Source organism: Macrobrachium rosenbergii, chromosome 17, assembly GCF_040412425.1.
Source record: "Macrobrachium rosenbergii isolate ZJJX-2024 chromosome 17, ASM4041242v1, whole genome shotgun sequence".
Taxonomy (NCBI): Eukaryota; Metazoa; Arthropoda; class Malacostraca; order Decapoda; family Palaemonidae; genus Macrobrachium; species Macrobrachium rosenbergii.
Genome location: NC_089757.1, coordinates 40,467,546 through 40,539,634, shown reverse-complemented (window position 1 = coordinate 40,539,634; position 72,089 = coordinate 40,467,546). Strand labels below are relative to the sequence as shown.

At 40.2% G+C, this 72,089-nt stretch overlaps 3 protein-coding genes across 5 annotated transcripts; all 3 read right to left on the bottom strand.

Annotated features, from left to right (window-relative positions):
- Nucleotides 1–17,961: 17,961 nt before the first annotated feature.
- On the bottom strand, nucleotides 17,962–53,035 carry LOC136847891 (gastrula zinc finger protein XlCGF57.1-like). Of its 3 annotated transcripts, none has more exons than XM_067119914.1 (3): nucleotides 52,837–53,020; nucleotides 25,591–25,736; nucleotides 17,962–20,030 (listed from the first exon to the last, which is right to left on the bottom strand). In XM_067119914.1, the coding sequence occupies exon 3, from the start codon at nucleotides 19,741–19,743 to the stop codon at nucleotides 18,580–18,582; it is 1,164 nt and encodes a 387-aa protein (XP_066976015.1). In that variant the 5' UTR covers nucleotides 19,744–20,030; nucleotides 25,591–25,736; nucleotides 52,837–53,020; the 3' UTR covers nucleotides 17,962–18,579. The 3 variants fall into 3 exon arrangements, with proteins under 3 accessions (XP_066976015.1, XP_066976016.1, XP_066976014.1); XM_067119915.1 differs by lacking the exon at nucleotides 52,837–53,020 and adding an exon at nucleotides 28,670–29,079; XM_067119913.1 differs by lacking the exons at nucleotides 17,962–20,030; nucleotides 25,591–25,736 and adding an exon at nucleotides 37,401–39,365 and having other exon boundaries at nucleotides 52,837–53,035.
- LOC136847629 (tigger transposable element-derived protein 1-like) lies at nucleotides 39,352–43,553 on the bottom strand. The gene is made up of 3 exons (XM_067119344.1): nucleotides 43,422–43,553; nucleotides 41,988–43,023; nucleotides 39,352–39,365 (listed from the first exon to the last, which is right to left on the bottom strand). The coding sequence occupies exons 1-3, from the start codon at nucleotides 43,551–43,553 to the stop codon at nucleotides 39,352–39,354; spliced, it is 1,182 nt and encodes a 393-aa protein (XP_066975445.1).
- An 11,425-nt stretch (nucleotides 53,036–64,460) lies between the features above and the next one.
- Nucleotides 64,461–65,372, bottom strand: LOC136847628 (zinc finger MYM-type protein 1-like). Its single transcript, XM_067119343.1, has one exon. The coding sequence runs from the start codon at nucleotides 65,370–65,372 to the stop codon at nucleotides 64,461–64,463; it is 912 nt and encodes a 303-aa protein (XP_066975444.1).
- Between the last annotated feature and the right edge of the window lie 6,717 nt (nucleotides 65,373–72,089).

The window sequence follows — 72,089 nt, the reverse complement described above, 5'->3', positions numbered from 1 at the left end:
AAGTCCTTCCAGCAGCTGTGGGCATTGCTACGAAGAGGCCCATTGGAGAGAGGAATCCACAGTCATGTCTGGGTACAAATATATTTAGAAATAAACCTATACAGAGAGCTTTCGGGATTGTTTCGATTTATTTCTGAATATATTTAGCCCCCAGACAAGACTGTGGACTTGTTTCTCCATCTCAAGACTCACGCCACTGTGAGTGTTTTTTTGATAATAGGCCTATTATCAATAAGATTAGGCCTACCCGGATTGAAATTATTCTGTTGTTTTTTTCTTTTTTATCTGGAACCGGCTTTTTTTTTTGTATATGTATTTTACTCGTTGGAATAAAGATGCAAAAGAATGCTCTCTCTCTCTCTCTCTCTCTCTCTCTCTCTCTCTCTCTCTCTCTCTCTCTCTCTCTCTCTCTTTAGTGAAATGTGGATATGAACTATGCTTTAAAAAAGACAATTGTTTTTATTATAATGAATTGCTACATAGGAGAGAGAGAGAGGAGAGAGAGAGAGAGAGAGAGCCAACCCTCTTGATTTCTAGACCGTGAGAAACTTCGGCACATGAATTTCCATAAAAAAAGATATAATGAACAACATAAGTGACTTTCGATATAACTACAAAACACAATGATTGAATTTCAGTCGTTGCCCAAATCGTAAGACAGTTAATGGAACCATTAGAGCAACGAAGTATCACCTTTTTAAAAATTTCGACGCAGTTCGAGATTCCTCTGTTTGTTCTCTCTCAGCCAATCAGCTTGTGAAGGGTACCGATGCACGGGCTCTTGTGACTGGCTGAAAGCTCTGTTCTGAAGGTTTTCAGCTAAACTGCCCAATGGACTGACATCGGTCCAGCGCATTTTTCCTCGTCCGCAGATTAGTGGGTTTTCTTGAAGTTTTTTGGTCAACCAGAGGATCTGTCGTATATCCATTGGAGTTTGGTGCTGGGCCTTCAGAGAAACTTTTCTGTGGGCCGTTGGTGTTGCTGCTTCTCCGGGGCCTTCCTTCTGCAGGAGGAAACTTGAAGGAGAGATCCGGGCACCAGGACCTCACAAAGGCAGGGTAAGGGACGATTCCAGCAGAGGGTCAGTAAAATAATAAAAGGCATTTGATAACCACTGTTTCATGAGGTGACGTTGTTGCTGTTCTTACATTAAAGTGGCCTTATGGTAGCATGATCAGCCTGAAGTTACTGAAGTACCTTTTGTAGCTGTTGGTGAGAAAAGTGGTCTTTGATCACAGGACAAGAATTAGGACAGGATTCCGTTCCCTTGAAATCTCTTTGTCAGTCAGTCAGGTTAAGAGTTGGTAGGTAGGAAATTAGTGGTCATCTATATGGAAGTTCCAGGTGGCACTAGATGTTGATTTGCCCCAGGGGTATCGGGGTTGAAAATCTGGGAATACCTCAGAATCTGGACTTTGGTTAGAATAGACCAGGATGAGTTCAGTTATCATTTATCTGGACGGTTTCTCGAGAGTTCATGGAACTTACGGAAACATTTAAACTAAAAACAGAGAAAATATCATATCCACTTTTTCATTCGCCCAGAAATCATGTGTGATTGAGGCCACTGCAATACACCCAAGCTTGGGTTAATAGTTATGTGCTGGCGTAGTCTCTCTCTCTCTCTCTCTCTCTCTCTCTCTCTCTCTCTCTCTCTCTCTCTCTCTCTCTCTCTCTCTCTCTTGTGTTTCCTGTGGAACAAATGACAAGGCCATTTTGACGTCAATTTCACCCACTCAAATCCGACTGCAATCTTCAAACATCAGAGGATTCTTTGAGAATGTTGATGTTTGTGGACGCGTCTCTTCTAAACGATTCCCTTTGCATTTGATTTTCTGTCTAGAAGACGCTTAGGTGCGCCTACAGTTGGTGTGCAGTGAATACTGTAGGCAGGTCCTTCCTTCGGGGTTAAATTTTGGCCGAATCTCCACGAGCTTTCTCTGAATAATTAATTAAGAAGAGCGCCAATTATGATAAAACTTCCACCCGAATCTTGGTTCTCGTTAAGTTTAAATCCATTAGTTTCTCGCTGGGTGAGCGGGTTCCGTTCTCAGCTACCACTCTGTTGGTCGCGAGTTCGAATCTCCGACCGGCCAGTGAAGAACAAGAGGAATTTGTTTCTGGTGATAGAAATTCATTTCTCACTATAATGTGGTTCGGATTCCACAATAAGCTGTAGATCCCGTTGCTAGGTAACCAACTGGTTCTTAGCCACGTAAAAGTAAATCTAATCCTTCGGGCCAGCCCTCTCTAGGAGAGCTGTTAATCAGCTCAGTGGTCTGGTTAAACTAAGATACCCCGCCCCCCACCACCCATTCAACCCTCGCCTAAATCAAATGGTTTTTTATTGCATCAGGTGGGGTTCAAATGGCCGTCAGTCCCAGTGAGTAGCTGGAGGGAGACCTCCTTTTTACACACACACACACACACACACACACACACACACACACACACACACACACACACACACACACACACACACACACTGTCCACATTATGACCTTGTGCCCATCGCAAGTGCTTAAGGGTTAATGCAGGAGCCTAAAAAAAAAAAAAAAGTTTGAATGATACAGTTCCTGGAAGCATCAGAGTGTGTGTGAGAAGGTGGTTGGGGGGTGGGGGTGGGGAGGGGCCTGTACTTAACCCTTCGGTGTTCTTAGGAAGCTACACTTCCGTAGTCTGCCTTGTTTTCATTTACTTTGGATTTTGGCTTTCTCGTTTGTTTACCTAGTTTCTCTACAAAATAGGTACTGAGCATTTTAGCAGCTCTCTCTCTCTCTCTCTCTCTCTCTCTCTCTCTCTCTCTCTCTCTCTCTCTCTCTCTCTCAGTTTCCCGATACTGAGCGAGAACGTCTTTAAATTCCGTTGTTAGAATGCTGTCCAGATTTCAACTGCTCTTTTCAGAGATCACTTAATGGAATTATTTTGGGTTTAAGTTTCAAATCGATCTTTCTTTTGGATGATTACCGAAAGTTGGTGAAAAGAGAGAGAGAGAGAGAGAGAGAGAGAGAGAGAGAGAGAGAGAGAACGCACAATCATGGCTCAATAGGCCTAGTTATCCATTTTTTCATTTTTTTTTAAACTACCAGTTAGGTAAGACAGAGTCCTGTTTGCACATAGGCCTAAAATATGGTGCTTTAGAAAGCTGACCCCTATCAGACTATAATATCACAAATGATTATGACGCAGTGGGTGGGTGGGAGTAGGATACGACGAAGAAAAACAGAATAAAGGTCGTCATAGCAGCTAAAATTTGCCTGATGATAATTGAATGACTAATTACTTGGAGATCATCTTGACGCGGAAAGCGTTGTAGCATCTCTGGAGCCTTGATTTGTGACAGAAATCGTTGGATATTTGCAGCCTTCGAGTTGTTTCACTTGTAATGAAAGGAAGACGCATTTTGATCTTTGTTTCATTATTGCATCCTTTTTTTCCCCGCGTACATTTTCTCTGGGGCATAAAATGACGAGAAATATTTTGTATGAAAAACGGTAAACAGAAGCGTTTTGCTGTCAGTGACATGATATTAGACCAACGACTCCTGAATCAGAATATGAAACAAAGTGAGATTAAATCTCCTTTTTCCCTCAGAGCCAAACTTGATATGGCGACAGCTCTGTCGAATGTGGTTTGATTTAACCCAGTGAGGTTTAACAGAGGTTTCACGTCGCTGACGTCTGGGGTTATTATGCTCATTGATTGATTGGATTGTCTCGTGGCCAGTAGTGGCTGTATGCATATGAGAGAGAGAGAGAGAGAGAGAGAGAGAGAGAGAGAGAGAGAGAGAGAGAGAGAGTATAGGAGGGCTTCATTACCAACAGCCTTCCTTGCAGCCCAGATGGTATAGATAGGTGTTCCCGTCACGTTATATATTGTAGGAATTTTTGTTCAAATCAGTGTACAGACATTATTCCAGTGTCTGTTACTTGCAGTTCTTACAGTGCTAAGTCACGGTGCTCAATCAATCAATCAATCAATCAGTCAATTCCAATTCATTATTCTGAAACCAGTTCAACTGTGCACTGTCACAGCTGGAGAAGGCGAGTGAGGAGCCTCAAGAGCTAGACCTACTCCACTGAGCACAGCCTGTGTTGGTTGATGGCGACATTCATTTTCACCTCTGTGACAAATCTCCATACAATCTGTACTTCCAGTGGTCGCTGAGGGAAGCATTCATCCCACTCCTCTCTCTCTCTCTCTCTCTCTCTCTCTCTCTCTCTCTCTCTCTCTCTCTCTCTCTCTCTCTCTCTCTCTCAGTTAAAAAGAAAAGGTTCCGTTGCAAATCCCAGACTGAGGCTGCTTCGTCTGTCCCAAGAAATGGCGCAGTTGTTATTATTATAAATAAACCTCGGACGAAGAGAGAGAGAGGAGGGTGATGGCAGTCACGTCAATACAAGCTGCTTCATTCATAACTGAGCTTCATCATCATTCAATATAATCATTCCTCAGATGGGCATGGGGCGATGAGGGGGCATCGTTATATAGCTCTTTTATTTGTCACTTGGATTATATCTTTTATTTTTCTCTCTCATATTCCGCTGCTCAAGTATGGAGAGAGAGAGAGAGAGAGAGAGAGAGAGAGAGAAAGAGAGAGAGAGAGAGAGAATATATATATATATATATATATATATATATATATATATATATATATATATATATATATATATATATATATATATATATATATAAGCATATATATAAGCATTCTGATACGTAGAAGCAGGGCTCATGGTCAGCCACATCCCACAGCCAGTAGAACTAAAGTCCACAGGTTCCGGATGTTGTGAAATGATTATTTTGTGTCAACATTTATTGAAATTCATGTAATAATTAAACTTGTAAACAAATATACCAGGTTTTGTAACCACGAATTACAGATAGTAGGCCTAAAAGGTTACAGTCGCAGCATTTAAAGTTTGTAGTGGAGTTGTTTCTTCTCCTCCAGAGAATCGACAAAGGTTCATGAATGCTTGTCATTGCAAACTCTCTCTCTCCAGGGATCTGGAACTGGAAAGAGACAGGACAGAAAATGGAAGAAGCCTTTCCAGTCCACTGAACTTTCCAGTCCACTGAACTGAGTGAGATTTGCCTTCTAGCCTCGCACGGACCCCAACAAATGACGGCTTCTTGTGAGGCCAACTAGGGTTTCTCATTTTGGGAAGATGTCTTTGTCCCCTCGACCTGACTTCAGCTTGATTTTTCCCCTCTTCCTGGCATTGGCTGCATCCCCAAAATTTCATTTTGGGAAGATGTCTTTGTCCCAGGATTCCGGGATAAAATTTCATCTAATCCCGGGATCCCGGGATGTCTATTTTTTTTATGAATTGCCATATAACCATTGTTATTATGTATAGGGTAGTGCCATAGCCACTGTATATAGTATTCCATTACCCTTTTACTCGAGTTATCTGCATGAGAGTACACTCATGTGCACTTTACTGTCTTTCTTTAATTTTTTCTTAACTAGCTGTTCACCCCGCAAAGCCTTAGGGTTTATTGTCTGTTGACTTTTCAGTTGGAGTGACAGTTTGTCATTTAATAATTAATTATAATATAGAATCGTAAATACATAACATTAATGAAAGTATCTCACAATGTACAGTATAATATAAAGAGTTCTTCATAAATGCTGATGTTTATAGTCAGAGTGCTTTGCTTAAGGCAGCTCATTCATAAAATATATGTACAACTTTAGTATAACACCGTATAATATTATGTATTTTCTTTTATTACTACTTACTGAAATGTTAATGGAAATGAAAACAAATTTTGAGTACATTCAGTCATATAATTTTCTGATTTTACAAAACTAAAATGAATGTCTTTTTTGCAGTGGATAATATAACAAAATGAAAAACAATTTTATATCAGTAAAAGTAAAATTATGAGCACTGTCTGTTGGTAATATTTAGTACGAAATTTATAATGATTTTCAACTTGGTAATTAACCATTATTTTTTGCAGTTGATAATATAACAAAATAAAAAAAACATAATTTTATACTAAAAGGAAGACCATTCAATTTCAATTTCCAACAGTTTGTCCCGGAAAATCCCGGGACAATGAGAAAAATTCCGGGATTGTTTAACCCCCGGAAATTGGCCAGGATCCCGGGAGAGAAACCCTATTCCATACTCTGCTGTCATGGACGCTGAAAGATGCTAGTGTCTAATTCTTGCCTTTTTATATTGATAAAAGTAACGTCTTATGTCCGCAACAATGGACTCTTAATTTTGACAGCTAGGGGAGGGGGAGGGGGATGAGGAAGGCCACAGATGGCTGTAGAGTTAAGGTAATTTATTCTGAATCTCTCTCTCTCACATATTTTTGTGATCTTTTGAATACATTTAAAGCTCATGAGTTTGTTTCTTTACTTAACTAGGAATCATTGTTAATAAAAAATAGAAATATGAAATAATATAAAAGCCACAACAATACAGCTTTAATTCCATTTACTCAGCGAGACATCAGTCTATCCTCTGAAACTCTGAGCCAAACATTAAAGTTCAGTGTTGCCAATTTAGCATTTTTAATGCTAGATTTAGCATTTTTCTAAGTGGTTTGGCATTAAAATTTTGTATCTAGCATCTAGCATTAAAAACAGCATCATAAAAAAATATTTAGCAGTATTTTGGCATTTTTTAATAATTTTTTTATTCTTTATGAAAATAATTTATAAATATCAATAAATTGTGGCATATATGATATATCGCACTATTTGAAAGAAATTGTGTTCAATCTCTTACCAATGAAACCACATTTTAACTATTGCGCGAGGGTGTTAAGGTGTTTCAAATTTGAATGATGTATTGAACATGTTCACGTCGAGACTCGGGTTGTGTTACTTGTGTATTCAACCGTTGCATAGCTACTTGCTATCGGCGCCAGCGTGACTGCAGTAGAGTTACCATTTTGGAGGAATTTTCCACAGTTAGCCTACAGCTACAGTTGACGACCGCCCCCTCACTCGCTCACTTATCACTTTTGTCAACTTCTTGCGAGATTCTAACTTAGTTAATCAGATTTGATAATCGAAGTTTGTAAAACAAAAAAGTGTATTTTTCATTTTAATCATGAGTAAGGCTAAAGCAACATATTCTCAAAAATTTCGTAAAGAGTGGTTGAAAGTTCCTGCTTTTACAAAGTGGCTTTGTGAAGTGCCCACTGACCCTTCTAAAGCTCACTGCAAGTTTTGTAAATGTGGCATTTTAGCTAAGTATTCCCTGTTAACAAGCCATTGTGAAACTAAGAAACATAAGCTTTCAAACCCATATCAAAGTACTTCTCTTGAAAATTTCGTTGTGAAGAAAAAGGCAAATTTGGCAATGTTTATTTGCTCTCATTCATCATTCAACTCATGTGATCATTTGGTAGACATGTGCAAAAATTCTATAACTGACAGTGAAACAGTGAATAAAGTCAAAATGCATCGTACTAAGTGTGCAAATATTGTGAAAAATGTGATTGCTCCTTATTTCAATGAAGATTTGATTTCTGATCTAGGCCAAGGAAAATTCAGTTTACTATTGGATGAATCGAATGATATTACTGTTAACAAGTATCATTGTCATTTACTATAGTGAAAAACATAAGAAAGTAGTACACACATATCTTGACATGGCAACTCTAGAAAAATGTGATGCAGATGCCATTGTGAATGCAGTAAGGAGTGCATTAGCAGAAAAAAAAATGGACATAAAAAATCTTCTAGCTATTGGTACTGACAATGCCAGTGTAATGGTAGAAATAAACAATGGTGTTTTCAAGAAGTTGAAAGAAGAAGTACCTGGATTACTTTTATTTAGATGTGTCTGCCACTCAATGTGTGCTGCTTTTCTACCAAGAAACCTAGAGTTTTTAGTAAGTGAAACTTATAAATGGTTTTCACATAGTTCACTGAGACAAATTTCTTACAGTCAGCTTTACCATACCATTAATGAAAAGGAACCATTAAAAATCTTAAATTCTTGTCCAACCAGGTGGTTGTCAATTGAACCAGCAATCAGCCGAATATTAAGCCAGTGGATTGAATTACAGACTCATTTCCAAATAGCAAGTGTTAATGAAAGGTGTTACACTGCTGATCTTCTCTATCAAATGTATTGTGACCCTTGCAATGAGCTTTTCATTCTATTTTTGCACCCAGTTCTAAAACATGTTCAAGAAGTGAACAAACTATTTGAATCAAATACTGTTGATAAAACAAAGTTACTTTCTGACCTTTCACAGCTAATCAGATCTATTGCCAATATGTTAGTATTACCAACAAGCAGAATTAACCCTCTTGATCCTACTGCTAACATTGAAGAATTTCTTGATCCAAATCCACAGCTGGGATATAGATGTGAAAAAAAGATATCAGAATTGAAGATTAGCAAAAAAATTCAAGCTCATCAAGAAATAGACATCCGCAAAAGGGCACAAAATTTTTTGCTTTGTCTTTATAAGGAGTTACATAGTCGGTTGCCAGAAAACATCAGTATTTTACAGAATATCAATTTATTCTCAGTTGAAAAAACGTTAACTCATATTAAGAATCCCATCATTCCCTTATTGGATTCATTTTTCTTAGATGATGAAGTGAAGTCATCAATTGAGATGCAGTATAAAAACATCCATTTGCATAAATGGACTAATATAACAACAACTGAAGAATTTTGGTCGGAGGTATATGATTATAGAGATGCTTCCGGAGGAAATCCATTCAAGGATCTTGCAACATTTGCTATTAGTCTGTTAATTCTGCCTAACTCAAATGCAGAAGTTGAACGCTTATTCAGCAGCATGAATATAATCAAGAATAAACTAAGAAATAAAATGCTGCTGCCTATGCTCTCCGCTATTCTTACGATTAAATATGGCTTGAAAAGGCACAACAAATGCTGTAAAGACTTTGAATTGCCAAATGCAGTGATAAACAGAATTGGGACTATGGAAGCTTATGGCACTAAAAAAGCCCTAGAAGAAGAAGTGTCTGTATTTTCAAATTATGATGAAATCTTGTTCGAGATGTAATTCAAAAGTAAAGGTAAAATACTTTTTGGCATTTTTTTTGGTAGCAACCTAAACAATTTTAGCATTTATTTGATCAAAATCTAGCATTTTTGAGATTTACATTTGGCAACACTGTTAAAGTTCCTCACTCCACGGTCGCTACCGACCTACGGACTACTAACTGCCTGAGCTCCCCTCGGCAGCTGCTCTCCTCTCTGATCAGCCGCACCACCACCGTCCTAGCCTCTCCCCCCACCCTCCCCTACACACACACACACACACATTCAGGTAAGCACGCACACGCCTCGACGCACGCTCGCTCATAGAAACGTACACGCGTGTGCGTGCGCACACGTACGCACGCACACACCCTTCCCTCACTTCTCTCACTTTCCCTTTCATTTGGAACTCCTCCCTCACGAGGGCGGCCAGCAGCACCGCCATGCGGCCCCTCTTGGAACTATCGGCCATTTAAACTCTCGTTCCAACAGCGAGTTCGTCCTCATTATTTTTTATTATTCGCCATTTCTCCTCACCTTCATCTATCTTTTTTCTTTACTATTTTGACTCTCAGAGTTGCTATTATTATTACTGTTATTATTTTGACTATTATTGTTATTATTATCGGCTGCCGTTTGGCTGTAGACGCTAATTAATAATAGTAACTGTTTGTTTCCAAAGTTAAGTATACTTTAGTTTAACCAGACCACCGAGTTGATTAATAGCTCTCCTAGAGAGAGAGAGAGAGAGAGAGAGGACTGGCCGAAGGATTAGACTTATTTTACGTGGCTAAGAACCAATTGGTTACCTAGCAACGGGACCTACAGCTTATTGTGGAATCCGAACCACATTATAGCGAGAAATGAATTTCCATCACCAGAAATAAATTCCTCTAATTCTTCATTGGCAGGCCGGAGATTCGAACGCGGGCCCTGCAGAGTGCTAGCCGAGAACGGTACCAACCAGTCCAGCCAAGAACTTGTTTGTCTTCAGGGTCTCAATTTTTTGGCTTAGTCTCTCTTAGTGTCCCTTAGTCTCTCTAAAGTTCCTGAGTGTCTCTCAGTCTCTATAAAGTCTCTCTGTCTCTCTTAGTGTCCCTCAGTCTCTCTAAAGTTCCTGTGTAAAGTCTCTGAGTGTCTCTCAGTCTCTATAAAGTCTCGTAGTCTCTCTTAGTGTCTCTCAGTCTCTCTAAAGTCTCTTAATCTCTCTTAGTGTCTTAGTCTCTCTAAAGTGCCTGAGTGTCTCTCAGTCTCTATAAAGTCTCTTTGTCTCTCTTAGTGTCACTCAGTCTCTTCGTTTTGCAACAAACGAGAAGTCTCTAGCACAATATTTCGATTTATGGTGAATTTTTGAAAAAAAAAAACTTTTTCCTTACGTCCGCGCACGCTAACTCTGCTGAAAATCTCAGAATTTCTTTAGTCACTTTGTCGTAATTTTTGCACCGTTTTCTATTAGCCGTTACATAAAGTTTTATCCATGAAAATGTCCGCAATTTCATGTAGAATACAACAAAAAATAACTCATGGTTGTAGCTTTTATCACTTTTGAAATATTTTCATGTAAATCACGATAAATAGAAAAAATTCCACCTTCGGTCAACTTTAACTCGACCGAAATGGTCGAAAACTGCAATTGTAAGCTAAAACTCTTACTTTCTAGTAATATTCAATCATTTACCTTCATTTTGCAACAAACGGGAAGTCTCTAGCACAATATTTCGATTTATTTATGGTGAATTTTTTTTTTTTTAATTTTACGTCTGCTCGTTCCGAATTCATGCATCATTTTGTGATAATATTTTCTCCGTGTTGCTTTGATCGTTTTACAATTTGTTATATACCAAAATCATCGCAATTTAGTGTACAATACAACGAAAAAAAAAACTCATTAGCTTTAACCGTTTTGCTCACAGCACGATTTGTATACAATTATATATGAAATTTTTTTCGCGGTCATATATTCCAATATTTATATATGATAATGATATTTTTTTCATTTCTGATGGTTGCATACTAAACTTCAGGCAATGAGAAAAAAAGGAGCCATAAATGAACTCTTAGTCTTAAAAACTAAGCGTGCTGTGATTTTTTTTTTAAATTTTCTTTCCGCTTCGGCGCTAACTCTCAAACCCCGCCGGCATACGGCAGACACTTTTGAAAATAGAGGCTGGGCGTTCAAGGGTTAAGAAACGTTACCTTACAAATGTTGATTGCCCTTTCAAAGCCTTTTTGGAATTAATTAAACGTACATATCCCTTAAGTAGAGTCAACACCCACCAAGATGCGGCCTAATTTTGCTGAAACCCGACAATCCCAAGATGTCGCCATACAAATGGATTCATGAACTCCACTCATCCCTGTTCCGCCTGTTCCAGTCATCCAGATCACGCCAAAACCAGCCGTCCCAGCCCAAAAGAGAAGAAGGATCAAGTCGCCCGAATTTTCCGACGATTCCGATTTTGACTAAGGTAAGTGCGGTTTCTTATCAATTTATGGTTACCCATTTTACCGGCTTTCTGGGGGGGGGTCATGGGGGGCAAAGCCCCCCCTGGCCAGGTCAGGGCGCGCCATCTTGTGTAAGGTTAGGTCGGTTTGTTCTGGTTAGGTCAGGACCTGCCATTTTGGTTGAATTGTTAGCTGGCTTTCTGTGGGTCCAGGGGGGCGAAGCCCCCCCGGCCAGGTTAGGGCACGCCGCCCTATGTTAGGTTAGGTAGGTAACATCTGGTTAGGTCAGGACCTGGCACTATGGGAAAGGTTAGGTCTGCTTGTTATGGCAATGATGGTAAACATTAGCTTTCTTAGTCTGAACCTGCTGCCACCAGGCCCACTAGAAAACTGGCAGACGACAGCCTTGGCCAACTAAACTGTAGGCGCTCCCTTAACTTAAATAGCCTATGCTAATAGGCTGGGCTATTAGTAACTTAACCTCACAGCCTGGGCTATTTTACCGGGTTATTAGGCCATAAATAGCCCTATATCCCAAAGGTAGCCTTAGGTTAAGGGTAAATAGCCTTAATATATAATGTAATTATGATGGTAAATAGCCTTAACATTAATATAATCAATGTAATTATGATGATAATTAATAGGAATAATGGCCGAGCAGTGTTGCCAGAGGGGTTAGTCTAAAAATCCCCAAAACTCATGCTAAAAAATCCCCCAAAAATCCCCATTTCCACAAATATATTTTCTTTTGAGTCTGTAGGCCTGACTAATATAGAAGTTACTCACTATGCTCCATATAAGTGCATGCAAACTAATTGCAACAATATAAAGGTTTACTCATCTTTGTTTCTTCTTCATAGATGGAATTTATTTCCCTAGGAATCCAAAGGACACCCAGAAAGGCTTTTATTGTTAAAACCAATGATTATAGAATAATTCACAATATGGAAATGTTTTCATTAATCCTGGAGTAAATCAAGGGCTAATTGTTCTGTATAAAAATAAAAATGGTTTATTCACTGATTATATAAGATATACTTTGCATCGATGCATTACAAAAAGGAAAAAACTATCCTGAGTGGCTCTCATTTGAAATAAAAACTTATTTATTTACTGGCCACACTGAATTTATGTGGTTCCAATTCAATAATAAAAAAACAAAAATTATTCCGAGTCGCTATCGCCTTTATATATGTCTGCATTCATGATCTTATGCGAATCTTGTTATGCAAATTAGCTGTGTAGGAATATTTTTCAGTATACTGTGACATTTATAATGATATTTCGTCCTTTGCATGCATTTATATAGTTTATTTCTTTTTTTACGATATTTACGGGATTTTCTCATTTTCTAGCCAAAAATCCCCAAATTTGCACAGAATATCCCCGTATCCCCATCGGACACCCAATATCCCCAAATCTAGGGATAAATCCTTATATCTGGCAACGCTGTGGCCGAGGCTATTACTGTCAATAACGTAAATATGGATGCTATTAGTAGTAGTAATTTGGAGGCAGTGGATATGGAACGGCCCATCCTAGAATGTGAAAGAAATTAATAAATAGATAATAGTTATTTCTTGTTAGAAGGAGGGAGAAAGAGAGAGGCTGAGTTAGAAAGAGAGAGAGATTTAGTGAGACAGAGAGTTTGGGGAAGAGAGAGAGAGAGAGATTTAGTGAGAAAGAGAGACTGAGTGAAAGAGGGAGAGAGAGGCTAAGTGAGAAAGAAAGCGTGATTTAGTGAGAGAGAGAGAGAGAGAGAGAGAGAGAGAGAGAGAGAGAGATGAATGAGAGAGACAGAGTGAGAGAATGAGGAAGAGAGAGGCTGAGTGAGAATGAGAGAGAGAGATTGAGTGAGAGAAAGAGAGAGAGAGAGATTGAGTGAGAGAAAGAGAGAGATTGAGGGAGAGAGAGGCTGAGTGAGAATGAGAGAGAGAGAGATTGAGTGAGAGAAAGAGCGAGATTGAGGGAGAGAGAGGCTGAGTGAGAATGAGAGAAAGAGGTTGAGGGAAAATGAGAAAGAAAGAGAGAGAGAGAGAAGCTGAGTGAGAATGAGAGAGACCTTACAGACCTTACAGTTCGTTCGGGTTGCCCCAGGAGGTCCCTCAGTGTGAGGCACCTTTGATGTCTACCAGAGAATTGCTAATGCATCTTCCAGTATATTTTGCATCTTCCAGTCTTGGATGGTCTGGGATGCATCTTAGATATTTGTCGAGCTTGTTCTTAAACACATCTACGCTCACTCCTGTTATGTTCCTCAGATGAGCTGGTAGCGCATTGAATAGACGCTGCATTATCGCTGCTGGTGCGTGGTGGATTAATGTCCTGTGTGCTTTCCTTAGTTTTCCTTGTATAGTTTCGGGCACTATTAATCTACCTATGCTTGCTCTTTCTGATATTTTTAGCTCCATGATGTTTTCAATAATTCCTTCTATCTGTTTCCATGCCTGGATTATCATGTAGCTTTCTCTTCTCCTTTCAAGGCTATATAAATTTAAGAATTGTATCTTTCCCAGTAGTCAAGGTCCTTAACTTCTTCTATTCTAGCTGTAAAGGACCTTTGTACACTCTATTTGTGCAATATCCTTTTGGTAGTGTGGGTACCATATTATATTGCAATATTCAAGTGGACTACGTACGTACGTTTTATAAAGCATAATCATGTGTTCAGCTTTTCTTGTTTTGAAGTGTCGGAACAACATTCCCATTTTTGCTTTGCATTTTGCCAATAGTATCGCTCTTTGATCATTGCATAACACATTCCTATTCAACATCACACCAAGGTCTTTAACTGATTCCTTATTTGTGATTGTCTCATTATTAGGTCCTTTATATGCATATAGCATTCCTTCTTTATCACCATAGTTTATTGATTCAAATTTATCAGAGTTAAATACCATCCTATTTACCTCTGCCCATTTATATATATTGTTTAGGTCTCTTTGTAGCGAGTTCCTGTCTTCATCACAAGTAATTTCTCTACTTATTCTTGTGTCATCGGCGAAGAGAGAGAGGCTGAGTGAGAGAGAGAGGGGGAGGGGGGAGCGAGAGAGAGAGAGATTGAGGGAAAGAGGATGAATGAGAGAGACAGAGTGAGAGAATGGGGAAAAGAGAGGCTGATTGGGAATGAGGGAGAGAAAGAGAAAGAGAGAGAGAGAGATTGAGGGAGAGAGAGGCTGAGTTAGAAAGAGAGAGATTTAGTGAGACAGAGAGACTGAGGAAGAGAGAGAGAGATTGAGTGAGAAAGAGGGAAAGAGAGAGATTGAGTGAGAGAAAGAGGGAGGGAGAGGCTGAGTGAGAAAGAGGGAGAGAGGATGATTGAGAGAAAGAGAGAGAGATTGAGGGAGAGAGAGGCTGAGTGAGAGAGCGAGATTTAGTGAGAGAGAGAGATTGAGTGAGAGAAAGAGTTTCCTAGATAGACAATGAGAGAGAGAGAGAGAGACTGAGTGAGATAAAGAGGGAGAGATTGAGTGAGATAAAGAGGGAGAGATTGAGTGAGATAAAGAGGGAGAGACTGAGTGAGAAAGAGAGAGAGAGAATGAGTGAGATAAAGGGAGAGATTGAGTGAGATAAAGAGGGAGAGACTGAGTGAGAAAGAGAGAGAGAGAGAGAATGAGTGAGATAAAGAGGGAGAGATTGAGTGAGATAAAGAGGGAGAGATTGAGTGAGATAAAGAGGGAGAGACTGAGTGAGAAAGAGAGAGAGAGAGAATGAGTGAGATAAAGAGGGAGAGATTGAGTGAGATAAAGAGGGAGAGATTGAGTGAGATAAAGAGGGAGAGACTGAGTGAGAAAGAGAGAGAGAGAATGAGTGAGATAAAGAGGGAGAGATTGAGTGAGATAAAGAGAGACTGAGTGAGAAAGAGAGAGAGAGAATGAGTGAGATAAAGAGGGAGAGATTGAGTGAGATAAAGAGGGAGAGATTGAGTGAGATAAAGAGGGAGAGACTGAGTGAGAAAGAGAGAGAGAGAATGAGTGAGATAAAGAGGGAGAGATTGAGTGAGATAAAGAGGGAGAGACTGAGTGAGAAAGAGAGAGAGAGAATGAGTGAAATAAAGAGGGAGAGATTGAGTGAGATAAAGAGGGAGAGACTGAGTGAGAAAGAGAGAGAGAGAATGAGTGAAATAAAGAGGGAGAGAATGAGTGAGATAAAGAGGGAGAGATTGAGTGAGATAAAGAGGGAGAGATTGAGTGAGATAAAGAGGGAGAGACTGAGTGAGAAAGAGAGAGAGAGAATGAGTGAGATAAAGAGGGAGAGACTGAGTGAGAAAGAGAGAGAGAGATTGAGTGAGATAAAGAGGGAGAGATTGAGTGAGATAAAGAGGGAGAGATTGAGTGAGATAAAGAGGGAGAGACTGAGTGAGAAAGAGAGAGAGAGAATGAGTGAGATAAAGAGGGAGAGAGAGGCTGAGTGAGAAAGAGAGAGAGAGAGAGTGAGAGAAAGTTTCCTAGATAGATAGATAGAGAGATAGAGAGGAAAAAGTTGGGAAACTCTCTCTCTAATTAGGACTCAATTTTTTCAGTGAAAAAAATTGCACTTTTTTATATTGCTACAAAAAACTAATTTTTGTAATATCTGAATTTATATATAATTTCTCAAAAATACATAATTGAGAAATTTTATATAAATTCAGATATTACAAAATTAGTTTTTGTAGCAATATAAAATGTGCAATTTTTTCACTGAAAAAATTGAGTCCTAATTATGAGAGAGAGAGTTTCCTACTTCTTTCTCTCTCTCTCTATCTATCTAGGTGTATATATATATTATATATATATATATATATATATATATATATATATATATATATATATATATATATATATATATATATATATATATATATATATATATATATATATATATATATATATATATATATATATATATATATATATATATATATATATATATATATATTGTTACGTAAGTGTCTTGGCTGATCAGTTATTTTTAATTTACGTAAAGTTTCACGGCCCTGCATGCCAAGAATACACGTAACCTGTCTCTTGAAGCCACGAGTTAACCTCAAAGACAGACGTTAATTAATCAAAGGTCGCCAGTTAAGGGTAATTAACCTTAACAAAGAATATTCAAGGAATAAAGACTTTATGATAACGCCACCAACTGGGGCGGGCGAGAAAATCTCTACTTGTTAAGATGGTATTAAATACAAAGACGCAACAGTTCTCCCCAAACAATGAGCGCTAGGCATAACGAATACCAGAATACTAAAAATTACTTGCTTGCCTAAATCCCCGAGACTTACTGGGATAATTCGGCTAACGCTAAACAATATAATAAATTGGCTTAATCTAGACTTCGTACCAGCGATTACCCTAAATGGTGGCTGGAGAATGAAACAAAGAAAGATTGGGAAATACAGAAAGGAGGATAAAAGAATGGACGAAGTTTTGAACAGAACACAGACTTTACCTTAGGACGAAGCGTTGTCGCGCATACAACGGACGATCGGAAGTTCCAGGTAGTGTTTCGTGCTTCGCCATTCACTAATAAAATAATAGACAAAGGCGGTGACAGAGCCACCTCCCAGACGTCTGCTAGATTCGGCGGCTGGCTTCTCTCTGTCTCTTGTCTGACCAGCGCTGGGTCAAAACAGGCCTACAGTCATGCCTTAGGCGTCTATGCTCTGTTAAAAACATTCGCCAAGAGAGACAGGTAGAAAGGAAAAAAGGACTTTAGGACCACCTATTCTTAAAGTTGAATATGGAAATTTCTCCTATGGGGTTAAATGCCTAAATGCTACCTATTCCTTTCTCCAACAGACATTAAAGTTTGAACTGAAGACGCTCCTAATGCTGACAACGGCTTTTCCTGGTCTGGGTCAGGCTGATATTATTTACAATCAAATGTTACGGCTGGGCAGAACAGCAATAAAAATTATAAAAATATATATATATATATATATATATATATATATATATATATATATATATATATATATATATATATATATATATATATACACCTTCATTTTATTTAATTTTTACTGTTCCAATTTTTAAGAATGGTGAGCATAATTTGATCCGACAAAACTTCATACTCTCGTTTATTTTGTTATTTTAATCATTGTTTGTAAATCTTTTTAGCTTATTCATTTTTACAATTTTCATTTATTCCCACAATGCATTGTGCATGCCCTGCATCGTCATCTGTATCTATTCATCTATGTTAACGTATTGCCATATTCCTTACACACTTTTCTGGTACTCTTGGGTCAGTGTTGCTGGATGACATCTGAATCGGTCCGACAACAGTCATTTGAACTGTTCTAGTTCCTGTTTTCTTTCGTTGGCTTGGGAATCGAACACAAGCCGTCCCTTGGATAAGACAAAGTCCCTGGCAGCTGCTATCATTCCCTTCGTCATCAAATTCTGCCTCACGTCTTCCTTAGCAAAGTCTTTAATGTACCTCATCCCGAGAGAAAAGTTTTAAGGATGGCTTCCGAGAGCCACCGAGTTGATCTTCACAATGGAAGGGTTACTTAAATACAAGCATGATTAGAAAAACAGTTTATTGAACTGCATATTGTAAATTATATAACTACATAACTAATTAGCCTACAGGGATCAAATTCATAATGTGATTTACAAAACAAGTGATGTGAATCGTACAGTCAGAATCAGTGACTCAGGTCGATGAATCATTGGGAGACGGCTCGCAAGCAATCAATCGGTGACTTTAAAGCCTCCTCATGTGCCGATCGAGTCTCTCTTTCATGGATCCAGAAATGTTGTTCCAGGTCGCTCCGCCTGGAAAAGGCTTTACCACATTCCCTGCACACGAAGAGCTTCTCCTTATCGACTTCTTCCTTTCTGACACGTACCAAATCGTCTTCGCCTCCAATTGTTGACGTAAAATCCTCAAAGGAATGTTTCACATCACCATCATACACATAAAACACTTCCACTTCCAGCCTGATTTCCGTCAGTGGATCCCAAGAGAAAGCGGTATCACAGTCCACGGAGACGAATGGCCTCTCTCCTGTGTGAACCTTCAGATGTGACTTCTGTAGAAACAAATTCCCACAGTCAGTGCATCTGAAGGGCTTCTCACCCGTGTGAGTCAAGGAATGTCGTTCCAGGCTGTTCCTCCAGGAAAACGTTTTCCCGCACTCTTAGCAAGCAAATGGCTTCTCACCAAGATGGATCCTCATGTGGGTTTTCAGACTCGACTTCTGGGAGAACGACTTCCCACAGTCCGTGCACACGAAGGGCTTCTCCCCCGTGTGGATCACCATGTGGGTCTTGAGATTTGCTTTCTGGGAGAACGACTTTCCACAGTCCTTGCAGGCGAAGGCCCTCTCCCCCGTGTGGATCGCCATGTGGGTCTTGACATTTGATTTCTGGGAGAACGACTTCCCACAGTCATTGCACATGTAGGGCCTCTCCCCCGTGTGGATCTCCAAGTGGGTCTTGAGACTTGATTCCAGGGAGAACGACTTCCCACAATCATTGCACAAGTAGGGCCTCTCCACTGTGTGGAACACCATGTGGGCCTTGAGATTCGATTTTCGGGAGAACGAATACCCACAGTCCTTGCACACGAAGGGCCTCTCCCCCGTGTGGATCACCATGTGGGTCTTCAGACTCGATTTCAGGGAGAACGTCTTCCCACAGTCATTGCACATGAAGGGCCTCTCCCCTGTGTGGATTGCCTTGTGGGTCTTGAGACTCGATTTCTGGGAGAATGACTTCCCACAGTCATTGCACATGAAGGGCCTCTCCCCTGTGTGGGTCGCCATGTGGGTCTTGAGCCTCAATTTCAGGGAGAATGACTTCCCACAGTCCTTACACACGAAGGGCCTCTCCCCAATGTGGACCGCCATGTGGGTCTTGAGAGTTGATTTTTGAGTGAATGACTTCCCACAGTCGTTGCACACAAAGGGCCTCTCCCCCGTGTGGATTGCCATGTGGGCCTTGAGATTTGATTTCTTGTTGAATGACTTCCCACAGTCCTTGCACACAAAGGCCCTCTCCTCCCTGTGGGTCGATAAGGCCTTTCCCTTGTTGACTTCCTTTCTGATAGGCAGCGAATCGCCTTCATCTCTGAACACTGAAGTAAAATCCTCACAGTGATACTTCATGTCACCATCAGACTCATAACACACCTCCACTTCCGTCTTCATTTCCATCTTGATTTCCATCATTGGATCCAAAGAGACAGAGGTACAGCTGGCTGGGGCATCACTGCCCACTAAACCTCCATTTTCATTCTTGACCAGGGACGGGGACACTGTGTCCTCCGTCTCGCTCTTCAGCTGAAATTCCAAGATGCTCATTTTAGTCTTTGATCCTTCAACGTTGTTTTTTATGTATGGGATCACCTACTTTTTCAGTTTCTTCTATTGTTATTCACTGCTTCTATCACTTTATTTGTTTCTTATTTTATTTTCTCACTTTCCTCCTTTCAACAATACACAAATCTGATACCTAGAATTTTTTATCTGTTTTAGGAACTTATTCAACACCTCACAGGAATTTGCACTTATATTCATCGCTGGACGCCCATTCATTCCCGAAGACTTGACAACGTAAACTGATGACTTCTTCTTCCAGCACGGAAAGTCTGGAACACGAGAAGGTAAAAGATTATTAGAAAAATTTTATATAAATCTGGAGCTTTTAATTTATTGTTCAGAGCAAACCCATCAATCATATTGAGCCCATATTGAGGTTCTGATTTCCGCAGACACTCTGCTTCCCAAGTCTTCCAGACGACCCATTGTCCACACACAAGGGTCTGTAAACCAACAGTCTATTGGAACTGCTTTGCTCATTCTGTCCTGTGTCTCACAAGACTCCTCTCCTCTCTGATCGGCATAATCTTGCTGTCATGAAATCTGTATCGTGGATGTTAAGTGACTCTGCATGCCTCAAGTGCTCACTGAAATAATGACGCCCACTTAATAATCGTTTGTTTACTGGTGGTTTTTCATTCCAAATCCTTGCATATATCATTTTTCTTGGTTCCTGTATCATGATTTCTTCGATAACCTTTTAAGAGTGATTTCTTGTGGTATTCTTTTGACAAAAGGTCCAGTAATAGTCCTGGAAGAGAAGATGCCCACAGATCAACTTGCAGAGCCAGGAGGAAGTTTACTTAAGACACCTTCCTTACCCCTGTTAGTACTAACTGAAGAGCTGTCGACATCCAAATCTGCGGTGTTGAGTACTAACTTCAAGGTAGTACCGCAGCACTCAACCAACTCAGTAATATCCTGCAAAAGTCCCTACTGAGGTTCTTCAAAGAGGACAATGAGACAGGTTCATGACTGACTCTTCTTTATCTTGTTACAAAATCTGGCAAGATCACAAACAAACAGATCCTGTCCTCCCGAATGCCCAGATGACTCGACAATACCTCTCTGATTTCAGGGCTAACCCAGATGACTCGATGTCAGGGCTAAGCCAGACAGTCTTTGGATCATGACCTAAGTCTGACAACCCCTAAAAAGACTTGTGCAGCAGGCTGTAAGTCAAACTCCTAAAAGAGAGAGAGAGAGAGAGAGAGAGAGAGAGAGAGAGAGAGAGAGAGAGAGAGAGAGAGAGAGAGAGAGAGAGCCTTTCCAAAACCCCAGGGCACAAAGAAGCTTTATGGCAATGGTAGGTGAGCAAGATACCACTACCTGCTGACCAAAAGCTCTGAACAGAGAGAAACCTCGTCTCCACATCAATGACTGGAGACGATTCTAGTCTTGTAGATCTGCTCAAGGAGTGGAAGTATCTGAGGACTCCAATGGTGAGTGGGGGAAGAACTCTCTCACCATGAGAAAGGCTGGAAAACATCCAGGCGTGAAGTGCCAGAACTCTCAATGGCAGGAGATACCAGATTGAGCAGCTGAATCTGAGGTTAACTAGAGACGAATATCTCTTCAGGACCTCCAACCATAGTGCTAGCAGGTCTGGAAATTACCTGGAACAGACACATGGGGAGTCCAAGACTTCACAGGGAAACAGGAGAGAGCACCCTGCTGCTGACTGTGCTAAAAAGGTGAAATGGCGATAAAGACGTACGGTTCAAAGTTGCCTTCCAGGAAAGAACCTTTTCTCTAAGCTTAAACCGAAGTAAGCATGGAGATGAGAGAGCCCCAGAGCTACCAGTTGTGTCAGATGGTAGCCAATTTTGCCACACAGGTGATCAGGAACCAATGGCCCTGTTGCCTGTATCCAATTGTAAAGCTGGTGTTGAAAGGATCTACAGTAGTCCTTCGAAAAAGACTCATTGCTGCCGTAAACCAGCAACCCAGGTGTTCACCCTTTGGTCGGGTAAGAGTCAAGAATTCAAAAGCAGATTGTACTATAGCTTACACTGTAACAAGTTTGCCAGGAAAAATCAGTCTCTGAAAACGTCCAGCGTACCCTTCACAAAAGAGTATCAGTTGAAACCAATGTAGACTCTTTGGTAGGTCTTGAGGACGGTGATTGAAATTCCCAACAAAAGACCTTCCTCCCAGAGAGCAAAGCTGAATATTGGCCAGCCCCAGAGCAACAGTTGCACCCATGTGGAAAACCGAGGGTGCAATGGTACCATAGTGTGAGGCAATCAGCCTCTTCCTCAGAAAAGGATCAAATGCTGGAAGGCTATCAAGACTTCCTGCAGTGATAGTCAACATAGTAGCCCTCTTCCACTTCCCCTTGAAAGCATCGAAAGAGGAAGATCAGAGGCGATGGAGAACTCCACAAAACCCTTCACTACTGAGCAACCCAATCCAAAGATGGGAGCCATCGATAGTGTCCAAGCCGCATGCCCAGGTCATGCTAACCCCTCTTTAACGGCCCCAAAGAGCCAGGGACAGACAGGTTGAAGTCTTACCTGGTCACTATGGCCATCCAGCCATGGAAGAACCAGGAACACCAGCTGATGGCTCCCCAAAAACTCAATTAAAAGCCATTTATTCGGGAATAAATGAGCAGCGCGAAAAGGCTGCACAAACTCTTCCCCGTGCGATCCTGAAAGACTGCATTGAGAAGAGGAGAAGTAATTATTACCTGTTTCTATGGTCACCCGACCACGGAGAAGCAGGAAGAAAACTCCAGACTCGTTGCCACCAATCAACCCGGTCAGTCAACGGGGAAAATGAGGAACAAATGAGCCGCAAGAGGGATCGATGCACTACTTCTCTCAGAGAGGAAGAGAATTCGATCGAAGCAAGCTCCAAAGCTTACAGTGACGAGACGAAGAGAACCTTGAGTCTAAGGGAAAGGCACTCAGTTCCAGTACTGCCCGGGAAATCAGTCGCCAATGGTGATTGAGTCTCCCCACCCACCCCAAAGGCAAAGGTACACAAAAAGAAGCTTAATAAGCCTTCTCAACTCGCAGAGGTGAGGTTCAAAAGCACAACGCTGATGAAGTCAAAAATCACAAAGACAAAGTCACAGAATTCAAAGGAATAAGGCTTCCTAGCCTATTCCAATGAATACAAATGAAGGCTGTGACAGCAGGATTACCTTAACTGAGGAAACCCTACTCTTAAGGAACCTCCAAGCCGTTAAATCTACTGCACCTGAAAGGTCAATTTATTAGCAAGTACTGTATATCGGAGAATGAAACAGCTGTTATGTAACTACCAGACGTTACGTTCCCACAAAAACAGTATTCATAGGGGCAAGGAATACACAACTAATTCCTTGCAGGAAGGCTCATTTGACTGAGGGTTTGGGAAATCAATACAAACACATTGTCCGCAACCAAAAAAGGAAGATGAACACAGGCAGTCCCCGGGTTACATTGTTCTGAGTTTATGTCACTTTTCAAATAAATTCATAAAGAAATTGGTTCTGGGTTACAGCAGATGCTCTGAGGTTATGTCATTGTCTTACGCCGCAACAGTAAAAGTACATACAGCTACAATGTAAAGAACAGTAAAAGTACATACAACTACAATGTAAAGAACAGAAAAAGTACATACAGCTACAATGTAAAGAACAGTAAAAGTACATACAGCTACAATATAAATTAAGAACAGTAAAAGTACATACAGCTGCAAATAAGGAACAGTAAAAATACATAAAAATAGCTACTGTACAACATAAAGTCAAAATTTGGAGGTTTTTGGATGTACACCACATCAGAATGCAAGTAAAATACTGTACAGTACACCCAGAGGATTAAAGCTGAGGCTTTCATCACTTTACCTCTCATTTTTATAAGTTTTCCTTGCAATGTTCCGGGCTACGTCATTTCCGGGTTACAGCACAGCATTGGAATGGAACCCCCTGACGTAACCCGGGGCTGCCCGTATTCAAGTTTCATCAACAAGCGTTCAAACAGCAAAAGTTGAGCAGAGAGTCGTGAGTGACGTCTGGGGTCGACAACGGCTGGAAGCAAAGTGGAGTGGAGACCAACAAGTGAGGGGGCTCCCCCCACCTGTCAGTAGTTGACTACCTTGTCAATAAGTTTGAATGGCCATTCCGGTTTGCGTCTCAAGCTAAAATTCCTATGTAAAGAACAAGGCTTTGCATTTGTGCAGGAACAAATTACAATTCATTCCCAGCTTCAAAGCCAGTTTGGAAATACAGGCAGTCCCTGGTTTACGACGGGTCTGGCTTACGACGTTCCGAGGTTACGACGCTTTTCAAATATATTCATCAGAAATTATTTCCCGGTTTACACGCATGTTCAATACGACGCGCGTCGTCGCCGATCCGACGGAAGAAATATGGCTTCAAAATGGCAAAATAATCATAATTTGAAGGTTTTTTTGATGAAAAACTCAATAAAAATGCAGTTTACATCGTTTTCAATGCACCCAAAGCATTGAAAGTAAGGTTTTCTTATGATTTTTGACGATTTTCGACGATTTTTCGGTCTACGGCGATTTTCGGTTTACTACGCAGCGTAAAAACGGAACCCCCGTTGTAAACCGGGGACTGCCTGTATGTACTCTAACCAAGGGGGTTAAAAAACTTGAGCGTGTTTACATAACCAATACTAATCAGGGATGGACTTGGTCTAGGTTTCCCTTTGGGCAAGCAACTGCATCCCTTGGTACTTTAAACCTTTCCGCTCAGATTCCGTGTGGCTGTCACTCTTGCTTCAGCCACAGGCAAGTGACAAACAGTGGCGCAGGGAAATGTTCTTCCCTGTTGACGGTCACTAGACTACAAATCCATTATTTAAAACAGAAAAGAGTGCTTCTATATAAACAAGAAATCATATGGGAACAGTTCTTCCAATTCCTGTACATTATTATTCATGCTTATTAATTTATATTTTTCTTTTAAACAAAGTACAGTATGCCTATATCCCTTGTCTGGTCATCCCTTGATTTTGATTATTTCCAGTTCTTCGCACCATTTCCTTGAGAAATATCCTTCCCGCGCAGGAATATGAAACTTCTCTCGCAATGACTCATCCTTCCTTTTCCCTACATTGGCCATTATTGACTCTTCTTGTTTGTAGTTTATAGTTTGTAGTCTCATCCCCTTGTTTGAACAAACGCAAGCTATGATGATGTTTGTCACCTCAAGGTTGTTGACAAAAGTGGGTGTGCCTCAGGGCCAAAGGGATGCTGCAAACAACCTTTTAGTTATGCTGACAGTGCACCATGTGAGGGGCACTTTCTTTTTCAAGCAATAAATTTTGCGTTGAAGGAAACTAAAACTAACAAAAAGGCGTAAAAATCAAAGATTATGGACGATACAGTTTATACAAATGAAAATGATATGAAAAGTACTAAAAATATCTGGCACTTTTTGCCACAAATGCATTAACAAACATGTAAAGTAAAAAAGACACAACACACATGCACAAACACACATAAAGGAATAAATGATCAGTGCCCATTTGGCTAAACATATGCGACTTCTATGACCCACAGTGCCTTCTTAACTTCTCAGTTTCTTCACATTTTGTAAGCGCTCGTCACCACAAAGAGGAAATGATCGTTACCCCATTATGTACCCGGACCTGAGATCGAATCTCAGCCGGGCATCAGAACCTCTTCATTTCTTTCTTCCTTGACTTGGATCTCGGCTTCGCAGGGACAAGCGTTTCCAGAACGTGAAGAAATCGAGAAGTTAAGAGAGGGCATTGTGGTGATATGTCACGTATGTATCTGGTAAAAAGTATTGCTTTCTTTACGTCAATTCATCACTTACGTACAAAAGCTTGTTTCAACACTCACCCAACAAGTAACGTGACAGCAGAAAACTCATGGCATGTGTCCTGTAGAGGTCAATGCATCCTTCATAGGCAGCAGGTGACTCCATATCACTTTCAAAGTTTCCTACAACTTGCAACTGCACATAGGAACACTTACCAAGCACACATCTATAAAAGAAACAGGAAACACTCTTCATTAGAATTGGCAAATTGAAGATCTACTTTGTATTTTTTCTAGATATACAAACCCAAAGTCTTTTATGGAAAAGGAATACATACAGAATTTATGCCAAAGGCCAAGTGCTGGGACCTATGAGGAGGTCACGCACGGCTGAAAGGGAAAGTGAGAGCAGAAAGGTTGAAAGGTGTAACAGGAGGAGGAAAAACCTTTTACCACTGCATTATGAAAGAACTGTCAGGAGAGGGTTGAGGAAAGTAAGGTTGAAGAAGGTGAATATGAACAGAGGTGCAATAAAAGGAATGGAAGGGGTTGCAGCTAGGGGCCAAAGGGACGCTGCAAAGAACCCTATAGAATAATGCCTACAGTGTACCACATGAGGTGCACTGATGGCATTACCCCCATTTGGAGACTACCCTTCTGTGAGGGCCAAGAGAATCAAGCTTCGACAGGGGTCATCCTTCCATTAAGAGTGGGCGGCGGGTTCCCTAAGGGTCACCCCAACCCCAAAACAGACCCAAATTCATGGCTATGGGGTCATCCACATGCCCAATCCACCACCTTGTTCCAATGCCACATCCCTCGCCCAGTTCTTACATCAAGCAGTGATAGGACGCTTCATTTGACCTACCCTGGTATCCAGACAGTTTTTCAAAAGTTAACTGTTCAAAAACAATTGTTCGACAACAGTTGTTCAATAAGTAATTGTTAGAATCAACAGTTGTTTGAATTAACAATTGTTCGAACTAAATTACACAATCATTTTTCACTATGAAATGAAAAAATTGATTAGTATCAGACTGTATGGCATAGAAAATGTTGTGTATACATATATGACGCAGTCATGGTGAGATCATTTGAGAAATCTACTGTCTCTAGTATGCGTTTTTGTGCAGAAAAGCTTCGCGCGACACCACGTCCAGTACCAGCCCCTCGGGGATGAACGTAAAAGCACGGAAGAAAGATCGCAAATTTCTCACATTCTTTCGGAAAATTTTTCAAGTCATCTAACTCATACTGCTTCATAAAATACACCATTTTCTAGACTGTCCAGTCAAAAAATTATATGGCAAAACTACAGAACAGCTCCACACGGACTATTACCTTGGAAACTGATTTTTCAAATACTTTTAGTGTTGCTGATGAAGGAGGTGGTCTTGTTTATTGTTGGTCAATTATTATTAACCTCATATTTCTACCGAAGATGGCTGGGGACCCTTTGGGAACGCACGGTTTTGGGTGGAGGAAATGGCTGGGAGAAAGACTGGACTGTCATGTTGTTGTTATGGAATGGTTCCGCATATGCGCAAGTCATCAGGGAGCCATATGTTCAAGAAGGGATTGGCTAAGGAAACCTATTATAAAATGAACTACACTGACCTAACCTAACCTAGCAGGCCGTGTTGCTTAGATGGGGAGCTCCACCCCCATTCCCACTGGTGAAGGAAACTCCACTTTTTACCAAAAACTCTCCTATAACACTGCGCAAGCACGATAGCATTCCGAGGTGACCCGCACACAATAACATATTAGTTCTGAGGTTAATTACAGTCGACCATCAAAAAATAACAGTCAATTCTTGACAAGAAGCCTCCATACAATAGAAAAAGTCAATTTCCAAGGCAATAATACCCCATATGGAGCTGTTCCACAGTGCTACCAATTAAATTAATAAATAATACTAAGCCATCCTCAGAATTAAAATCGCCAAATAAATTAACACAGCCTGACTAAAACTGACCCTCCCTTGATCTGACCAAACCTGAATGAGTCACATTTGGGTTTTTTCAATACATGTATTTGTGGCCATCTCGAAGGTCATTTAATCATTTAACCGCCCTCCCCAACCCCACCCCCAAAAGTCTTCCTTCATCCTGGACTGATTTAATTATATGTGGGGAGAGACTGACTGCCCCAGGTCAGACGGCCCTCCTCCTCCCCCCAGTCATAAATAGCCTCAGGCATATATACAGTAGAACCCTGGGCCTCAACCATATCAGAACACAAAATAATTGGATTTCGATGGGAAATTTAGAGTAAATTTTGCACCGGAGCTCGAATAACAAAGTGCACTCTAACCCAAGGAATCACATGATGTTTGTGAACAAAAGCGTTTTGGTCAGCCGCCGCTAGTTGGCATTGTACCCACGCGTCGTTTATAGCCAGCTTTATTGAAAGATACTTTTAAGTGATTTTGTTTACACAATTCAAGTAGACTTGTATGAAATTTAGCAAAAATTAGTACTGAACGTAAACACCGTTTATGTATCACAGTGACAGGCCACCAGGGTGGTGCGTCCGTTTATTTACATGCTGCCGGCGTAACTTAGGCAGTTTTTCTCAAGTTTGTGATAACAGACATAATTAGGCTTGTTTTAAGATGTTTTATTATATTAGCAACAGTTTTTGTGCCTACCCGTTACAGTACATGCTGGTACCTAGCCTAGCCTAGGCTATGGCGCTCGGCAACCATCGGTAATTGGACGTAGGCCAGTTTTTTGATGCAGTATACATTTAAAAATGAAAGAACTTCTTCAATTCTGAATTTACTTAATTGTAATTTATGTGGAATGTTTTATTTAAAAAGGCAAGGTTTGGGTAATGACTGGTGGTCAAAACCGGATTATTCCATTTTCAGTTATTTTTTATGACCTGACCTAACCTAACCCAACATAACCTAACATCACCTGACCTGACCCAACCTGACCTAACCTGACTTAGGGTGCCATGCAGAGGGGTAAACCAATAACTCTGAGGGGTGGAGCAGCACTAGGGTACCCCTTAAGGGGCAGTAGGAAGTCCAAACCGCCATAATTCATCATGCAGCCACATTAAACTTGAAGAGAAAGAGAGAGAGAGAGAGAGAGAGAGAGAGAGAGAGAGAGAGAGAGAGAGAGAGAGAGAGGGGCACTGCTGACCTCACCCGAAATGCTGAAGTACATGGCCCGGGTCTTCTCGTTTTCGGCCAGGAAAGGTCTAGAAACGCCCAGATGGACACGGAACAGCTTCTAAATGATCTATATATATACATTAATATGGTTATGAGTTATCTAAATGATTTAATATAAATAATAATCGCTATAGAGTCTCGGTCACGTGCACTTTGGGACAAGAAGAAGAAAATAATAATAAAAGGAATATAAAAATCGACGGTATTATTTTACAATAGTTCCACCTCATTCTATAATAATTATAGTATTGTTGATGCATTTTGCATAAAAAATAATTAAACTTTGTCTCTGAAGACTTTTTCGGGAAATTCACCACATCCGAGATATGAATGTGTTTATATAATCCCCATCCTCAAAAAATTTCTGTTTTGTTTACTTTAACATGGGCACAGTTTGTGCTCAGATGTGAGTTTGTTTTTGTTTAGAACTGCACTGTGGTTCTGATGTGAATTTCCCCCCCCCCTTAAAATTGCATTGTGGGTAGTTACGTGTTATGTCTAGGAGTCACGTGACCTGGTGAAAATCTTACAGGTGTCAGACATTTTCGCTTGTCATTTGGTTCAAGTCTGTCATAGAGCGAAGCTATGTCCAGTCTGTGTTCGTCTTGTAATTTTTATTATTTTCGCTTAATTCACGATTTCTTTGAAAATGAAACACGATCCATTGATTTTTTTAAAAACAACTTGGAGCGTTACCTGCAGCAGTACAGTGTTTGAAGTGTAATAAACCGTGTAAATTTAGAAAGGATAAAAACGTTTGGCGCTGTACCAGTTATGTTTCAGACAAAAGACATAAAAAGAGAAAATATTGTTATTTTACTCTAAGTAACCAGAAACGGACATTTTTAGGTAAAGTTAAATTGCCGGTATGGAAATTGCTGATTTTTCTTTGCCGGTTTTTGAGTAAATTTTGGAAACATTGCCCCATTGTTAAGTATTTGAATATTTCATCAAAGACCAGTGTTGATTGGAGAAGTTTTTGTAGTGAGGTGACTCAGTTTTGGCACAATAATTAGGAGCCCATCGGTGGTGTTGATGTTGAAGTGGAAATTGATGAAACTCTAATTACTCATAGCAAATACCATAAAGGTCGCCCTCTTACCCAGCATTGGTTGTTTGGTGGTATTGAGAGAACATCAAAAAAATTCTTTGTTGAGGCATTAATTGATCCTGGTGTTGACAATCGCAAAGGTGAAACTTTAATTCCTTTAATTAATCGTTATATTAAACCAGCCTCTATTATTTATAGCGATTCGTGGCGTGGTTATAGTAAAATCAGTGAGAGTGGATACACTCATTTTCAAGTTCACCACACAGAAAATTTTGTTGATCCCAATAATCCTAACATTCACACAGAAAATATTGAACGATTGCGGCAAGATATTAAGGAGTGGATTAGAAGGCCTGCTATTAACCCTTTAACGCCGGCTGGACGTATTTTACATTGACAAAAGTTGTCTGTCGGGTGCCGAATGGACGTAAAATACATTGACTACAAAAAGTTTTTTAAATATTCGCGGAAAAATACTTCCAGGCCTCGTTTGCGAAAAATTTTAAATCATGCGCCTTGAGGGATTCAGGGAGTTCACGGATCATGCTGTTGTTTTGTTTACAAGCGTGACCCACCTGCGCATGCGCTAATTTCTTCTCCCAAAAGAAAGCATCAGCTAACTCTGCTGAAAATCTCAGAAATTCTTTAGTCACTTTGTCGTAATTTTTGAACCGTTTTCTATTAGCCGTTACATAAAGTTTTACATATGAAAATGTGCGCAATTTCATGTAGAATACAACAAAAAATAACTCATGGTTGTAGCTTCTATAAATTTTGACATATTTTCATATAAATCGCGATTAGTGCCAAAATTTCAACCTTCGGTCAACTTTGACTCGACCGAAATGGTCGAAAAATGCAATTGTAAGCTAAAACTCTTACATTGTAGTAATATTCAATCATTTACTTTCATTTTGCGACAAACGAGAACTCTCTAGCACAATATTTCGATTTATGGTGAATTTTTGAAAAAAACTTTCCTTACGTCTGCGCGCTAACTCTGCTGAAAATCTCAGAAATTCTTTAGTCACTTTGTCGTAATTTTTGCACCGTTTTCTATTAGCCGTTACATAAAGTTTTACATATGAAAATGTGCGCAATTTCATGTAGAATACAACAAAAAATAACTCATGGTTGTAGCTTTTATCATAGCTTTTATCAGTTTTGAAATATTTTCATATAAATCACGGAAAGTGCCAAAATTTCAACCTTTGGTCAACTTTGACTCGACCGAAATGGTCGAAAAATGCAATTGTAAGCTAAAACTCTTACATTCTAGTAATATTCAATTATTTACCTTCATTTTGCAACAAATTGGAAGTCTCTAGCACAATATTTCGATTTATGGTGAATTTTTGAAAAAACTTTTTCCTTACGTCCGCTCACGCTAACTCTGCTGAAAATCTCAGAATTTCTTTAGTCACTTTGTCGTAATTTTTGCACCGTTTTCTATTAGCCGTTACATAAAGTTTTATACGTGAAAATGTGCGCAATTTCATGTAGAATACAACAAAAAATAACTTATGGTTGTAGCTTTTATCAGTTTTTAAATATTTTCATATAAATCACGATATAGAAAAAATTCGACCTTTGGTCAACTTTAACTCGACCGAAATGGTCGAAAACTCCCATTGTAAGCCAAAACTCTTACATTCTAGTAATAGTCAATCATTTACCTTCATTTTGCAACAAACAAGAAGTCTCTAGCACAATATTTCGATTTATGGTGAATTTTTGAAAAAAACTTTTTTTACATCCGCGCGTTACGAATTCATGCATCATTTTGTGTTAATATTTTCTCTGTGTTGCTTTGGTCGTTTTACAATTTGTTATATACCAAAACCATCGCAATTTAGTGTACACTCTGCAAGAAAAGTGAGGATACAGTTTTCATTAGATTTCGTTCATCAAATTTTAATTTTTTTCTTGCAGAAAACACATAATCTCAGTAAATTTACTCTAGAATATGAAAATACAATGCAAATTATATCATATATATTAAATCTGCAAAACAAAAACGTTCAGATACTTAAAACCACCATGGATGGCCGAAGTAATCAGAATTTCTCAGATGACTTCATTCATAGAGATGTGAAAGATAGTGTATGGATATCTCGGTCTAGTACTGTTTATCAGAACGGCAATATTTACTTGTTTTCCGTTATTAACAGGCTTATTATTGCATCATCATACGAGGTAATGATAATTTATTTAATTTTTACACATTCATATTTATATTTCACGGTGTTAAAGGTCAGCTGGAATTAATGGCAGTAAATGATGTGACACCTAGGGTAGGTTGACCAAATCTATTTAAATCCGCAAGAGCGTTCTCTATGATATGCGGAGTAGCGGGAAAACACAAGTAACTGGATGTTTCTTGACGTTGCCATAGTTTCTCTCTCTCTCTCCATTGCTAAGACATACTATACAAATATAGTATCGCTCACTCTCTAAAAGAAAAAAATAAGGAGTAGCTCTACATATAGGCCTAGGCTAACACAACACCAACTCTCTCTCTCTCCATTGTTAAAACATACTATACAAGTATAGTATCGCTCAATCTCTAAATCAAAAAAAAAAATAATGAAATGAGTAGCTCTACATATATGCCTAGGCTTACACAACAGCAAATCTCTCTCTCTCTCTCTCTCTCTCTCTCTCTCATCATAACATTGCATTCGTTCCTTTATTGTTCCCCATGTTTTTTGTTGGACATTGCTCAAATTTAACTCTTGATTTCATTATGGAAGATTGTGTTTCCGATTACGCAAGCATTCCGTTCATTGTGGTGTCATAAATTCATTTGTGTAAGGTTAGTTGGTAGGTTATGTCGAAAAATGTTTATTTTGCTCAGAACTGTTACTGCAAATTACAACTTGAACGAATACTGTAAAGCTTACTACTGCATTTAAGTATCAATGATTTCAGAACCGTAGAATATAATTGAAAGTTATAGGAGGTCAAGCAAAAAGCAAACACATTAAGACTGAAGCTCCTCCCCCTTCTAAAGTTGCCAGATGTCGCATTAATTAGCAATATATGTCCGAAGATTAAAAAAACTGTATCCTCACTTTCCTTGCCGAGTGTACAATACAACAAAAAATATAATTCATTAGCTTTAACTGCTTTGCTCACAGCGCGATTTGTATACAATTATATATGAAATTTTTTTTCACGCTGTCATATATTCCAATATTTATATATGATGATATTTTTTTTCATTTCTGATGGTTGCATACTAAACTAAAGGTAATGAGAAAAATAGGAGCCAAAAATGAACTCTTAATCTTAAAAACTAAGCGTGCTGTGAGTTTTTGAAAAAAACTTTCTTTCCGCTTCGGCGCTAACTCTCAAACCCCGCCGGCATACGGCAGACACCTTTGTAAATGGAGGCTCGGTGTTTAAGGGTTAAAAAAGGGTATTTAAAACAATATCTTGCTAGGTGTTTATTTATTAAGCACTACCAAGACTCAGTTTTACACCAATTTTTACTTGAAGCTGCTGAATTATATCCACCGTTAAGTGACACTCGGCCACCATCACCACCTAGGGAATCAATTTCTGATGACAACGACGACGATGACACTGTAGATGAGCCACAACCATCTTGTTCTGGATATAAACCATCAAAACATTTGTGTCCAACCAATTAAGGTAAATTTATAATTGTTTTTAAAATAATATTGTAACATGGTTTACCTCCTGTAACCCCTGTGGCTAGCGCGCGCAGCGCAACATTACCTCTTGCCAGTATATACGAACTCGCCAAGAATCTTTATAAATGCGGATAAGGCGCGTTCTACTTTTATTCTGCCAATTTATTTGCGGTTAAGGGATGTTAGGCTACATTACACTAGCCTACGTTGCCTGACTATGGCTTGCTAAGTATGCTATGATTTGCCTCATTTTATTCATTAATTCATATGCTGTTTTGTGTCGATGATGATTTACCCCACCCATAACCCCCATTCCCAAAGGGTCCCCAACCTTGCTGGATGTAGTAGGGGTGTATAGGCTAGTAACTCAAAAACAACTCATTTCCCTGATGTGTTACTATCATAACCATTCAGAACACTTTAAAACAGATATGAAAATACATAATTACTTTACAAAAATGGAGTTGGAACTTTTGTAAACATTTACCAAATTGACCTTCAGTTTTGTATCTCCTTTTATAAAAATCACGAAAATTAAATAAAATCAAATAAAAAATGATGAAACAATAAAGGGGTCTCAAGTTATTTGTACTTGGCGAATGAAGAAGCGACGCTGGAATGACTGGATTGTTTATGTTTTTGTAGTAGTACTGTAATTCAGGGACTCCTCTATGTAGCGGATTTTCTTCTCGGCTCTCTTTCTCCTATCAATGGCTTATTTAAGCCTGTTTTCTTTAACATGTCATATTTTTTCAATAGATTCTTTCATATTTTCTATTTACTATCTATCAATATCTATTGAATGTGAGATTTTAGTTATTTCTTCATTCTTATCTTCCTGATATGGCTGCAGAATTCTCTTTGAAGCTCTGTTTTTTCCTTTGGCTGGGATTAATTCAGACTATTTCTCTATTATATCATATTCTTCAATAGATAATTTCCTACTTTCTACTTAACATCTATAAATATCTATTGAATGTGAGATTTAGGCACTAGTTGTGAGAAATTCTTCTCACAACCATTTTTTATGATGTTTTTGTTTATTCACTTGTTTTCATGCAATTTATCTCTTCTTACTGTAGAGTTGTTAGGATCGTCTGTCTCATAAAAAAAAATTATTGATTCGAGTTTTCGTTGTGAATTGCCGTCTGTCAGGTAATCGACGGACAAGAACTAGGTTACTGTGCAGTATTTGTATTCATGTGAAATCCAAATATAATAATGCGCATGCTTATGTATTTTGTAGAAATATTTACATCTCTATTGCTTATCGTAATAAGGGTGAAAGAACCACATCTAATTCGAGAATGACACTCTTACATTATTTTGCCTGATTTTTATTATGATTCTAGCATGTAGTCTAGAGTACTGTTTTAGTTATAATAACTCGTTCTTATGTTTGAAATAACTCTTAGTGGATGCATTGAACCACGTATAGTAATAGTTGGTGTTATTAGATCTTGTTTGTACCTCTCGCCAGAGAAGCCTTTAACCGAGGTCGAGTTGTCCGCCCTCTGATCGCGTATGAATATGTGTGTACACTGCATGGGTGTGACGTTGCCCAAAATTGTATTGTCACACACCACCAATTAATTCACTACATTTAACCCGAATGCAGGACGGAACATACAGCTTCTTTGCTCAACTTTTGATTAGACCTGATATCTAGTGTTGTGTAGTGATGTGTGTGTGTGTGTGTGGACTTAGAAAGGGTGATTGCCCTTATCCCTTGAACTTTGTTGTAACTTGGTTCATTTGAGTGCCATTGAGTTATAATTCCCTTTTGAGTAATTCATTTTATTTGTCTCTTATGTAATTACTCTTTGATATGTTTAACCTTTAGTTATTAAATTAGTTTAACTTTAAATTCATTTTATTTCATTTTCCTGTGTTTCAGTTTTTAAGAATGGTAAATATAATTTGATCTGATAAACTTGTATTGTGTTCATACTTTAAGGTTACGCAAGTAACTTATAGAAACGAGGTAACATGTAGCGGTCCTCTAAGGTCTGAAAATCAACCCGTGAGTACTGCAAGATTTTGAGAGAGAGAGAGATGGCGTACCTTTCGTCGTATCTCTTTAGCAACTTATGATCTGAGTTCATGTCTATAGGGACTGCTCAGTAAGCAACAGTACTTAATTGTGGTACTAATCAGTGATGATATTAAGTGTGTTATCCTCGTTAGTAATGAATTGGGTTGAGAGATATCTCCCCATAATTTAGAAGCCACAAAGGGAGCGAGGTGTTGTTACGTAAGGCTTTTAGCAGTTTTTTGACCAAGTAACAACATTAAGCATACAGTCCACTTTGTCCATACAATCAATTTTTTCGCCACACTAGTATTTTCAGTCCAGTACAGATGTTTCTGTATTTTTTATAGGTTAGTAAATGCTTCAGATTTCCAGTTACCTCTTTTCTGAATATTTAGTTCCCTTCCTCAGTACTCTTCTTCTTCTTCTTCTGTCATTTAAATCTAAAGCGTTCTAGGGAGATCTTGCTGTTTGGCGCAGTTATGGCGAGTTTCTTCTCTTACTTATTAGATTAGAATATAGAATTGAGGCCAAAGGCCAAGCACTGGTACCTATGAGGTCATTCAACGCTGAAATAGAAACTGAGAGCAAAAAGGGTTGAAAGGGTAGAACCTCAAAGCAGTTGAAGCACTATGAAATAATTGATAAGAAAAGAAGGAAAGTAAGATGGAAGAGAGAGAATATGAATGGAGGTACAGTCAAAGGAGCGAAAGGGGTTATAGCAGCTAGGGGCCTAAGGAAGGCGAGCCGCAAAGAAACTTAAGAAAGCCTACAGTGCACCGCACGAGGTGCACTGACTGCACTACCCCCATACGGAGTCTTCTCATACATATTTTTCGTCACACTTTCCACTTATTCCTCCTTCCTCTGCTTTTGTTTTATTTGATTTCTTTTATGTCTTATCATTTCTTCTATTTCCTCTTCTATAACTGATTATTGAGTTTTGCTGGAAAAGCTGAAGTCTAAATCCTTCAAGTACTCTCTCATTTCTTTTGCTTTTTTAATTATTGTTTCTATATCTAATTAAATATTTTCTAAGCAACTCCGTCTTTTGAGTCACTCATTTTTACAATTTAATTTTCTGTAAAAGGAAACTGTGGTGACGGCTTTGTCAGTCTGTCCGCACTTTTTCTGTCTGCCCTCAGATCTTAGAAATTGCAGCCCTCTAGCCTCCTCAGTAGTTTTTATTTGATTTAAGGTTAAGGTTAGCCACAATCATGCATCTGGCAATGCTGTAGGTGCCAACAACATAGGCCACCACTGGGCCATGGCTGAGAGTTTCATGGGCCGCAGCTGTGAGTTTCGTACAGCATTATATGCTGTACAGAAATCTCAATTGCACCGAAGAAACTTTGCTGCATTTTTTACTTGTTTATTCCCACAATACATTGCACACGCTCTGCGTCGTCATTTATGTTGTATGTACTTCCAGTCCTTGAAAATCAGTGTTTCTGTTTAGACCAAATTCTGATGCTATTTCTCCCAAGGTCTTCAATCCATCTGTTGCAAAAATACACATTATTGTAGCTTTTAGCTTTTTTATTGCTAGGCATCATCATACCACATACTTCTTTTGCATGTCTATATTTAATTCATCTATATATACAGTATTATGCATACACATATATATTCATCTACATTAATGTATATTGATATATTCCTTGCTGTCAGAGTTGCTGGATGTCTGAATCAGTCCAACGACAGTCGTTAAAACTGCTCTAGTTCCCGTTTTCTTTCGCTGGCTTGGCAATCAAACACAAACCGTCCCTTGGATACGACAAAGTCCAGGGCAGCTGCTATCATTCCCTTCATCATCAAATTCTGCTTCACGTCCCCCTTAGTGAATTCTTTATCATACCTCATCCCGAGAGAGAAGTTGTGGATAGATACGAACCAGATTTTAAGGGTGGCTTCAGAGACTCTAGGTCAATCTTCATATTGGAAGGTACTTAAATACAAGCATTGCTAGAAAAACAATTTATTAAATTGTAAATTCCGTAACTACATAACTAATTAGCCTATGGTGGTCAAGTTCATAATGTGATTCACAAAACAAGAAAAATGAATCGTACAGTCAGTATCAGTGACTCAGGTCAATGAATCACTGGGAGACAGCTCGCAATCAATAGGTGACTTTAAAGCATCGTCATGTGCCGATCGAGTCTTTCCTTCCTGGATCTGGAAATGTCGTTCCAGGCTATTCCTCCAGGAAAAAATTTTCCCCACTTAGCAAGCAAATGGCTTCTCCACAAGATGGATCCTCATGTGTCTCTTGAGATTTGATTTGTGGGAGAACGACCTCCCACAGTCATTGCACACAAAAGGCCTCTCCCCTGTGTGGATCGCCATGTGGGTCTTCATATGTGATTTCAGGGAGAACGACTTCCCACAGTCATTGCAGGCGAAGGCCCTCTCCCCTGTATGGCTCACCATGTGGGTCTTGAGATTCAATTTGTGGGAGAACGATTTCCCACAGTCCTTACACACGAAGGGCCTCTCCCCCGTGTGGATCACCATGTGGGTCTTGAGACTCGATTTCTGGGAGAACGACTTTCCACAGTCATTGCAGGCGAAGGCCCTCTCCCCTGTGTGGAATGCCATGTGGATCTTGAGACTTGATTTGTGGGAGAACGATTTCCCACAGTCCTTGCACACAAAGGGCTTCTTCCCCGTGTGGATCGCCATGTGTTTCTTGAGACTCGATTTGTGGGAGAACAACTTCCCACAGTCATTGCAGGTAAAGGCCCTCTCTCCTGTGTGGCTCACCATGTGGGCCTTGAGACTCGATGTGTGGGAGAACGACTTCCCACAGTCATTGCAGGCGAAGGCCCTCTCCCCTGTGTGGATCACCATGTGGGTCTTCAGATGTGATTTCAGGGAGAATGACTTCCCACAGTCCTTGCACATAAAGGGCTTCTCCCCTGAGTGGCTCACCATGTGGGTCTTGAGACTCGATTTGTGGGAGAACGACTTCCCACAGTCATTGCAGGTGAAGGCCCTCTCCCCAGTGTGGCTCACCATGTGGGTCTTGAGACTTGATTTCAAGGAGAACGACTTCCCACAGTCATTGCAGGCAAATGCCCTCTTCCCTGTGTGGATCACCATGTGGGTCTTCAGATGTGATTTCAGGGAGAACGACTTCCCACAATCCTTGCACACGAAGGGCCTCTCCCCTGTGTGGCTCACCATGTGGGTCTTGAGATTTGATTTCAGGGAGAATGACTTCCCACAGTCATTGCAGGCGAAGGCCCTCTCCCCTGTGTGGCTCACCATGTGGGTCTTGAGACTTGATTTCTGGGAGAACGACTTCCCACAGTCATTGCAGGTGAAGGCCCTCTCCCCGCTGTGGATCTCCATGTGGGTCGATAAGGTCTTCCCCTTGTCGACTTCCTTTCTGACAGGCAACGAATCGCCTTCATCATCCTCACAGTGATACTTCGTGTCACCATCAGACTCATAACACACCTCCACTTCCATCTTCACTTCCGTCTTGATTTCCATCACTGGATCCAAAGGGATAGAGGTACAGCTGGCTGGGGCATCACTGCCCACTAAACCTCCATTTTCACTCTTGACCAGAGACAGGGACACTGCGTCCTCTGTCTCGCTCTTCAGCTGATATCCCAAGATGCTCATTTTAGCCTCTGGTCCTTCAACGTCCTTTTTTATGCATGGGATCACCTACTTTTTCACTTTCTTCAATGGTTATTCACTGCTTCTATCACTCTTATTTCTTTCTTATTTTATTTTCTCCCTTTCCTCCTTTCACCAATACACAAATCTGATATCTAAAATATTTTATTGACTATTTTAGGAACTTATTCAACACCTCACAGGAACTTGCACTTACATTCATTGCTGGACGCCCATTCATTTCCAAAACCTTGACAACATAAACCGATGACTTCTTGTTTCAGCATGGAAAGTCTGGAATACGAGAAAGTAAAAGATTATTAGAAAAATTTACATAAAACTGGAGCTTTTAATTTATTGTTCATAGCAAACCCATCAATCATATTGAGCCAATAATGAGGTTATGATTTCCACAGACTCTCATTCCCAAGTCTTCCAGACAACCCGTTGTCCACACACAAGAGTCTGTAAACCAACAGTCTATTGGAACAGTTTCGCTCATTCTGTCCTGTCTCACAAGACTCCTCTCCTCTCTGATGGGCATAATCTTGCTGTCATGAAACCTGTATCGTGGGTGTTAAGTGACTCTGCACGCCTCAAGTGCTCACTGAAATAATGACGTCCACTTAATAATCGTTTGCTTACAAATGGTTTTTCATTCCAAATCCTTGCGTATATCCCTCAGGGTACATCTTCACCATTATCATTTTTCTTGGTTAAAGTATTATGATTTCTTCGATAACCTTTTAAGAGTGATTTCTTGTGGTATTCTTTTGACAAAAGGCTCAGTAACAGTCCTGTCAATTGTAGTTACTAAAGAGATTACCTGCCTCATTACAAATCTTAAGTGACCTTGAAAACTTTAGCCTTTTTACTCCCACCGTATCACGTTTTCATGTGGTACGCTCGTTAGTAAGTTACAGATCACAGTTCCCTTGGGAAGAGTTATCAGAAATCCAGGGTCAGAAATCTGAGCTTCCATATATTTCATCGTGGATATTTTTCTTTTAAAAATAGCACATTTTAAAAGTAACCTGTATCTCTCCTAACATACAAACCTGAAGTTCTTTACATAGGGATTTTAGCTTGTGACCCAAGCTGGAACGGTCATTCAAACTGGTAGTCGACTACCAACAGGCGGGGGAAGCCCCATCCACCCACCTGTCGGTCTGCACTCCACTTTGCCTTCCGGCCCAGGTAGCAGAGTGGGGGTGGCTGAGGTGGGCCATAAATGTAAAACCATCAGGTTTGTATGTTAGGAAAAATACAAATGACTTTTAAAATTTCCTTTTCATTCCTTCATAATAAAAACCTTCATTCTTTACATAGGAGGCTTACCCACTGGTGGGAGGAGTCTAGGCAGATCTCTGAACCAACTGGTAGGTTCATCCAACCTGGGGTTGGTTACCTTCCCGCTCCGTCAGGAGCAGGGAAAGGAACCCGGCACTTCTAGCATACTGCGCATGTGGGATGTAGCAGATGCTAGACTTCTGGACCATTCAGTAAAGGGTTTGTACTCCATTACTTAATCAGGCTGCATGAACCAAACTGAAGTGTTGGAGACAATATAACAGGTAAATAAAATCAATGAGCTTGCTTACCATAATTATCTGTCCTTCTCATCCCTTGCCGGAAGAGGTGGGGAACTTGCACAAAACCCTTCACTACTGAACAACCCAGTCCAGAGATCGGAGCCATCGACAGTGTCTGAGCCGCACGCCGAGGTCGTGCTAACCCTTTTCTAACAGGCACGAAGAGCCAGGGACAGACAGGTTGAAGTCTTACCCGATCACTAGCCATGGGAGAACCAAGAACAGTAGCTCATGGCTCCCCAAAAACTCAATTAAAAACCAAGAATTCAGGAATGACTGAGCAGTGCGAACAGGCTGCGCAAACCCTTCCCCATGCGATCCCGAAAGACTGTTGGGGAGGAGCATAAGTGTTTCCCTTTCACCCCGGTTGCCCGACCAAGGGAAGAGAGGGAGAACACTCATGGATCATCAGCAAACCTAACCTGACCTGTAGGCCTGGTAATGAAAGCCAAGGGTCTGTGAGAACAAGTCATGCAAAAACCTTCTCAGTGCGATCCCGAAAGACTGCGTTGAGAAGAGAAGTGATTACTAACTGTTTCTATGTCATCCGACCATAGAAAAGCAGGAAGAGAACTCCAAACTTGTTGCCACCAATTATCCCGGTCAGTCATCGGGGAAAATGAGCAATAAACAAGCTGCACGAAGGATCGATGCACTACTTCTCTCAGAGAGAAGGGAATTCAACTCAAAGCAAGCTCAAAAGCTTACCGTGACAAGATGAAGAGAACCTCGAGTCTAAGGGAAAGGCACTCAGTGCCAGCCCTGCCCAGGAAATCAATTGCCAATGGTGATCGAGTCTCCCTGCCAATCCTAAAGGCAAAGGCACACGAAAAGAAGCTTAATAAGCCTTCTCAACTCGCAGAGGTGAGGTTGCAAAGCACAACATAGGTGAAGACAATGAAGGAAAGGAGAATATCTCTACCTCCTTCCACCACTGCTGAAACTCACCTCGTCCGCAGCAGTCGAAAATCGCAAAGACCAAGTTGCAGAAGTCAAAGGAATGAGGCTACCTAGCCTATTCCTATGAATACAAAGGATGGCTGTAACAGCAGGATTACCTCAACTAAGGCAACCCTATTGACAAGGAACTGCCAAGGGTTAAATCTACCATACCTTAAAGGTCAATTTATTAGCAAGTACTGTATATAGGGGAACGAACCAGCTGTTGTGTAACTACCAGAAGTTGAAAACAGTATTTATTGGGTTATGCTGTGTATCTACAGTATGTAAATATAAATTGCAGTAACATTTTTATAAATTTTATTACAATTTATAACAATTTATATTACAGCAGTTAACAAAAATAAAGTTGAGAATTCCTTACCTAGACTAGGAGTGGCAGGTGGTGCTGGAGACTTCTTGAAGAAAGAGTCTAGCCTAGACTGCACTTTCTTCTTCAGCTGCTTCTCCTTCAGCGTCTCCTTGTAGAACGTAGTAAGATCCAACATCCCTCTGCGAATCCTCTCAAACCTGGCAATGTTAGGGTCCTCATCCTCAAATGCTGCCAAACATTTCTCCCGGTAAGCAAAACCCTCTGTCAAGCTGACCTTTGGTTGTGGTGCCTCTTCCTCCTCCTCGATCATCTGCTTCTCCAGCTCAATGAGGTCCTCTGATGACAATTCACCTCCGTGGGATGCCAGCAGCTCAGTGACATCCTCAGCTTCCAAGTCCAATTTCAGCCTCTTGCTTAGCCCAACAATTTTCCTTGTCACAGTCTCAACATCTTCTGTCTGCTCAAACCCCTCAAAACTATTCACAAACTGCAGACACAGTTTCTTCCAGGCACCATTCAGAATAGTCACTTTTATTTCGTCCCAAGCACGTGCGATGTTCTTCACAGCATCTGCAATGTTGTAGCCCTTCCAAAATTCTTTCAGAGTCAACTCCTTGTTACCTTCAACGGCCCGTAAAGCAGAGCGTATTGTCCTCCTCAGGTAGTATGCCTTGAAGTTAGCAATGACTCCCTGGTCCATTGGCTGTATGAGGGATGTAGTATTTGGTGGTAGATACACCACCTTCACTTTGGGGTGCATGTTACTGAGATTAGCCGGGTGACCAGGGGTACTGTCTAGGACAAGCAGGACCTTAAAAGGCAGACCCTTTGAGGCACAATACCTTTCCACTGCTGGCACAAAGTGGTCATTGAACCAGTCCTTGAAGACCATCAAGGTAACCCAAGCTTTCTTGTTCGACTTCCAAATGACGGGGAGTTGACTCTTGAAAATGCCCTTAAAAGCCCTGGGATTTTCTGCCAAGTACACTAGCAAGGGCTTAAGGTTCAAATCGCCACTAGCATTGGCCCCAAAGAGTAAAGTCAGCCTCTCCTTACCAGCTTTATGGCCTGGTGCTGACCTCTCCTCCTTGGAAATGTATGTACAATTTGGCATTCTTTTCCAAAATAACCCTGTCTCATCTACATTAAATACCTGGTCAGCAGTGTAACCACCTTCCCTAATTATCTTGGCCAAACCACAGGGAAACTTTCTGCTGCTACGCTATCAGCGCTAGCAGCTTCACCTTGCAACTTCACATTGTGCAAATTTGCACGAGCCTTGAAGCGGTTAAACCAACCTCTACTGGCAGGAAATTCTTCACTAGCACTGCCTTCCCCACTTTTCTTCTCCACTGCCGCTTGCAGTTCCCTAGCCTTTTCTTGAATCACACTCAGGCTCACTGGAACACGTCGTTGGTTCTGGTCTTCCAGTCAGATCAACAATAACTTTTCCATCTCCACTATGTTCTGGCTATGTTGCTTCACATTAATAACCGTTGCCTTCATTGGTGCAGCTTCTTGCTTAATTACGTCGTACTTGACTTCCATGGTGATGCTTTCCCTCGGCTTCTTGGATGCACTAGTATCAGATGATGAATTCTGCCATTTTGGAGCCATAGTGAAGGCACAATTCATGAAAAAACTGCAGCTAAAGAAAAGCAACAACGAGGCAACGTACCTAGCTCCGCGGAGGCAAACACGTGAGTATGGGAAGGATTGTTTGGTATTGTTACGCGCGCCTGCATGATGGACCCAGGAAGGTCGTTGTCCGGTCAACTACCAATGCAGTTACAGTACAGTAAATACAAAGTGCAGCTACGCTCAGAAAATTATTTCCGCTTACAAAGCGGCGTAAAACGCGCTGAAAAAACGTCGTAACCTTGGAATGTGTTTTAATAATTGTAACCAGAAACTGATTTTTGATGAATGCTGTTAAACCAGAAATGGATTTTTTTTATAAATACAGTGAACCCCCCGCATTCGCATTCTCAAGGTTCGCGGACTCACCCACTCGCGGGTTTTTCTATGGAACCTATCTAAAAAATTTTTGCAGGAAACTCACGCATTTGCGGGTTTTTCCACGGAACATATCTATAAAAACATTCGCGGGAAACTCCATATTCGTGGATGCAGATTTTTTTTGTCTTTTTCGTATAGCAATAGTATTCTGTATTTTCATATTTATTGTATAATAACATTAAATAATCATGTAAATCAATAATACTACTGTACTACAGTACTGTACATATAAGAGTAATAGAAATTAAATAATAATATTATGTAATACTACACTGGGTACCTTAATAATAATAAATAATACAGTACTGTACTGTACTGTAAAGTTAAATCATACGGGTAGTAACTGGTGATGAATGTTGATTTCAGTATGCTGTAGATGATGATGATGATGATGAATTAGTTGTGCAGTACGATGAATGACGGGAGGCGCTGTCATGTTAAGGTATTTGAACATGGCAACGAAGGTGGTACAGTAGGGCTGCATGAGTATTTTACCTTGTTCATGCTCAATGCGGGCGACTGCAATTAATGTCATGCTGTAATGGGCTGCTACTTCTCCATGACTTTTGCCCTCTCTTAACAAAACAATCATGTCAACAGTACTTTCTTCTCATCAGTCATTACAGTAATTGTAGGCTATTGGCCAGAGGTCTTAGAAGAAGCAGAGCATTCAGAGGACATCTTAATGCACGATTTAAAAAAATATTTTTAGGCCAAAGTACTGTACATGCAAAACACACAAACGTGAGATACAGTAGCAATAAAACGGGTTATACTGTATTGGGTCATTTGCCGAAATTTCCCGCTATGGTATACGCATGGTGCTATTGGTTGCGTGTACATATACTAACACGGATCTTCTCAATACAGTACTGATACATTTTATAAAATGTTTTGTTGTAAGATGATTTTTAAATATTACATACAAAAAGTGTTTTAGGATGATACATAGTATAGTAAAATACTACTACGGGTAGTACGTAGAGCATATCTAAAATACGTAAGACAACAGGAATACTGCAGGGCACGTATGTTTACATCTGCGCCCACGTAGCATTTTCATGTATGTAAAGTATATATTACTGTAATGACTGCTGTAAGTACATTTTGTAAGTTAAAAATGATTTACTAATTTTCAAATATTACAGTACTGTAATATATTAACGTAAACACAGCAAAATTTTAATAATATATATTTGTTTTTCTTAAAAGTGCTTCACCCAAGCCACCTCTCTGCAAATACAAAGAAATCGCGATGCTGGACGCTGTGTACCCAGGATCAGTGATACTCGACACACTATTGGCTGTCATCTGCAAAGCAGCCAATCCAGAAGCACCATTCATTTTCCTTGGCGCTGATTGGCTGAACATTCACAACCAACTCGTGAACACGGAATTCTGGGAGGACGCTCGACGGCATCATCTTCAGATTGTGTGTATAGTTCGCAGCATCTTACCGTGTGAAACCGTCTGTCGTCTGTCCGTTTGATTTTTTATCTTTGTGCATCAGCAGTATTCGCCCTAAAAAATGCCTCCTAAAATACGCCCTGCTCCTTCAAAGCCTTCTGGCAAAGAGTCTAAAAGAAAGAAGTCTGTTATGAAACTCGAGGAGAAGGTGAAACTTCTTGACATGTTAAAGGAGGGCAAAAGTTTTGCCACCGGTTGGTTGCCATTTCAGTGTTAATGAGAGCACAGTGAGATATATCAAGAAGAAAGAGGCGGAGATACGCAAGTCTGTGAGTATGAGCTACTTCGGTAGTGCAAAGACAGTTGCAACAGTGCGGGATAAAACAATCGTGAAAATGGAATCTGCTCTGGCAATCTGGATAAAGGACTGCCGGAAGAAAAACGTGCCCCTCGACTCCAACATCATTCGGCGAAAGCACGACAACTCCACCAGCAGTTATCAACTGCTAAGGAAAATGACGACAGTAGTACAGGCAGAGAGGAAGGCGTTGAAGAAGGCGAATTGGAATTTCTAGGCTTTGATGAACCAGCAGAAGAAGAAGAGGGGGAAGAACCCCAAGCAGGACCATCATCAGCGCCTCAAGGTTTCCAGGCCAGCAAGGGGTGGTTCCACCGATTTCAAAAGCGGTTCAACCTAAAGTCTGTTACTCTGCATGGGGAAGCTGCATCTGCAGACACTGAAGCAGCCGCGAAATATCCGGAGGCCTTCAAGAAGATCATCGAGGAGAAGGGCTACCATCCAGAACAGGTGTTCAATATGGATGAGACTGGCCTGTTCTGGAAGAAGATGCCTTCCCGGACATACCTTATGAAGGACCAAGCTAAAGCCTCCGGATTCAAGGCCCAGAAGGATAGGGTTACCCTCATCATGTGTGGGAACGCAGCTGGTTTCATGCTTAAACCAGGCCTCATTTACAAGGCTGCAAACCCCAGGGCCCTCAAGAATAAGAACAAGGCATTGCTTCCTGTGTTCTGGATGCATAACCCTAAGGCCTGGATCACCAAAGTCCTCACAGAGTACTGGTTCCATCAGAGCTTCATCCCTCAAGTTAGGCAATACCTGAACGACTTGGCCATGGAGTTCAAGGTGTTGCTGATTATGGATAATGCTGGTGGCCACCCTCTCGATCTTTCTTATGAGGGAGTCCAGTTTGAGTTCCTCCCTCCCAACACCACCTCTCTCCTCCAGCCTATGGACCAGGGCGTGATCTGTGCCTTCAAGGCACTCTATACCGGGAACTCCCTCCAGCACCTTGTAACTGCAATGGACAGTGACAGTGAATTTACACTAAAAGAATATTGGCGTAAATTCACGATTGCCACATGTCTGAGCATCATCAGCCGATCACTGAATGACATGAAGAAGGAGACCCTGAACGCATGCTGGAACAAGTTGTGGCCGGAGTGTGTTCATGATTACAGGGGCTTCTCTCCTGAAGAAATTCAACATTTGGCCATTAATAAGGCTGTCCAGTTGGCGAGGATTCTAGGTGGGGAAGGCTTCGAGGACATCACCGAGGATGAAACTGGCACCCTTATTGATGCTCACTCTGACCCCCTGACGGACCAGGATTTGGAAGAGCTGACGAAGTCTGCCAGTGAGGAAGAAGATACGCCAGGTTCAGGGGAGAAGCAGGAGGAAGAGGAGAGCGGCCTGACTTTGGAACGTCTGTCCCACATGAAGAGAATGATTCAGGATCTGCAGGAGTATGTTTCAACATGGGATCCTTTTATGGAACGCTCCTTAAAGTTTTCAAACATGCTTGATTCAGCATGGGAGCCCTATAATCAAACCATCACCACCATGAAAAAGCAGCAACAGCAGCTGCCTATCAACATGTTCATCAAATGGACGAAGAAGGCCCCTCCAAAGCCTCCCAAATCACCCGAAGAAGTGCCTCCCCAGTCGCCTGAAGTAGTGCCTCTCGAATCGCCTGAAGAAATGCCTCCCCAACGCCTGAAGTCGTGCCTCCCAAATCAACTGAAGAAGTGCCTCCTGAAGGTGAAGAGGCACCCTCAGATGAGTTGTAACAACTCTGCTTTGCTGTGCAGGCATATCTTCATCATTATTCATCGCACTGCACAGCTAATTCATCATCATCTTTAATCAACATTCATCGCTGGTGAGTACCCGTGTGATTTACGTATGTAGTAATCTTAATATATAAGTACAGCAGTATGAAATTTTTTAAAATGTGCATGAATTTTTAAAGAATTTTTGTCTCTCTTTTTGAATTACGATATGGCCATAAATACCAATGTTCCCCTGAAAAGAAAAAAGGGACGGCTTATAACTGTATGAAAGAAAATGTGTGACTGAATAAGTAGGGGACTGGTTTATTTTCACCTACAGCTGTAAGCCATACAGTATGTACGTATAAATGTAATGATGAAATGTTTAAGATGACTTGGAAATTATATCAATTAGTATCATTTCAAAGATTAATACAGTAATAAGGTACAGTTTAATGTATATTTGATGTAGGCTGGTATTTTTAGGCATACAGTACTTTGGTGTTGACCTTTCATGGTAGACAGGTACAAATATACGTAGTATTAAATTTTTTAAAATGTGCATACGTTTTTTAAATTTTTGTCTCTCTCTTTTTGTGAATTTCATACTGTATACATAAATACCAATGGTTCCCCCTGAAAAGAAACAGAACGGCTTATAACTGTATGAAAGAAAATGTGTGGCTGAATACGTAGGGGGGACTGGATTATTTTCACCTACAGCTGTAAGCCATAAAGTACGTACGTATAAATGTAATGATAAAATGTTTAAGATGGCTTGGAAATTATATTAATAGTATCATTTCAAAGATTAATACAGTAATAAGGTAATAGTTTAATGTATATTTGATGTAGGCTGGTATTTTTAGGCATACTTTGGTGTTTGACCCTTCATGGTAGACAGGTATAAGCGTTTTTAGAGTGGCGTTGTAAGCATTCGCGGATTTGACCTATTCGCGGGGGGGGTGTGGGACACATTCCCCACTCCAATACACAAGTTCACTGTATATGTATTTGAAAAGCGTCGTAAACTGGCTGCACCGTAAACTCGGAACAAGCGTTGTAAACCGGTCTAGATTTTTTAATGAATATATCTGAAAAATTGTCGTAAACTCAGAATGTTGTAAGCCGGAACCGTCGTAAACCGGGGACTGCCTGTAATGCCTACAGTTCACCACATGAGGTGCACTGACGGCACTAGCCCCCTATTGAGAATACCCTTTTGCGAGGGCCAGCAAAATCAAACTTCAACAGTGGCTATCCTTCCAACAAGAGTAGGCACAAGGTTTCCTTAAGGGTCCCCCCAAAAACCCCAAAATGGACCCAAATTCATGGCTATGGGGTCATCCACATGCCCCATCTACCACTTTGTTCCAATGCCACATCCCTCGCCCAGTTCTTGCTCCTCTGCAAACTCTTGATGAGGAATAATCCTATGGGAAAAATGATGGTCTGCATTACCCTAAGAATATTTATATTTTGTGGCTGAATTTTTATTTCTCTGAAATTTTCTGTATTTTCCAGTCTTACGAATCTCTGAATGTAAGCATGTCATACCTTACATGTTTAGGGGAGTCTGGGTGTGTGTATGTGCAACGAACATTGTGTATGTACAAGGGTAAGCTAACAAAAAACAAAAACCACAAGATTACCTGTTCGTTAGACTTCCCTGTATTCTTTCTACATGTGTAATAACTGAATTGTATCTGAATGGCCAACTTGCCCAAGATTACAGACTGAAAATCATACCAGCCTCCCACAACTCTACCTCCCTCACCCTCCTCATCAACATGCCATCGGCACTCGGCATTCTCACCGAGTTCATAGGAAGGCAGTCCAACCAGTCGACGCACAGAAATGTTGCCGTATTCAGACTTACTTCCCCTGGTTGCAGCCTGCTTAAGTGAAAGTCCAACATTTCAACAGTGGTTCATCCTAGCCTGACCTTCCCTCAACCTAACCTATCCTAGGGTGCTGAACTCTGACCTGAACTGGTGGGGTGAGCCCCTGGGTGCCCCAAGGTGAGATTGGGCACGGAAGAACAACATGTGCCAGCTACTCTGAAGTATTACCGTTCCATCTTTGCTCTGCAGACCTGGGGTCATAAGTTTGGTTTTTGCTCAAAATCTCCAAAAACTTGACGGAAACTTTAAGGAAGAGCTTTGCACGAGATATTGTTTATTAATGGGATTTTCAGACTGTACGGCATAGAAAATGGTGTGTATATATATGTGATGCAGTACTGGCAAGATCATTTGAGAAATATACTGTCTCTAGTTTGTGTTTTTGTGCAGAAACGCTCTGCGGGTTGCCACGTTTGGTACCAGCCCCTCAGGAATTAATGCAAAAGCACGAAAGAAGGACGGTAAATTTCTTGCGTTATTTAGGCAATTTTTTCAAGTCATCTAACTTGTACTGCATCATAAAATACACCATTTTCTATATTGTCAAGTCAAAAAATTGCATGGCAAAACTACAGAACTATTACCTTAGAAATTGAGTTTTCCTATACTTTCAGTGCTGCTGACGAAGGAGGTGGTGTTGTTTATTGCCAGGCAACTATTATCAATATTACAACTCGACCCTTCATTTTTGTTATGAAATGGTTTTGCACATGCACAAGTCAATAGGGAGCATTATGTTCGAGAAGGGATCGGGTAAGGGAAAGGGAGGAACTAGAAGGGGGATTGGTAGGAATACATCAGGAAAGTGAGGAAAGACCAACAGCCCCATTCTATTCTAAAATTAGAATAGTGGGTCATGGGAGGGTCAGGTGTGGGAGGGAAACACGAGGAGGGAAGGACTGGGAGCAAAGGATAATAAGCCGACAACAAAAAAAACACCACCTCCTCTATCAGCAACACTACAAGTATCGGAAAAATCAATTTCCAAGGTAACTTTTAGTGCAAAGTTCTTCTACATTTATAAAACCTATTTCAAACGTAATAAACCATGTGGTTCATACAACGACAATGAAACATACAGTCTTATCTTAACTATCTGTAAGGTATCAATCAGCGGCTACCTTTAAGAGTGTGCGAAACCTAGTAGTGTGCTCTTTGAAATGTATTTTGAAGTAGGCTACCAACAAACACCCCACAAAATTACATTTTTTCGACCGTACGGAGGGGTACTATCCCTGAGTTTGTGTCACCTTCTTTCAATGGTGTTTGTATGAGCACCAGATATGGGGTCAACAAAGTTCACTGAATGGTTGACTATTAAATGAATATACCCTTCGCTTGACAGGCAGTTGTAGGCCTTTCAACAATCAGAAATAATTGTTGTGCCAGGCTCTATGTAACCTTTAATTAGACTTAACAATGAGTTAGAATTAGGGTCTTTGACTGGCACAACTGAAAATTCTTGTCTCTCTACAAATCCCTCCAAATACCCACTGACCTTCAATTACTATTCCAAAGTTATATTTCCTTCTGCCAAATTTGGCCTCATCCATCTCCACAGTTGTTGAAGGTCACCCAATTTATTTTTTTTTTTTTGATACACAATTCACAAGGACTTCCTGGGTAAAACTGGACCAATGCCATTGACATGCAGTTCAGACCTCATAGCAAATAAACCAATTTGAGACAAAAATGAAGCAAAATGTCAAAATAGTTTCAACATCTAAATAAGATTTGGAAAACCCTGTGTTCCGGAACAGTGAAACATAGAAAATGCACCTTTTTCTTTTTCTTTTTTGTGGGCAAAGGGATACGAATTATCGCACCTAAATGCTTCCTTCTTTAGACCAATTCTGCACTCACTACCACAATGAGGGCAAAAACACTGTTTTCTTAACAGGCCGTGATCTTGACACGATTTAATTAATTATCTGTAATTACCGAAATAATAATGACTGAATTCTTGAGAATTTAAGAAACAATTCTCACTAGTAACAGGCAAACTATCACGAGTTATAGGTTAGTAGAAGGCAATGTAACCGCCATTGTACTGGTGTGAAAGACAGTAAACTGAGGGTATGGAAACCCAGGTCAGCGTGGATGATAAGGCTTTTGATTGGTCGAGGGCAGTTGGGGGGAACTGACATTGCTGAAACAAGGCGGCAAAGAAAATTCTAGAAGAGTGTAGACAGCAAAGTAGGAAATTATCAGGGAAGTGGGAAACATACCAACATATAATAGGAAGAAGTGAGGTAAGTCCTGAAGAAAGAGAAATATATGAAAAAACAAAAAGTATTATAGCAACCAGTTACAAATCACACAAAATAACATGAAAAACCTTAACATTCAGTTCTAAATTTCAGTATAGTAACCTAACCTAACCTAGTAGGCAGTGTTACTCAGCGACCGGCCCCCCAACCCCCCGTTAAAGAAAATCTATTCTATTAAATGACAGTATACTAACCTAACCTAACCTACCCTAACCTAGTAGGCATTGTTACTTAGCCCTATTATAAAGGATAGTATACTAACCTAATCTACCCTAACCTAACCTAACCTAGTAGGCTGTGTTACCTAGCCAGGGGGCTCCACCCTCCCCGAACCCCGTAGTGAAGGAAACCTATTATAAAAGGAACTGCTTGAAAAATTATCTGTAATGGAAATAGAGAAAGACAGGGCATCAGGAAATACATATGACAATATAGGTGAAAACAGAACAAATTTTAAAACGGTATAACATGGAGTATAACATAAGGGCAAATTTCATCAATTGGGAACAAGATAATGTACACAAGAAGAAACTGTCATGATTGACGAACGAGAAAGAAAATATTGCAGAAATAAAGACGGTTATAAATAGTGGAAATCAAGAGGAATAAATGAAAATGTAAATATGGTGTATGAATCCCTCACTCAAGATGGTTTTCCTCAATTAGAAGTTTACTTTGTAACATGATTGGCTAGATATGTATCTATAGACTGTGTCCCTCCCTCCCTCAGTTAGACGACCCCCTTTTTACCAAAAGCTCCCCTATAACACTGCGCAGGCTCGATAGCATTCCAGGATGGCCACCATACAATAACATATCATCGCCATTCACCCATGATCCACCCACCCCACCCACAACCCTGCTTTCCCTAGGGGTCCCTGCCTTGTTAGATGAAGTTCTGAGGTTAATTACAGTCGGCCGCCAAATATAAGCAGTAAATTGTTAATAAGCAACCAAAACCCTACAGGAAAATTCAATTTCCAGAGTAATACCCGATGCCCCACAGTTCTGACCCTTCCCCCCTATTCTACCACGCCCTACCCAAAGCCAATTCATGGTATCTACCCACCGCTTTCTGAATGCCAGCATATATATATATATATATATATATATATATATATATATATATATATATATATATATATATATATATATAATATATATTAGTGCTCGTTCGTGATGTTTGCCCACCCAGGCAATTGGTGTGGACCCACTCACGACACCTACCGCCCTTCGGCGCTGCCTCCTGCCTCTTCTCTTCTCCTGTCCTCTCTGTCCCTCTTATTTCTCGGTCCTTCCTCCCATTTCCTATTTGTGTCCCGAATAAGCAGAAACGAAAATCAGTGTTGCAATAAAACAACACAAAGGATGAAACGTCCGAGTACGTTGTTGACGTCCATGCTTCGTCAGAACTCGGAAGAAGAAGAAGAAGCGCTGGATTGTTTACGTTTAGTAGTAGTAACTCAGGGACTCACCTTTGTAGCGGTTTTCCTTCTCTCGGTTGGGTTTATTTAAGCCTATTTTCATATTTGTTATGAGATAATTTCATATTTTCTATTTAACATCTATCAGTATCTATTGAATGTGATATTTTTGCCATTAGATCATTTTATCTTCCTGATATGGCTGCAAAAAGGTTCTGTTTCTTCCTTTGGTTGGGCTTAATTCAGACTATTTCTCTATCATATCACATTTTTAATAGATAATTTCATATTATCTATTTTATTTAACATCTATAAATAGCTATTGAATGTAAGATTTAGCTATTAATATTTTCAGTCCAGTACAGATGTTCCTGTATTTTTTATAGGTTAGTAAATGCTTCAGATTTCCAGTTATCTCTTTTGTGAATATTTAGTTCCTTTCCTCATTACTCTTCTTCTTCTTCTGCCATTTGGATCTAAAGCGTTCTAAGGAGATCTTGCTGTTTGGCGCAGTTACAGCGAGTTTCTTCTCATACTTATTAGATTAGAATATAGAATTGAGGCCAAAGGCCAAGTGCTGGTACCTATGAGGTCATTCAACACTGAAATAGAAACTGAGAGCAAAAAGGTTTGAAATGTGCAACTGGAGGAAAACCTCAAAGCAGTTGAAGCACTATGAAATAATTGGTGAGAAATGAAGGAAAGTAAGATGTAAGAAAGAGAATATGAATGGAGGTACAGTCAAAGGAGCGAAAGGGGTTATAGCGGCTAGGGGCCTAAGGAAGGCGAGCTGCAAAGAACCTTAAGAATGCCTACAGTGCACCACTTGAGGTGCACTGACTGCACTACCCCCATACGGAGTCTTCTCTTATATATTTTTTTCACGCTTTCCAATTATTCCTCCTTTCTCTGCTTTTATTTTATTTGATTTCTTTAATGTCTTATCAGTTCTATTTCCTCTTCTATAACTGATTATTGAGTTTTGCTAGAAAAACTGGTTTAAATCCTTCATGTACTCTCATCTATTTTGGTTTTTAATTATTGTTTCTATATTCAATTGAGTATTTTCTAAGCAACTCCATCTTTTGAGTCACTCATTTTCACAATTTTAGTTTTCTGTAAAAGTAAACTATTAAGACGACTTTGTCTGTCCGTCCGCACTTTTCCTGTCCGCCCTCAGATCTCAAAGACTGCTGAGGATAGAGAGCTGCAAATTGGTATGTTGATCATCCACCCTCCAATCATCAAACATACCAAATTGCAGCCCTCTAGCTTCCTCAGTCCGTCTGGCAACGCTATAGGCGCCAACAATACAGGCCAACACCAGGCTATGGCTGAAAGTATCATAGGCCGTGACTGAGAGTTTCATACAGCATTATATGCTGTACAGAAAACTCAATTGCGTCGTAGAAACTTCGGTGCATTTTCTACTGGTTTATTCCCACAATGCATTGCACACACTCTGCGTCATCATCTATGTTGTATGTACGTCCAGTAATTGAAAATCAATGTTTCTATTTAGACAAAATTCTGATATTATTGCTCCCAAGGTCTTCAATCCATCCCTTGCAAAAGAACACATTATTGTAGATTTTAGCTTTTTTATTGCAAGGTATCATCATACCACACTTCTGTAGCATGTCTATATTTAATTCATCTATACATAGTGCATTATCTATACACATATATATATATGATATATATATATATATATATATATATATATAATTTCTGACTCACGTCAGGATCAGAACCCAGGTCTCTCAGGTACGGACAGCTACCTTTTACCTGGGCAAGCTAACTGCTTGCATACCAGCGAGTTTTCCCCAACAACCCGACTGCAATGACCCAATGACAACATTTCAACCCTGGAGAGACCTGGGTTCGATCCCGACGTGAGTCAGAAATTTATTTCTGTTCCACAGTTGGTTTTCAAATATAGTAGCTGTCCGTACAAAAGAATATATGCTGGAATCTGCTATCATCAATCAAACCAACAATATGAACCTGTCAGGAGGACATTGGAAATCGGATGACACTCGACCCCCCATTAATCCAATCAAAAACCGCCTTTACCCATCACGTGAAGAAGATGACCCAACAGGTAAACGCGACCGCCAGATCCATCGCCAAACGGAAACCATATATTTCGAGCTAATGAATATGGCCAAAAACCAAAAACTAGGAATTTGGCCATTCTCCTCCGTTTCTTGAGAAACGCCACCCCATAACATCGGGTTTGAGGCCTAAGGTGGGCCAATGTCACCTTTATGTTTTTGATTGATAGCCTCCTTCTTTGTACGGACAGCTATTTTGACCATTGTAACTTTCCACCTGTCCATATTCAAAAGAAGGATGCTGGAATCTGCTAGTGAAATCAAACCAACAATATGAACCTGTAGTGCCATTGGAAATCGAAATATAAGAAGATGACCCACGTTTCAACGTTTAAATAGTGTTTTATGGGCCTTCTTATATTCATATTACACTGTTTAGTATTACAGGAAAAGACATTCATATAACGATAAGTGTGCTTTTCCCATACCCTCCTTTAAATAGCTTTTATGGCCTTTTGATTCATATTACACTGTAGCTTGCAGGTAAAGACATTCAGCTGGGCCGCCCCTCCTTTGCCGAATGCGACCCGCCCCCGCCGAATGCTTTTTCAAAAGCAGGGCAGAGACTTGCTTCTGACCTCATCTGCAGCGGACGCGCTGCAGGTCCCTCTATCTCCGCTGGCCGGACTGTCCTCAAACAAGGGACCTGGAATGGTTGTAGGCGCCCATAACAGTCATAAAAGGTTCGTACGTTTGCGAGTAGTCAAATAGCCAGCCTTGTCCATTGTACTAACTCCTTAATTTCCATTTCTTTTAAACTTTTAACCTCTTCCTCCACGAAACAATCTTCCCTTTGTCTGAATCTTGCCTGTATCCCCTGCCTTGCCATTTAAGCACTTTGAATTCGAGTAAAGATCCCGAAATAACAATCATTTATCCCTCCACCAGTGCAATCTAGGGGCTATTTAAGTTATTTAAGTTAAGTGGTAATAGCGTAAGTTAACTTTGGGCGCGTTTAATTACGTGTTCATTGTTAACGCACACGCTGCTCCGATTCTCAGATCATATTTACGTGCTTTCATTAAAAGCACCTTCTAGGCTACGTTATGTGTTGTATTGAAGAACGTGTCTCGAGTAATCTTCTGTAGGGAGATTCCATTTCCCTTAGTTTGAGCAGGGCTAACGCAAAACGTCTCTTTCAGGAGGAGACACATGGCACGATCGAAATCCCACGCTTCCATACCTCTCCTGCCACCCAAATTCAATTAATGCCTGGTCGTAGTTTGGAGAAGTTTCCGTTGTGGCCAACTGTTCTTATGAAGTATTCCTCCATCCTGGAACACCATCATATGCATTACTATTTCACGTAATCAGGGCAGACTGAAGGGGATTATTATTATTGAACTGATTATTGCAGATTGGCCCCATTTTTTATCCACTTGCTTGTTGCCAATTCATTTCATTATTGTTACTGTGTCCTATTTTGAATCTGCCCCTCAGTGATAGTGTATTGTGTCTAAATGTTGATTTGCTAAGTTTCTATAAATAAATCACTGTAAATTGGCAAAAGAATTCTAAATTCCAATATGGCGACCTTCCACCTTAATTTATAACTCCAGGAAAATTCTGAGGTAAGTCTTCAATTAAATCCCCCTTTGTTCACAAACTGGACTCCCTTGGTTTCGTGGCAGCATCAATTATAATTTTGTGTGTAATTTCTTATCAACCAAGTCCAGTCTGTAACAGTGACGACCAAATGCCAGGATATAGTCGAGTAGCTAAATTAGCTTCGCTATTAAGCTAGACTAGAAAAACCAGGAATATATAAAATCGATTATCTTATTCACGATAACCATTTCATTTCGAAAAGCACAGGAAGCGATCGTAGCCGACGTCTTTTGGTAAACAGTGTGTGCGATGCCCTAATATTAAGGAAATAAGGGTAATAATAATATTTCTTTTTAAAACGCAACAATTCTCGTAGCATTAAAAGCGTTCATAACAAGGGAACGCATAGGGTTCTTATATTAGCGAGACACAGAGAAAGCCGCGAAATGTTCGCCCCGCAAAATTTCTAGAGTGTAGGAAAAGTGTCGGGTTGTAGACGAATAAATTTAAGAATTAGGAAGTGCTAGTGAGGGAATTTTGCATGTGTACGCTAGGGCCAGTAGCTAGGAGTCTATTTCAGAATCGTTACGGCAAAGAAAATGTACATTTCTTGGTTAGTGATAAATTTTGAAATAACGATTAGTTTACGGGAATCCGTATAGCGATACCTGGCATTTATACGGCCAGCGTTGTGTTCAAAGCGCGCATGCGTCAACCTGTCCCAGTGTTGGAAGGAAAACAGTTCCCAGCGTTTATTTTGCATATTAAAGTATTAACATAAAGTAAAGACAGTGCTGATATTCAAAGAATAATAATTCATTTCATATTTTAAAACCCGCATGTAGCAAGAAAGTGCAGTTTGTTTTTGTTGTCTTCCTTTTTCGCCATCCATCCAATTCCAATTTCGTCTTTGTCGCACGGCGAGCAAGAATCCTCGATCAGCTGTTTCCCGCGCAGATTCGTTCCCACAACGTTCGTTCAAGGAACGAACCTCCTCCTTGTATGCTTAACGAAAATCGGGAAACGGTGCGAAACAATTTGAAACGCCCTTGCGTACCATACTAAGTTTTCTATGAGAGCAAGCAGTAGCCATTCCCTGATATATTTAACTTAACGTACTTTCACAACTATAATTTAATTTTGCTTAAGCGTAAAATAAAGGGATTATAATTTCATAACAAATACGTGCCATTACATATCGCTCACCGAGAGAGAGAGAGAGAGAATTTTTTTTTTCTTCCCCTTCTCTCGTCTCTCGCATTAGTGCATTTTTTTTTCCTTTCTTCTCACGGGACAAACGTAATTTACTTCAGAGTTTGGGGATCAACTCACAAATTATAAAAGGCAGATACAAAGAATTAGATTAATAACAAAATCTGAAATTTCAAATTTCTAACCCATTGAAAATTTTATCATATACCCAGTGCGAAATTTCTGCACGCTTGTGCTTAGCGGATTACTCAAGCAAACCAACCTTTTCTTTCCAAGTGCTTCAACCCAGATCATTTAGCGTACGCGATAAAGCATATATAGATTATATCTTGTTACGTGTTCCAACTGATGTGCGGGAGTGGGTATATTTTATCTCAGACTTGCGTGTTGCAAGTGCTAAACCATTGCACATTGAGTGCCTACCTTGTAGCCCACCTGTCCTCATGTCAGGCAGCGCCCACTAGTTCTCATAACTAGCTACCCACTCGTGTCACATCCAGTTTCCATTTCTCTCAGTGCCACTAATCTGCGGCACTGCTAAGCACCCAATCACTGAAGTGCTTATCTTTCTCCTTTCACTTTCCTATCTCTTCCCCTCTGTTGGAGTCTCTCATTTACCTTTCTACTCCCTACTTACCTTCTGCTCCGGCAGAGTACCTCACCTTCAGTGCCAATTCATGCACTGACATTTGGCATTGCTCCACGGAGTGCACCGGCACCACAGTGCCACCCAACTAAAGCAACTTCGTATAAATCATTGCACCTGTATTGAAGAAACAGAGTGCCATACAACCGGTGTTTCCGCCCATAAGGACCGCAGCTCCTTCAGGAACACCTCATTAACAGTGCATCTGCCCATAAGGACCATAGAGCCTTCAGGAGCACTCCATTTACCAGCGTATCCGCCCATAAGGACTCAGACTTCCTTCAGGAATGCTTTTCCTCTAGTGTGACCCTCGCAAGGCACACTCCTCCACAGTGCCACCTCATTCAAAGGTGCCACTCATTGAAGTGCCACTAGTCTAAGGACACTTCCTCATCGTCACAAACCTTTTCCTCCGGGAACACCCACGTAACTCACTCAGCACCCCTTCCCATCAGCAACATGTCAACCGAGGAGCACCAATACTTCAGGAATATAGGGAAGGAGGACGGTCTTTCCGGCCAGGCCCTTCAAAAGTTTGTAAAGGAACAGATCGCTGAGAAGAGAAAGTATGAAGAAGAACAAAGGCAGCAAGAAGCCGAGCAGCGGAGAGAAGAAGAAGAAAGAGAAGAGCGGAGAAGGCAGCAAGAAGCCGAGCAGCGGAGAGAAGAAGAAGAAAGAGAAGAGCGGAGAAGGCAGCAAGAAGAAGAAAGAGAAGAAAGACGGAGACAGCATGAACTAGTCCTCAAAGACAGGGACCTTGAGTTGGAGAGAGCCAAGAAGGACAGCGCAGATGCTTTAGCAGCACAACAAGCATCTAGCCCCACCCCATCGGCCACAAATACCTCTCTGTCGACAGTCAATAACCTTGTGGGAAAGTGGACTGGAGACGAGCCGGAACAATGGCTCGACGAGATCGAATTCCTCTTCGAGACCTATGACGTCAGCCTGGCTGAGAGGGCCTTACTGCTTACCAAGCACCTAGACGGGAAGTCTAAGGCTGCTCACTGAGCCCTGGACAGAGATCAACGAGGGGACATGGCTGCCGTCCGTGAGGCCATCGCTAAGGCGTATGAAATCACCCGAGAGGTGGAGACAAAGATTCAGAGGTATGGCTAAGAATGTCGGCTGGTCCTGGACGGAATGGGCTTGTCACAAAGCCCAAGCGGGGACCCGCTGGCTAGAGTCTATGCAGTGCGACACCTTTGAGGATTTGTTCAACCGGACCATGCTGGAGGATCTCTTCCAGTGTTAGGGGGTTATCTTCTCCCCTTTTATGTTCTTTGTTGTATGTTTGTATGGATTTTAGTCTTTCTCTTCTTACCTTGGTTTCTTTCAAGGTGTCCTTCAGATCGCTTCGCGGATGATGTGCTATCTTTGTATATTTATTATTTTTTAAGTATTGATATCTCTCAGAAAGGCGTATAGAGACGAGATCGGTAATTTCTTCACTTTAATTAGTACTTAGTATTATAAAGATCAGTACAAAATTAACAAGTTACAATGATAGAAAACGAATCACTCTTGACTCAGTCTATATGGGGAACACTGAAGCGAGGGGAGACGTACTCTCCCTTGAAGGACACAGTTCTGAACTCTCCTCGTAGGTCTCTAACTCGTCGAACCCAAGAAAAACTTGCTATCTGCAATCGCCACCTCCTTCTAGCCTTATTGGAAGGATAAATCAGTAAGGCCTCCCCTTCAAGTAGCTGATTGGAAGGACTGTAGTGGGTGTGATTCAAATCTCTCCTTAGAGGACTTGATTGGAGGTGATCTTAGGAGGATGTGTGAAAGATCCCTCCCAAACATAATTGATTGGAGGTTGAAGAAGTACATCACTTGAGCCAACCCCCAAATTCCTGGAACTTCCACGAAAACACCTTCCTGAGAAGGCAGGGCTATAGAACCAGCTGCTGTAAGCATTTAGGTTGTGCTGACTCATGTTTTGGTTAGCTTCAGTCGCGAGGCCATTAGTTCTCACTTTTACGACTGTTTTTATGGCTTCAACACAATTTACTGCAATGGTTCATGTAAACATCCCGCGTATTGATAACACGATACAACAGCATTTGGGCGTTATCACTGTGTTCTTTGCCTCTCTCTTTATTCTTATTTCTCTCTCCTTCTCTCTCCTAACTTTTTCTCTTTCTATCTCTCTCTCTCTCTCTTTTTCTATCTAATTTCCCTATCTATTCTACACCACAACATCACTCGGTCACGCTACCTCACACTGCCCTCAGTGTGACAAAAAGAATATATTTCAATGGATGATTGCAAAATCACAAATAAAATAAAGTATTTATATGATTGCCCCTCAAGTCAATTCTCAAAAAATATTTAAATTGCACAAACTGTGTCAATGCACTAATGCAAAAAAAATCAATTAAGAATATATGGTAGAAAATTCACATATATTATATCATAAATCAAAAGAGATACATATACATACATATATATATATATATATATATATATATATATATATATATATATATATATATATATATATATATATGTAATGAATTATTATACTGTAAAAATGGTTAATTGTTTTAACACATAATGCAAATAATAATACATAAAGAATTCAGTAGTAAATTATGTCTATAAGATCATTTTACTCTTCATTGGCCCTTTTTATTTCTGTTATAATCTTCTCAATATTTGAAATTACCGCACGTTTGACCAAAATTGCAAACACTGTTATTACAATAATGATTATGACCAAATTGAACAGAGACAGAACTGGTGAAACATTTTCTTTGTAATAGAAAAATTCATCTACTAAAGCCAACTCATTTATTTGTTTTAACTCTGAGACAGTTTAAATTCTTTAACTTCACTAGAGTAGTTCATGTATGGGTTATTTTTATGGATTGTGATTTCTGTGAAGACATGAGGTTCATAATATAATTTATTAGGAATAACTAACTTGCAAGTCTTATCAAAAGCATGGACATTATTGAAATTAATTTCAGTACTTATATTATGGCAGTTAATAGTTGCTGTTACTTTATTCAGTGAGAATACAAAAATTGACTGTTCTACTAGGATGGAAACAAAATCATGTTTGGATAATTGTGTACACAGTACCGTCTCTTGATTTTTGTTTTCAATTATTTCTTGAACACAAGGATAGGCATTAGTAGTTTCATACAGGTTGTCAAGGTTGCAAATATACTCTTTATCTTTCAAAAGTATACAATCTCTTAATTGAGCATCAGTAATAAATGACATCATTAGCCCATGTTCTTCTAATGCAAAATTGATGTGGTTGACATTTGAGATAATTATGTTTTCCTTTATCAACATGGGAAATGGATGTATGGACATCAGTACATCTGCCTCTTTTTGATTAAAAGGTAGAACAGTATTAGGAGAATCTTATTTTTAACTACCTTGGTGGTTATCAAATTATAATAGGCCATTATATCCTTTACCATAGGGGTATAATGTCCTTCTACCAAAAAATCACTAATTATGCCCTCTAACTCTCTTGGGTTTATTAATGTTGGACTTAATATTCCTTTATAGGCTAACAAAATGGCATTTAACAGATCTTTATGGTCTTGCAATACAATTCTAAAATTGTTCATAAATGTAATTAAATGTTGTTCATCTGTTATTATCTTAATCTCTTTGGTAACATTGGTGTTCACTTCATTAATAAATTCCTTTATTTTTTTCAATTCCTCACTGTTTAAGTTTTGAGAGCCTATAATCTTATTTAACACAGTGCCCTTGTTGCTGCCCATTTCTCCAGTTTGTCTATACGGGCACTTTCTTTTTCTACATTAGAGTCCGCAGTGACTCCAAACAGTTGATTAAGTGCTGTTCCTATAAAAGGTAAGAGGGATCGTTTGGATCTTGTATTTAACACACTTCCTATGCCATTATCTAGTTTTTCCAACAATGGTAACACACTGTTATTTTCACTTTTCCTAATTAATGATTTTAATTCCCTTTGAACATCTTTCAATGTCAATTCATTCATAAGCACTGATGTAATGTCAATACTCACAATTCCCAAGTCTTTGATTAATTTCACAGATCCCTTTTTCTCTAGTAGTGCACCCTTCCGGATCACCACCTCAGATGACACATAAAGAAGTGTTATGATAACCAAGAAGAACCGCATGTTTGTATCTGTAAGAATAAGCCTTATCAGATATTCTGTATACATGAGGTATTTTAATGCCTACACATTGTTTATATATAACAGTTCAACACTTTACATTAATTTATCTTTTTCTTAAGTTGTATTTGTTATTTATTATTTCTTGTTGATCTTCTTTCAATAATTCAACTACTCTTTCATTGGACCAAACGTCTGTTTTTATTACCTTTACATGATTGGTATGAACAATTCTTTCTTTTAGATCACTCTCACTTATGATCTTTAGCTTATTTAATTTTAACACTTCTAATACCCTATAAGGACCATGAAATTTTGGTGATACCTTTACATTAGGACCAGTGGCGTAGCTAGCCTTCCATCAGTGGGGGGGCCCAGGTGGGGCCAAGCTATTTTATGGGGGGGCCAAAGAAAATGGCATAAAACTTATATATATATAAATTATATAATTAGTAAAAGATACTATTCTCAAGTGTATATATCCATGTAAATAAAGCAAAATAATAACATAACGAGTAAACATGCATTCGAAATTATGGAGTTCAATTAATTCTCAACTCTTACTATATGCAAATATAAAGTAAATTTTCCTCACAACTTCGTTCAAAACTATATATATATATATATATATATATATATATATATATATATATATATATATATATGCATATGCGTGTTGTAAAGGTAACAAGAATCAAACTAATGTTATTAAGGTTATAGCAAAACTAAATAAACTTGAAATATTTAAAATAATTTCTCAGGTAAATAATATCATCAGCAGCACATATGTCAATTGTATTTAAAAATAATAATAATAATAAAGTAAAATAAACAAATCACTTCTCATCTATATACGATTACAAACTGTACAGGTAACAGGGACCAAAATAAAGTCATTAAGATTATAGCAAAACTGTAATTAAACTAAAAGTATTTTTCCGTATTTCAAATAAAAATATGCCCATGGCATGTACATGGATCAATATATAATGATATAGCTTTAAGTGTAAACATATACATTATTAAATATCTTTTCAGAAAAGAAGTATCTTTCTATTATCATGTCGCTTGGCAAATTTTGGTACAATTTTGTCCATATCGATAGATTTGGCTCTTGACACGTGGATTCCAAGGACAGCAAGTGAGGACAATAGTAAATCATAAATGGTGCTGCGCAGATAATTTTTTTTAACCTCATAGATGAAAACCTTCGTTCACATGCAGCTGATGTGGGAGGAAGAACTATGGCTATTGTCAAAAGTTTACACAAGTCAGGAAAGGCATCTTTGTAAGGTGACATGAATGAAGACAGTTGTACGAGAGTGGTGATCTTGACTCCCTCTGATTCTTTGCGTTGAATGAGCCTTTTGGCATGGCGTACTTCTATAGCTAAATCACACAGTTCAACTCCATACTGGACTGCCATTGGTTCAATGATCTCTGCATTAAAAAATTTGGAGCTTCTTGGATCCAGTGGTGAAGTAGACCTCAGTAATTATTTGTTAACTTCACTGAATCTAGAGTCAAGTTCTGCTAGAAAGCGGTCAAGCACTGGGTAGAACAGATTTACACAAAAGTCATGTTTTGAGTCAGGTGTTTCTTCCTGGCCAAGGGTAGTACTTGTTGCAAAGCCATCAAGCATGGAAGATTGCTGTCTTTTTCTTCCTGATTTATGAGCAAATCTGACTGGGATGTCTAGTTCCTTTGCCACGTCTTTTGCTTTAGACCAAAGAATATCCCAATTTGAACCCTCTCTCTCTTGCTCCAGCTCATCATGTAGTCTCAACCATGTCAGCAGCAGCGGCTAGATCAAGTGTAGCTGATTGCAGCATATCTGAGAGCAGTTTGGTTCTGTGCAGCAGATTTTCAAACACAACAAGGCTTATGATGAATGAGAAATTAACTGCATTCAAGAGTCCAGCTGCATCAGTAGCACGCTTGCCAGAGTGCTTATTGGCTACTTCCTCTAGAGTTTGGAAAATAGCTGGTAGTTTCAGCAGCATTACTTTGCAGGCTGCATACTGACATGCGCATCTTGTGTCACTCAATTTTTTAATCTTTTGGGGTTGTTTGTCCGGAAATAGCTTGTTTTGTTTTTGCAGGAACAATTCGTGCAGCACAGCTGATGACATGAACACATATATGGATTCCAACAATCCAAAGAACTGGTCTGCAATCTTGACAGACTTAACAACATCCACAATCACCAAGTTTAGGCGGTGATTATAACAATGAATATAAGTTGCTTCTGGTGCAGCCTCTTCTCGGAAAAGTCTTTGTACACCAGAATTTGTCCCACTCATTACTGAGGCTCCATCATATGTTTGACCAACGCAATTCTTTGCATCAATATTGCATGTCAGGAACATTTCACATATGCTGTTTTTAAGATACTCTGCATTAAGTTCATGCAGTCTCACGAACCCCAAAAACTTCTCATGTAGGGTATGATCAAACAAATACCTAACAACAACAGATAGCTGTTCTCTTCCACTAATGTCATTTGACTCATCAACCATTATAGAAAACCAAGTAGATTGATAAAGCACATCTGTTATCTCATCAAGGACGGTTTCGGCCATGATTCCCATAATTTCATTCTGAATGGCAGGACTGGTGTATTTGGCATTCTTGGAAGACAGGCGGGCTTTGATAATGGGGTCTTTTTCACTGATGAGTTCCATTTCAAAAAAAATTGCCCTTATTCATACTGTCAGGACCTTCATGATGGCCCCTTCGTGCAATTTTTTGACGAGCTGTTAGGCATAAAACTTGGCCACCTCCTTGAAATAATGCCTATTTTCTGCTACAGTTTTATCATGGGCAGATGTTAAGGACTCCTATAGTGTTTCCCCTAGCTATGTGTTCCTCAAAATCTTTCCAAGTACACATGGAGTAACTATGAAAATCACTTTTCTCATGTTGTGAGAAGCCAGCATCTTCTTCTGTTGCTTTATTCCACTGTCTGTACCCAGTAGACACAAAGGCTGTTTCAGAGGCTTTATTTGGCTGTGGAAAGTACTCACATGTTCTGTTAGATCTTCATCTTCACTATCGGAAGTAGGCATGTCATCCTCCCAAAATATATTTTCATTTTCAATCTCCGCACCCTTATTCAAGTCATGAAGCTTAGAAGGACTATCACATAAATCGGATTCTGCTGGTGCCCGTTTAGAGAAGAAAGTTTTTATGCTACTCTGTTTCTGCATATTGATTTTCTAGGCTATGTTCTTATATTCTAACATATGCTATCATACTAATAAAGTAGAAGCTGGAAAACCACTACCGTTACCACCCAACATCAGTAGCCTGCAAGCAGAGACCTAAAATTTCAGGCTACTAAACAAAACAAAATTGATACAGGAAACTTCACTAAACGACTATCAATTTGGCTCTGTAATTGTGAAACATTAAGGACATTGCATTATATATATGTGTGTATATGTATATATATATATATATATATATATATATATATATATATATATGTGTGTGTGTGTGTGTGTATATATATATATATATATATATATATATATATATATATATATATATATATATATATATATATATATATATATATATATATATATATATATATATATATATATATATATATATATATATATATATATATATATATATATATATATATATATATATATATATTTTATATATATATATATATATATATATATATATATATATATATATATATATATCATGGGAAATATGCAATCGCCTTCTAGGACAATATAGGTTGAAAATTGACTTCGTAATAAGCAGAATGAAAACCCTGAACTTACTAAAGCTGTATATGGTATACACTTAGACACATCTTCATATTGTGGTTGTCATTATTTACAATGATATATCAAGAGTAAACTATGGACTAGCAAGTTGCATGAATACAACATCAAATGCCTTGGTTACCATAGCCTGGGAGGCCCGTCTGTTAAGCGTTAAAACTTGAAAATCAAGAAATGTTAGCCTAGTGTGTCGTGTCTATAAACATAAAAGTAAAGTTAACCGTAAGATAGAGAGCCAGCTTCTTCATCAAAACCAAAATCGATGAAATTCAAAATAAATTGTGTTTTATACAATTAGGCTTAAAGGCTACATATAATGAGGTAGTTTTTATGTATACATCTTACTTTGTTTTGTGAGAACGTCAAAATTATTCATATTCTATAGCGCACAGGTTTTTTCAGGCTGCTCAATGACCAAGAGCCCGTGTCAACACAAGGCTGACTTAATCAAAAACAACACAACAGGTTCAAATAGTTTCATAATGTACTTCTTCCCTCTACAATCATATGGAGACGACATAACACAATCCATAACTTAAAGACTGCAACAGGAACTGTATCGTCAACTGACAGAATTTCGATTCAAATATCATTAACGTTACTTACAGCCTACAGGCAAACACAAAGGAGTTTAAGCAACTATCCTACTTGAATGAAACATGAATGGTACATAGCTATTAGCCTGGCTCAAGCAAGATGCCGTCTATTGCCATGAGAAAAATTCACCATGCAAACAGAAATCGATGCCATATTATCAAGAAGCAGAAAGGCGAGAATAATATACCTTAGTTCTAACTGCCTAGTCAGTTTCTTTTCTGACTCGTAGTTCATTTATAATTCTTAAGCTTTTTATTAATTTTCATGCCCATTCTGAATATTTGTAAATTCATTAATCAGAGGCTACTCCCACGAATTTTTTGGAAATTCCCACAAAGTGGCAACACTGACGCTGGAGGTCCTTAAATTTAAAATTCAGTCACAAGAGATATTTCAACCGGGGGTGCCCAGCCCCCCCCCCCATAGCGACGCCACTAATTAGGACCTTCTAGAACATGATTCTGAACATATACCTGAGCACCTACTACAATTTTTAGTAAAGGGAGCCGCGAGAGCCTTAATGCAGTTATGTCTGCCTTAGGCAGCAGCGCCCCGGCTAAATCCCCTATCAGAGAACTTATAGCACAGGCTTGGCACGAATTCATTCCGGTTAACGGAAGCTTGTCACTATTGTCATAGGATATCAGGTCTCGGGGGGTCTGCATTTTGACCCCCTATCCGCCGCATTGATGAATCAATTCATGGCTAAACATTGTGTGGTAAAATCTTTTCCGTCGTAATTTGAAGGATTTCAACTTTATTTGGCATGGAGTCTTCATCTCAGTCAACGGGGAATAAGATGAGTACCTGCCCTACCGCAGTCACAAAAGTTAGTCCTGCTTAACTGATATTTTCATATATATTTTAGTGTCCAACCTTTGCTACTTTTAGGTTTACCGAAGCGGATGGTAGCCGCTGTCGGTACTTAATTAAGGTAATTCTTTTTAGTGTTATTTATGTGACGTAACTATATTTTGGACTTTTTGATAGAGTTTTTCCATGTAAAACCTCCGATTTATGTCCCATTATCAGTGGGGAAAAATGATTCGGGCTTCTGGAACATTCTAGAAGGTTCCATCGAAGCTCTGTCAAAGCCCTCGACTCAGAACGAAAATTGCATTATGATACACTGGCTCCCATTCGAGTTACCGGATACCTCAAAAGTCGAATTGATTCGAAATAGTAACTTTTTCATGTCGAATTGATTCGAAACAGTAACTTTCACATGACGAATTGATTCGAAATAGTAACTTTTTCATGTCGAATTGATTTGAAATAATAACTTTTTCATGTCGAATTGATTCGAAACAGTAACTTTTTCATGTCGAATTGATTCGAAATAGTAACTTTTTTATGTCGAATTGATTCGGAATAGTAATTGTTCCGACACAATATACAAACCCTCGGTCCTTTACATTAGGAGATACTTTCAGGCGTAGGCTGGAAACGGCCGTTAAATTCTTGAACAAGGTGGTTAAGCAGTAACTACCTCCAGGTAGGCGGGGATCCCAGTTTGCTTTCGGCCGTCAGCCGTTGCTGACGTGTTTTTCGTTCTCTCTGCTGACTGTCGTTAAGCTCTTACGGTGGGGTCTTTCTGTATTTTTGTTTATATATGCGTGTGTTTGATATTTGGTAATACAGACCCACGATTTGTGATAACCTTGTGTAAGCCGTCGTTCCCTGCCTGTGTCTTGGGTTTGACGGCCAAGGGCATAACTGGAGTAGCGTAGCCAAGTGGTAATGCTTCTCTCCAGCGGCCCTTTACGTAAATACTGGAGGCGCCCCTGTACTTTCGGAGATATAGTTGGGACGCTTTTTCTTCACTCCCCTACATCCATCGGGACGTAAGATTTAGTCCCTTCTTGGGCTTCCGCCCTCCATGTGTAAGGGGCATCACTAATTTCTTCTTATGCGGAGTGTTTCTCGCCGCCTGCGCTTAGAGATTTGTGGGCTGAGTGGGAGGTTACGGGCATCGTCGATAAGTTCCGCTTCCACGGCGCCCTTGGTGGCCTCTCCTCCGTCCTTTTTTCTCTTCCCGTAGGTTCTTCCTTCTCTCTCCCTCGCCCTCTAAGACCGGGGGGGGGGCGACCGAGCAACCTCGTCTAGAGTACCTCCTAACACTGCGTAGGGCTGTTTCCCTTGTAGCGGGAGGAGCCTCCCTCTACTAATCATCTTTGTTTTTTCTTTCAGGTTGACAGTGAGCATGGCAGACACAGCAGTAGTTGGCTGGATATATCAAGAATATCTTGCATGAAGCAGTCCCGACATTCATTCAATGTTGCTTCGGGATCGACCACAATACCTGATTAGATGACATATTTCCACGTCGGGATCGCTCTGACTCTGTTCCCGCCGATGTAGATCGATCGCTGTCATTGCTGCTTTTCATGTATGCTGTTGCATGCTTCCTGCGTATCTGTGGTCCATCTGCTCCTGCTGTTCCCTGTGTTATGCTCTTGTCAACTCGACGACAGTCTCTGGGCTGCTCTCCTGGTCTCCTGCCGCAGCCGCCCTGATCGCTCCTGTCGCTGCTGGTGACTCGATGACATTCTGTCTGTTGCAGTAGCTCCTGCCTTCCGAACAGCTAACGTAGCCCCTGCATCGAATGTCCTGATCGTGCCTGCTTCTCCTAGTGGTCGTGCCCGGGGCCGCTTCCGTTGTGTTCCTGCCAGCTGCCCTGGAGGTTACGATGTCAGCCATCCTGTAGAAGACGTTGGCGTGAAGGGAAGGAAGTCGCCTTAGGAAGTGACGTTCCTGGCCGTTGCATAGCTCCTGCTCTCCGAACCTTTGCCGTAGCTCCTGCATCGGCTGTCCTGATCATTCCTGCCGCTTCTGGCGGTCGTGCCCAGGTCCACTTCCGTGCGTTCCTGCCAGCTGCCCCAGAGGTTACGATGTCCGCCATCCTGTAGAAGATGTCGGCGTGAAGATGTAGGAAGTGGTCCTGTTGAGGTGATGTTCCTGGCCGTTGCAGTAGCTCCTGCCCTCCGAATTGCTGCCGTAGCTCCTGCATCGGCTGTCCTTATAGAGGGATGAATAAATTTGTTTTTATTTAGCATTTCCCAACGTTTTGTGAGAGAGAGAGAGAGAGAGAGAGCGCGAGCGAGTGTAATTGTCGTTGTGAGTGGTTCGGTTGTTGGAGTTCGTTTTACGGCTCTGTCGGTCTGTCGGGAGTTTTTTTTTTTTGGGGGGGGGAGTCTTGGGCAGTTGAAGTCCAACCTTGAAAGTGAACGGGGAGTTCGTCTGGTTTTTCTTGTTTTGGATACCGGTACCGATATTGATGGTGCATGTGTCTCTTTTTTTTCGTTCGTTGTTGGTGGAGGGTTTGTTTGCAATTTTGTTTTGTGGTTTCTGTGTGCTGTGATTGGCGACCGTGGACCTTTACCCATCTCCAGCAACCGAAGATCAGGGTGAGTGTTGTTTTGTTTGTGGGTTAGAATTCCGCCACATAATATTTGGCGCCCAACGTGGGGCTGTTGTATAATAGCCGTTAGGATTGTTTGTGGTGGGTAGAGTGAGAGTAAGAGGTCAGGATGAGTGCGATAGAGAAACTGAGAGAGGAACTCCGAGTGGCTAGGGAACTCCAGGGTAGGCTGGAGGAGGAGAATGAGAGGCTGAGGGGTGAGAATGAGGAGTTCAGGAGTCAGTTGGAGGAGATGGGGGAATGCTAAGGAGTGCAAAAGAAGAAATGAAAGGGGAGATGAAAGAGTCAGAAGAGAGAATGGAAGAGCGGATGGATAAAAAGTTGGAGGGAATGATGAGAAGTGTGGAAGAAATGATGAAAGGTAGGTTCAAGGGTGGTTTTGGAGAAGGGGCTGTTGGAGGCAGGTTCTCTGGAACGTGTGAAGGGGCAAGAGAGAAAGAAAAGGAGGAAGAAGTGAATGGAAGCGTGAGTGATGAAAGTGATGTGGAAATAGGAAGTAAGAAACGAGAGAATGAAAGGCAGGGTAAGGAAAAGGGGAATGAAAAGCAAGGGAAGGAACGGAGGGAAAGTAAGGATAAGTCAGGGGAAGAAAAAGGGAAAGGGAAAGGAAACTGGTAAGAAGGGTAAGGAAGTGGGAAAGGCAGGAAAGAAGGGAGAGGCTGAAGGCAGTAGTGATAGTGAGGTGGATGGAGGTGAGTGGATAAAAAGAGGGGGAAGAAGAGTGTAATGAGTAAGATGAATGTAAGTGCGGAAGTGGACTCTCTGTATTCGGAAGAGGGTATGAAAGGACAGAGTGAAAGTGAGAAAGGCTATGTATGTGAGGGAGGTACCCCGGTGTGAAAGGTATAATGAGTATGGAAGTAGGGATGTGCATGATTTCTTTAGGGAGTATGAAAGGTTTTGTCAGGATAAGTATGGGGAAAGTAAGAGAGAGTGGGCACGAGAATTAGGAGAATATTTGACTGGGTTTTTGCTTGATATGTATAGGGTTATTATGAGTGTGGGGATGTTGAGTATGACAAGGTGAAAGCTAGACTAGTTGAGCAAGCGAGGCGTATGAAAGCGAGTGTTAAGTATAAGAGGAAGAATGAATTGGATGAGGCAAGAATGAAAGCTGGGGAAACCTTGTCACTCTATGCTTGTCGGCTGGAGACGTTGGCAAGGAAGAAGTTTGGGGATGATGGGATAGATGAATGTAAGGAGTTAGTACGGAAGTTGTTAGGGACAGTGCCAGATGGAGTTAGAGAATTTGTGAACTTGAAGCGGAAGGAGAAGAAAAGATGGACGAATGAAAGGTTGACTTGGGGAGAAATTTTGGAAATTGTAGAAGATTATGAGCTTGACAGGGTTATAAAGAGAGCAGAAGTGTAAGTGTAAGGGCTGGGGTAGATGAGAGAGTACCAGAGTTTGGAAGCTTTAGGGATGCAGTGTTGAGGGGCCCAATGAGAATGGCCGATAGTGTAATAGATAGGAGTGTAAGAGCAAGTAATGTGGAGGTGCCAGTGAGGATGAATGGTGGGTTTGTAAAGGGAACAACGGGTTGGATGGGTTAGGGATAGTAGTGTACAAAGGGGAAG

Coding starts and splice junctions, on each gene's coding strand:
- LOC136847891 (XM_067119913.1), bottom strand. CDS start 39,074: ATGAGCATCTTGGGATATCAGCTGAAGAGCGAGACAGAGGACGCAGTG.
- LOC136847629 (XM_067119344.1), bottom strand. CDS start 43,553: ATGGCTCCAAAATGGCAGAATTCATCATCTGATACTAGTGCATCCAAG. Junction 43,024..43,421: donor TGAAGGCAACGGTTATTAAT/GTGAAGCAACAT, acceptor TACATTTCCAAG/GAGGAGAGGTCAGCACCAGG.
- LOC136847628 (XM_067119343.1), bottom strand. CDS start 65,372: ATGGAACTCATCAGTGAAAAAGACCCCATTATCAAAGCCCGCCTGTCT.